General features: G+C 54.5%; 1 protein-coding gene and 1 pseudogene across 5 annotated transcripts; both read left to right on the forward strand.

Moving 5' to 3' along the window:
• The first annotated feature begins 11,435 nt into the window (after positions 1-11,435).
• Positions 11,436-11,847, forward strand: LOC119101067 (histone H3-like; annotated as a pseudogene).
• Positions 11,848-12,302: 455 nt separating this feature from the next.
• LOC119100713 (solute carrier organic anion transporter family member 3A1) lies at positions 12,303-58,511 on the forward strand. Of its 5 annotated transcripts, none has more exons than XM_037223802.1 (18): positions 12,303-12,654; positions 19,937-20,065; positions 38,079-38,220; positions 38,595-38,811; positions 41,031-41,210; positions 42,928-43,146; positions 43,456-43,569; positions 44,579-44,688; positions 45,060-45,286; positions 46,154-46,287; positions 46,635-46,769; positions 47,276-47,440; positions 47,984-48,182; positions 48,765-48,943; positions 49,216-49,393; positions 50,645-50,833; positions 51,244-51,392; positions 56,425-58,511. In XM_037223802.1, the coding sequence occupies exons 2-18, from the start codon at positions 19,971-19,973 to the stop codon at positions 56,565-56,567; spliced, it is 2,775 nt and encodes a 924-aa protein (XP_037079697.1). In that variant the 5' UTR covers positions 12,303-12,654; positions 19,937-19,970; the 3' UTR covers positions 56,568-58,511. The 5 variants fall into 5 exon arrangements, with proteins under 5 accessions (XP_037079697.1, XP_037079694.1, XP_037079695.1 ...); XM_037223799.1 differs by lacking the exon at positions 12,303-12,654 and adding an exon at positions 17,733-17,881; XM_037223800.1 differs by lacking the exon at positions 12,303-12,654 and adding an exon at positions 17,733-17,881 and having other exon boundaries at positions 41,031-41,186.
• Positions 58,512-70,642: the final 12,131 nt, after the last annotated feature.

A 70,642-nucleotide genomic window follows, 5' to 3' on the forward strand; every position in this document is an offset into this window, starting at 1 on the left:
GGAGCACTTCCACGCCTAGCAAGTGCGTTGGGCCGCCGCTTGTTCCGTCCCGAATGGGTGCCCCGCCGCCTCCTACGCCTTCCCTGCCGCCTCCGGCGACCCCGCCGTCGTCCCCGAGGCGGTTGGATCCTCCTTCCGCCCCGGGCCGCCCCGCAAAGCGCGGATTGCCCTAGGAGAGGTTCGCCGACAGACGAGGGAAGTCCGCGAGCGCGGTTGAAGTTTCAGTCAAGCTCGAATGAAGGTCGTTCGAGTTCTGCGGACGGTAGGTTGCGCCAAAGTGGAGGTGTGCACCCCCGGGTACACTTCAGGAAGTTAGGCCTTCGTCTGGTGCAACGGAACTCTTGTAGTCAGCTTAGTCATTTTTACAATCTATAATAGTTTAACGTCACCTTTTTATGCAGCCCATGTTTTTCTTAGCTTCATAGTCTTAAACTTCATTTTTAACCAGGTTTTATGCAGATTATCCTGCAATGAAACTGTAGAGGCTTACGAACCAGTGCCCAGGATTTACACGCTGTGCTAAGTCACCGTTGCCCGGTTGCTGTCTGCCTCCAGGAGACGAAGCTGTCGCCGGATTCTCACTGCACCATCAAAGGTTACTCAATATTTAGAAAAGATGTGCTACCAGACACTGTGGCGCACGGTGGTGTGCTGTTGGCAGTGCACCACAGTGTGCCTGCGCAGCAGCTGAGGCTGCAAACCTTGCTCCAAGCTGTTGCTGCGCGTGTATATTTTAATTATCGTCTTGTAACCCTGTGCTCAGTGTATTTGCCACCGGGGCTCAGTTTTCCATTGGTGCAGCTCAGACAGTTGATGGCAGAGCTCCCTCCGCCTGTGATTATCTTGGGAGACTTTAACGCACACCACACCGTTTGGGGTTGTGATTACAGCAATGCGCGGGGACGTTCCTTAGAACAATTTATTCACGAGGAGTCGCTCTGTGTTTTGAATACGGGATCCCGGACGCATTTTACGCTACCGTCAGGTCAAACGTCGGTTTTGGACCTAAGCCTGGTGAGTCCGCAGCTCGCGCAGCTTTTTACGTGGACTATAGCCGACGACCCTATGGGAAGCGACCACTTCCCAGTGTGGTTGGAGTACTGTGGTCCTCGGCCCTCGGCCACGACGATGGAATTTTAAAAAATCAGATTGGAGTGAGTTTCAGTCTCAGCTAGAGATGGACTTTGGTGCACAGGCCGTGGATGGTGCAAACTACTCGATCGAACATTTCACGTCCGCGCTTTTACGTGCAGCGAACGCAAGCATCCCGAAGACATCTGGAGCTCCTCGTCGCACCCCGGTGCCGTGGTGGACCGACGAGTGCCGAGCTGTTATCCGGGCACGTAGGCAGGCCTTTCGGGCCTTCGACCGTCACGCCACAACCGATAATTTAATCGCATTTAGGAAGGCGAGAGCTTTGGCCCGGCGCACGATCCGGGAGGCAAAGCGCGTCTCCTGGCAAGAATACGTGGGACGCCTAAATCGTTTCACTCCCATGTCGCAAGTATGGGCGCAGATTAAACGTATCTCTGGCCAGTTTTCCGTGCTTCCTCTACCGGTTCTTGAGGTTGATGGGCGGGACATTTTACACCCTGCTGACGTCGCCAACGAGATCGGTCGTGCGCTTGCCGAATGATGTGGAGACGGTAGCGTTGATCCCAGTTCCTGCGTCAAAAGGCGCATTGTAAGGCCAGTCCAGTGGACTTTTCCACCTCTGTGAACCTTGCCTACAACGAACCATTTGAAATGGTGGAACTGAGGTCTGCTGTTACCGGGCTTCGGAGCGTATCAGAAGGTCCTGACGAGATACATAACGACAGTGATTCGACATCTACCCATCTGCGTACTGAACGTTCTTTTGGCCATTTTTAATCGTCTTTGGGAACGAGGCGAAGTTCCGAACCTTTGGCGAGAAGCTGTTGTTGTATCCCTTTTAGACCCAGGTAAGAGCGGCAAAGATCCGCATCACTACAGGCCCATCTCTCTTACATCTTCGCTGTGCAAGCTGATGGAGAGACATGCCAATGGCCGTCTTTCATGGTTTTTAGACAAACATGCCATTTTTACTGATTCCCAGTGTGGTTTTAGGAAACACCGTAGCACCCTGGACAATCTTCTTACCTTGGACGCTGTTGTCCGTGCTGCTTTTAAACAGCGTCGCCATGTGGGAGCTGTCTTCTTTGACATAGAGGGCGCTTACGATACCACATGGCGACATGGTGTACTTATGAAGGCCTTTAAGCACAGTATTCGTGGTAACATGGGCTATTTTTTACGGAACTTCTTAGCGGAATGCTTTTTCCGCGTCCGTGCTGGTTATCAGTTTTCTGATCGTTTTTGACAACGGAGCGGTGTGCCCCAAGGTGGCGTTTTAAGTGTCGCGCTTTTTGCGCCCATGATCAATGACGTCGGAAATGCATTGCATCTTTCTATTGGTCGCTCGTTGTTCGTCGACGATCTTGCAATCTGGTGCAGCTCTTCCCTGACCTCAGCGATGGAACGTCAGTTGCAACTAGCTGTATCACGTCTGGAGAAGGTGAGCCACTCTGAATGGTTTTCGTTTCTCCGCGTTTAAAATGGCGGGTGTGCACTTTTTTCGCCGTCGTGGTCACTGCCAGGATGTAGCGATCCGACTGTATGACGAAGCTATCCCATTTGAGCCCGTGGTCCGTTTTCTAGGCGTGCAATTGGATCGCCGCCTTACTTACAAAGACCGTATAAAGGCGTCGCGAGCCAAGCGTTTTAAAACCATGAATGTTCTGAAGTGTATTGCTCGCATGTCATATGGTGCGGACAGGAAAACGCTCTTGCTCTTCTAACGCTCTCTTATCAGATCCAAGCTCGACTATGCTTCTTTGGTTTATGATGGCGCTTGTGAGTCAGTAAAGCGCTCATTGGACACGATACATCATACTGCCTTACGTATCGCAACAGGTGCATTCAGGACCTCTCCGACAGCGAGCCTCCTTGTTGAGGCCAACGAGCCCCCTTTGTCCACTAAGAGAAATATATTAGGCATGAGATACGCCTGTAAGTTGGCACAGTTCCCCGATCACCCAACATACAAGTGGGTCTTCTCCCACCGCACAATACGCATGTTTCTGACCGGGACAGTACATCGGATCGCACCTTTCTGTGTGAAAATGTTCATACTTTTACAAGAATGTGGCATTCGCACACGGCATGTGATCCGTTGGGAAATTCCTGAGACCACTCCCTGGAAGCTCTACCCACCAGCGGTGGATGTCTCACTTTCCCATTTCGCGAAGGGGCGGATGTCTCCGAATGAGTTTCGGCTGAGGTCTTTGGAGCTGATCGCGTCGTACTCGGATCACAAGAAGACCTACACGGACGATTCGAAAGTGGATGCCAGTGTTGGATGTGCTTTTGTATATGGTCCTGTCACACGGTCTTTTGCTTTGTCTGGTCACGCATCGGTCTTTAGATGGGAGGTAGTAGCCATTCTCAAAGCACTCCATCTCATAGAAGTTGACAGTGACGATCAACACCTAGTTTTATCGGACTCTCTTAGTAGCCTTTTGGCACTGCATGATTTGGATTCATCACATCCCATCGTTCAGAACATTTTAACTCTTCTTACTACACTGTCCCAATCCGGGAAGCAGGTGGTGTTCTGCTGGATACCGAGCCACGTTGGCATATCGGGCAATGAAGTAGCTGATGCCGCAGCAAGGCGTGCTACACATGCAACTAGCATCCCTACTGTGGCAGTCACAGTTAACGACCTATGTGCAGTAGTATCTGCATTCATGTTAAAACAGTGGCAAGGCGAACTGGGATGCGCGTGCTGCCAATAAACTAAAAGGGACCATGTTGCTTGGGCCCCGGTTGGGACCATGGACGTTCAGTTGTCGTAAGGTGAGGCGGGATGAAGTGACGTTATGCCGTCTGAGAATAGGACACACATAGCAACTCACCGATACCTGCTATGTGAGAAAGACCAACCGCGATATCCTCGCTGCGGGGATCATGATACCGTAAAACATGTCCCAACAGATTGTGCCCACCTCGCATCGGAACGCATGTGCTATTTCGAATCGGGTCCGTGTGCCAAATGCTCTACGCTATGTTGGGAAACGATTCGAGTTTAGTAAATGACGGCCACATTTTTAGTTATCTTGAAGACATAGAATTCCATTCAATATATCGGACGAAGCCTTACCTCCTCACTTTTTCACGCATCTGTAAAATAAAAAGTAGGTTATGGGCGCCATATGACCAACGCAGCCGGTGCGCCCGAAAACCCAAATCATCATCATCAGCACAGCACAGAATGTGGTAGAACCAAGCGGGTTTGGTCAAAATAAAACAACATTTAGCTGACAGATCATTTTAAAAGACATTTCCTTCACTCCTAACGCAATTATATAATTTTCTCAGTAATCCGATGTGCCTGAATGTTGAGTGTTTTAAGACCAACATGGTAAGTTATGTAAATACCAATTTGGGATCACGTTTCGATCTACAGCCTACGTTCAGGTGGTCCTCAGTACCGCTGGAGAGAGCGGAGCGAAATCTGGATTCGGGTCTATGCGATAATTATTGGACCACTGCGATGATCGGAGATACCGTCGCGTCAATGAAGGTTCTTGTGTTGATCCAGGGCCAACAGCGCTAGTCAGAAGGCCTCCCGCGTCAGTGAGAGGAACAATGTGACATGATGTATCCCTCTAAGGGTCTCCGGGTCGACTAAGGGATCCCGCCCTGTGTCGCCAGAATGGCAGCCGAAAGACTACCCCGCGGTGGGACGAAAAGACCTCTCAGCCCTTGACCGGGAATAGCAACGTGCCCCTGGTGTTCTACTCTCTCTCTCTCTCTCTCTCTCTCTCTCTCTCTCTCTCTCTCTCTCTCTCTCTCTCTCTCTCTCTCTCTCTCTCTCTCTCTCTCTCTCTCTCTCTCTCTCTCTCTCTCTCTCTCTCTCTCTCTCTCTCTCTCTCTCTCTCTCTCTCTCTCTCTCTCTCTCTCTCTCTCTCTCTCTCTCTCTCTCTCTCTCTCTCTCTCTCTCTCTCTCTCTCTCTCTCTCTCTCTCTCTCTCTCTCTCTACGACTCGTCGCCACGTTCAACAATCGGTGTGACACCGATTGTTCGTTGCGGTAGATTATAGCGTTAACGATCTGACTTACACCACTCTGGCGGTTGGCAGCTACGGTGGCTCGAACCGGGCCGCTGCTGCTATCATCAACGCCTTTCAACAAGACAGCAGAGACGGACTGGCTACTTCAAATCAAATATCGTAGATCCTAAGAAGATCTGCTGCGCAAGAGACGGAGGGAGAAGAGAGACGGCTCGTTAAAATTTTGAAGCAATCCATGCGTCAGGTTTGACCATCCTCTACTCCGGCATCCGCGAAGGCAGGAACTACATGAGCCACACGGAGCCAGACGAATGCCGGCGAAAAACACGTGGTTATCATCACTGAGCCAGGCAGCCGCCACGTGACTCATTTTACGTCCGAGTTCGGCCGCGCCCTGCACTTTTTCAGCTGCACAGCGGCAACGGCCGCTGCTTGCTGCACGGCAAAGAGCTGAACCTCTTCCATCTGCTGCTGAGCCTGGATGGCACGACCACGGGATCGAATTTTTTTCTAGACCCATCGGCAAGGCCTGTGCTGGAGAGGTCTGAGAGAGGGACGTTGTGGCATTCAAGCCTAGGTCGGGGCCCGTGCCAAACCTGCCGGTCGACCTGATTCAGCAGCTGAGCACCAACCAGCAGCTGCTATACCTTTTGGCCTCCGGCGTTCAAAACGGCTCTGTCTGAAATGTGGCGGCCCAGCGGCAAATCCGACCATCGAACCATGTCAGGTGAATATGAAAACCCATTATCCTTAAAGTTGTAGCAATCAGTGTTTAAAGTTAATCAAGTATCATTTGATATTTCGTATGCTCACTGCTGAGTATTTCGTTATTATCATACCTTGTGCCGTGTTGTCACATCAGTTGCTGGTTGTCACATTTAAGGACCCTGGAATAATTACATACACCAAAGGGGCACACTAATTTTGCATGATCTAATGCTCAGCTCGTAGCAAATTGTGCTAATAAATTCGCTTTTGTTTTCAGATGGTTGACGCTGGCCGCTCGCCTGCTCCTAGTTAACATTTCTACCGAAACCTCCAGCAGCGCTCTCAAGGACCTCGTCCAGTGCGTGGTCGGCCACTATGTGCCAGCATGGTCCGCCATCCGGCAAAACGGCGGCTGCGACTTTGGCTTACGCAGCTTGTTCCGGAACATCGCGGTGCTCCGCGACCTGCTGCGGCACACATAGTCCTCCGGCATAGCGGGTACTGGGTCCGTCCGAAACAGCTGCTGCTGGGCATGGTGTGGCATGAGAACCGCATGGTCCGCGAACAGGCGGTTCCGATCGTCGCGTCGCTCGTGAGCAAAAAACTGATGGTCTTCTTCAGCCCAGGGTCTTCTCCATCTCAGCGGTAAACCTCGAGGCCGTGAGGTACATCGAACTGATTCCCTGGCACGGACCAGTCACACAGCCTCTACTGCGAGACCTCGGCGGCTGCGAGCTGCGGGACAAGGTGCAGGCACGCTTACCATCTTGCCTATCTGGTTCACACTAGGAGTGCGACGCAGCACTGCACTGCCGAGGACGTCTGGGGCTGGAGCTGGAGCTTCGGCAATATGTGGAGCCAAGCTGCGACGGTATTTCTGCTACCGTGCGATCTCTGCCAACACGCGTTTTGGGTTTCCTGTCTGTGAGCAGTTGCTGTTTGGGCCGGTGCATCGAATACACAGACCCGCGAAAGAGCAAGATGTGCATGGGTTCACCCTACCGCCCCCCTCCCCCTCCTCTGCGTTCGTGGTAGAGTTTGCAGAACCTGCTGTTTGTGTTAAGTTGTACATCAGACAATATATTTTGAGTCATATGGTATGCATAGTTTTGTTTGCATCACGTGAGTTGTATTAGAGAAGTGAAAGTCTAAAGAAATACCAGCCAACATACTCGTACAACGAGTTCATACTCCACAGCACATAAAGTTTCCGCCAAGTGGCAATCAATCGGGCAATGCCTGATCCGCATATTGGACCTCAGATCGGGACATTCTCGTGCGACGGCTAAAGGAGCGCTCGGTAGAGTCATTTCTATACGCAAAGGTATTTTGTGTCGCTTGCCGCCCACGGCTCGGTGTTACCTGCGGCGGCGGACGCCGCCCAGCATTGGGTGACTGCAGCGCCGGGCACTGGTTTACGGCAATATTTCGATCCACCCGCGCCTCACGAATTTAAGTTTTTGGCAAAAATTTTGCTATGCCACGTATTTGTGGGCTTTTGCGCCAAAGAATTTCTTTGCCTCACTTCGTTTTGGTACTGATGACACACCCTAATGCCCACCAACAATCTCGGGAGCAAGGACAGTGATAGTCTCGGTTGCAGCTTCCATGAAACCGAAGGACGTTGGCCACTGCAATTGAAACCAGGCGGTGGGCGCCTTGTTAGAAAATAAAGATTCCACCGTTACTCTTACAGTTCCGTCACCAGGTTCCAGCACCACTTCGCGGTACTGTAAGGGCCAATCCGTTCTATCATCTATCTAAAAATCGCAAAGGTTAAATATACGCCCAAACTGCCCTATAACGATAAAATTTCATCTCCTAAACCATTTAAACGCACTTATTTTAGAAGCCTCATTATTTGCGTCCATCCGTTGGCCCCAGCTCAGTGTTAGCCGCTGAGTCAACACCAAGCGGCCAATGGAGACTGCAACGCCTGGCGTCGAGATATTTGTTGCCACGGTTTACGGACGCGCATGCTTAAAACGACTTTGCATAATTTGTATCGCTGATCGCTAAAAGTGTTCAAAAGTACTTCTTTTACAGGCGACATAATTTTGTCCACCCGTTGGCCACGACTACGTACTAGCTGCTGAGCCAACGCAAGACGACCTATGGAGACTACAACGCCTGGCGTCAAGTTTTTTGTTGCTAAGATTTACGAGCGCTTATGTTCAAAACTGCGTGACACAGCTTGTGTGACTAATTGATTCTGACTGAATGTTGAGCATTTCCAGACAAGCCTGGCTTGGGCATGTTGATACACAATGTTGACCCATTTCTATCAACATAATACATTCGCGGGGACCTTAATCTCTCTGTGGAACACAATTCTGACAAAGCTTCTGAATTGCATCGGGTTAGAAAGAGTTCACTAAGCCATCAGAAACAAAGAGCGCTGATGATGTATTCCACGCAGTCGTTCAAAGCCTGATTTCTGCGGGTTATTGGCTTTAAAATACAAAAGAATTGATCTCTCGGTAGCTTCTGTTTCCTGTTTGTGCGCAGATTGCAAGTTCAAGTAACAATAAAATGCAAAAACCGCATCCCTTGTTAACAGGAAAGCTTTATTCGGCGATTTCTTTGGGAGGAGGAGGCGCCATCGGGGGGGGGGGGGGGGCCTTTGTCAGCCCTGCACCACCTTCCTTGACAGGGCTCAGGCTACGCCCCTGGTCCCAAACAAAGACAGATCAAGTCGGCTACGTCGAATGAGGGGCAGTTAACTGTACGTTGGAACATTTCATGCGCAAGGCAAGCAGCTTCCCGAAAGTTTTTCCTTTGCGGTGGTGTGGTGTAAAAAAAGGTCCGGTAGTATGTAGTGCTAATTCATAAATATGCAACGAAACAGCCGTATGTTCAGTTTGCAGTCAGTATATATATATATATATATATATATATATATATATATATATGAATTATATGGTTGCTTTACTAGATATGCAGCTACAGTCAGTATATATATTGCAGTCAGCGGGGGATAGCCGGATCAGGGCAGTGGCCGCCGACGGCAGACGGGAGCAGGGGTCAGATAAAGAATATAGGATAGAAGGTTGATAAAATATAGAATAATATCATTCTGAGACTTCGTTTCTACAACGGAATCTACAGTTTCATGGTTTTTGCCACAGCAATTTTAGCAGCTAGTGTTTGAATCCTTCCGGATTTGTTTCTGCCTAAAACGTTGCGGGCAGATCTTATCTCCTGAAGAGCAGCCGGCGAAATCTAGGCGCATGGGAACTCTAGCGCCTACGGACCATCGATTTGCATTCGAAATTCTGACCAGCCTGTGTCCAGGTCGCATTTTAGCATCTACCCTGCGGAGGCAGATGCCCCCGTAATAACCCAATATGCCTACCTGTTCGTGAAATTTCGCCTCCGCAGGAAAACAGTTTTGAAGTGGACGAATAATCTTTGGAAGCTCGGTGGCGTTATTTACCGAAGCGCATAGATGAGTCGAATAGACAAGATTATGCACCAGTGAGAAACAGCTGTAGCTGCATATCTAGTATAGCAACCATAGAATTTCATTATTTCCGAAATATACCAGGTGAATTAAGAACGGACAAGAACCTCCATATCTGCATGCCTCCGGTCACCGGGCTTGCTTCCAGGAAAAAGTTCCTGAAGTTTATCCTGAGCCTGGCCTCACTTTTTGAAACGTTCCTACGCCTATGATGATGCATACGAGCAGGGTCAGATCCAGGATTTCGTCAAGGGGGGGGGGGCACGGGATATGGTGGGGCCCTCTGGAATTTTTGGGCCCCCTCTTAAAAAACGTCCTTGCATTTCGGTCATTAAATTTAAAGACAAATCGTACGCAATATATAGGTATATATACATATGCATATATATATATATATATATATATATATATATATATATATATATATGGACTTGGTTCCTAGCTCATGTATTTACGGCTAGCCAGCTGGACGACGTAATCAGCTGATGGCTGATGACAAATGCAGAATTTTTCCTTTGTGATAAAGGAGTACAACATATCCTAGCATTCAAAGGATGTTAAGAACGTGATGCACTAGTGTAATTGTCACACCCTCAATATCCAGTGGAAGTGACACATACGGCGCCGACGGCATGTAAAATTACGGTCGATCACTGCGCGTAAAAATCATCGGCGCATATTCTACTACTGCTCTAAGGCGAAGGCATCAAGGCCAATCAGGACGGAACCTGAGCGATCATGGGTGCCGCAGGAGACCAACAAAGTGGCTCCCGTCATCAAGTATAGGATCCTCAGAACAAGCAAAAAGAACCCAAGACCAACGTGGTGAGCCCCTAAATGATCGGTAGTGCCTCAGCAGGCTGACTTATATCGCCCCGGCCACAGCACAGGATCCTCTAAGCAGATGGTGATTATCCAAGACCATAAATTAATACCCTGTGCGAGCATGAGTGCACGGGCAGGTTAACAACACGAGCCTCGATAGGAGTGAAGAGTCCTCCGCAAATGAGACCAAAGGGAGAGAGCCCTCGATCAAAGTCAAGGGCCCCTGGGCATCGGGTGTCTCCGTGTCTTACCTTATAAGAGCGTTAGTAACGGCACAAGGCCCTCCAAGCAAGTGAAAACTGAGACTTATATGAAGGGCCCCTGAGCAACTGAGTGTGCCCTGGCATATGGGGCCCCGGAAAAAAGTGTTTAGAGCCTTTCGGACGAATGGGAAGAATCCGTAGAGGAAAACCCGATCGATCATCAGTGCTCAGGCGTAGAGGCAAATAACGTCCCAACAGCACATTGGGCCCTACGAGAAAATGCAAAGAGATTGAAGGCAACGTGAAAAGCTCCCTAGCGATCAGATTGATCCGGCCAGCTTGACATATAGGGTCAGGCAACCAACAGCGTAACGCCCTTAGACAGCACAGTTAGCGCCCAAATTTTCCCCAAGGAACACTTTCTCAATCAACGAAGAATGAGATTCTTTTACTTTTGAACTCTACTTTTGTCAGCTGGCTCTTGGCTGTCTGTATGCTCAAGGCATCCAATCTTGCACTGTTTTTGTTGCGAGAAAACTGCGTCCGTCCGGCCGGTTATGGCCCCTTCGGAACCTTTAGACCCCTCGGCGTGGTCCATGAGTCATGGCCCTGTGCCTCCTCCCCAACCTCCGCATCCGCCACCGACCCAAGCAGTTGAATAGATGGGGCTCGCTAAGAACATAGGGTCATCCATTCAAATAAGAGATACTCACAATACAAGGTGTACGGCCCCGAACGATCGAGTGTGCCCGAGCAGGTTAGGATTGAGTGTGCCCGAGCATGATGAGACCTTTAAAGGGTCGCATCGACCCCTATCAGAGTGAAGGTTAAGGCATTAAGACGAACTAACATTTGGGCGCCCCCCTGTACCACTCCACACTTTCAGAGGCATCCTCATGCCTGTGTTTACCTTACCAACATGACCCATGATTCAAGCTTAAATGTGTGTTAGACCAGATCTTAGTCACAACCTAGTCAGAATCAGGGCCAGTGGAAACCAGACCAGAAGCCCTCACCTCGGCGGACTTGAAGGGTGACGAACTAAAATTTGCTTAGCGTGCCCAGCATCGTAACAACATTTTGACTACTTCATGCAAGCATGAAAGATGACACCAAGATGAGCTCGGTTACGGTTTGAATAATGGCGCGCACCAAGCAGACGGCACGCAAGTCTACCGGCGGCAAGGCGCCGCGCGAGCAGCTGGCCACTAAGGCAGCTCGCAAGAGCGCGCCGGCCACCGGCGGCGTCAAGAAGCCTCACCGCTACCGCCCGGGCACAGTGGCCCTTCGCGAAATCCGTCGCTACCAGAAGAGCACGGAGCTGCTCATTCGCAAGCTGCCGTTCCAGCGGCTGGTGCGCGAGATTGCGCAAGACTTCAAGACGGACCTGCGCTTCCAGAGCAGCGCTGTCATGGCTGTGCAGGAGGCCAGCGAGGCGTACCTGGTCGGTCTGTTCGAGGACACGAACCTGTGCGCCATCCACGCCAAGCGGGTGACCATCACTGCCCAAGGACATCCAGCTGGCGCGTCACATTCGTGGCGAGCGTGCTTAAAAGCGCTGAGAGTGAAATCGTCAACTTGCGTATTTGCTTGTGTATTTGCTACTACCACCAAGATCTGCACCAATGGCGGCTCCAGCTAGCCTCACGGCTACGCCTTCAACGTTCACCACTGCGCCGCCCTACTCGTCGTGGCGTCAGATGCGTAAAGCATCGCATCCCGACGACGGTCGAGTATCGGTGGGACGCTTTAGCGCCATCCATTTTCGGGGCTGATTGCTACGGCAGGTGAGTTGTTACACATTCCTTAGCGGATGCCGACTTCCATGGCCACCGTCCTGATGGTCAGAAAACTTTTCTAATCTGGAAGCTTTGGAACACGTTTTCTTGGTGTGGAATTTTTATATTTTTTAAAATAAATACGCTTGCCGAACGATAAAACAGCTGATTGGAGACGGTCGCAGCACAAGTGCCATAAATCTGGTGCTGTTTTGCATGTTGCGTTCAAATTTCGTGTCTGGTTGTTTAAATTGAGCAAGTGTGATGAAAAAGCGGTTTTATAAAATTGCTTTCAAAGGATGCTGAATTTACCTTAAATCTTGCAAAACTTTCCTTGTGTTTTGGGACCTTGAGGGCTGATGGAGCGTGGCGCATGAGAGCCAGTTCCGATATTGTGTCGAGAGTGGTGGGTACGCTCCGTGGGTCCCGTGGCCATTGGGAACTGCCGGAGGAGTCACTGCAGGAGCCGTTGGTTCTTTTGGAGTTGCGTGCAAGACTAGGAAGACTCCCATTTGTTTGCGTACTGCGAGATTTGCAACTCATAATTGTGGTGGGCGGAGAAAGTTGAAACCAGCCAGGCAGGTCAGTCATGTTCTTTGTCTCGTCACCTGTGCCCAGTTATTGGGAGGAGGAGGAGGTTGAATGAATGAATGTTTATCTACCCATGGGACATTTCACTGCTTCCATTATTCCAGCACTGCCAGCTGCAATTTTAGCCATGCAAAGAGGGCTACTTGCTGCGAGTTAGCTTTCTGTCCTGCATACCCATAGACTATTTGGCACAATACAAAGTGGCCCTAGGATGCTCTTCTGAAGAAACCAATGGAACATGTCCATCTCCCCAGGGATGTCACTTCCTAAAATCGGTTGAGGCAGGGAGTCAGGCAAAAACATGACCTAAACTACAGCCAAAGCCCGAGTTTGTGATAAACCAAAGCCCCCAATTTTGTCTGCTTGAACTTACACTTTTGGTGTTGAAATTATGATTTTTTGTATGCTTAAAATGTATACCACAAAAACATGTGCTATAAATGCTTTTGTATACTCATGTTGCACATTTCAGTGGGGCTTTTGACTGGGATTATCATTTTAAATATCATTCCATGCAATGTAAGCTTTGCCTTTTTAAGACTTAAAGTGTATGTTCCACATTTGCTTGGTGTGTGAACCAAAATTGCCATTTTGAAGGTTGTATTGCAGTTAACAGCCCTCCTCTTCTTAGGACTGAGATCCTTCAAGGTTCTGAGTTATATGCCTGCTAAGATGTGTACTTTTTTAGGGAGACTATTTTAAGTTCACCCAGCCATCCATGATACCATAATGTCATTCAAATCCTGCCTTTCCATTAACCATGCAGCAATCTAGGCCAGGAGAAATATAATTGCCCATGATTGAATAATTTATATCTGGCATTCATGAGCACAATTTCCAGATAGTATCATCAATTGACTCTCAACCAATATTGTGCACAAGGTACAGTGACACAATCAAGCAGTGACATGTTGAGGAGCATATTCACCTAACAGAGAAACCGGTTTGTGTAGAGTAGTCTTTTCCACCCAAAAGTATACCAGTGGTTACAAGTGAGCTTGTTTCATCATATCTGATGCCTGCTTCAAGATGTTCAAATGTGGAGCATTCACTTTAAAACCCCCCGTGTCTGAGCTTGACGCTCGCGAATATGTGCAGACTATTTCAAGGTCACCCAGGTATGCATGGTACCATAGAAAATTCATGCGATGGTTTTCACCTCATTGGCCATGTAGAGCTCTGAGTCACAAAAAATATTGTCATCGAATTGTTCACGTGTTCATGTCTGGCATACGTGAACACAATTTCTGGCTTCAGTGGACTTCAGTTGGCCCTCAGTCAATGTGATGCGTTTTATGCATTCTTGGAACACGAATCTCGTCTTGTGCCATATAATACAGGACCTTGGTGTCCGCTGGACTGGGGTCCGGTGCCGGCCTTGTGATGTTGAGCTGATTTTGCTTTTGATCTAAGCCTCGCGTTGTAAGTACGAAAGTGCCTAGCTGAGGCTTGGTTTTTCTTTATACAAAGTTCAAACGGAGCCATTGGCTTCAGATTCGGCTTCGCAGTTCCAAGCTTTAAAATCGCCGGCTTCACATTCTACTTCGGCTTCATATCATTGTCGTGACATGACAGGATACGGTTTAGAAGCCAGAAACTTGGCTTTGTTCTCATGCCTGGTTGTTACATAGATAAGTACCTTAGCTTGCACCTCATGACCATAGACCACGGCTCGTGGGACGCATGCGTGCTCTCTATGCAACGAGTTGCGGTCGGTTACCAGTGAGAAGTTCTATTGCGCTTTCTTACATCATTAATGGAATGTGGGGGTTGAGACCTGTCGTGACGGAACCGGAACGGACGTTTGAATTTGTTCCACGTCAAACATTGATACAAAGCCGGGCAGCTAATCGTCAAGAGAAAAATGTTTGAAGCACTTCCTTAGTAAGCGGAATCATCAAGTGTACAGTGACGGTCGGAAATAGTTTCTCCGGTTGGTGCGAAGTCTTAAGTGGGCTCACTCAACGACCAGTGCCAGATCTGGCACAATTTGTTACCTGCGAAATAGACGATCTGCCTTAATGCGAAACAGCGTGAAATGTGTACCGGTGATACAAAAGTATACCAAATCTTCTATAGTAGAGATGGCGCAGGTGCACTACAAGAATACCTTGGCACTTTCATCAACGTTGAGATAAATGACTCTTCAAGTTTGATGCTTCCAAATGTAAGATCATGCACTATAGGTCTACAAACCCTAAGTTTGAATGGCACATTGAACAGGCGGACAAAAAATAAATCAATGAAGGGGGCCATCTTGGAAACATGGCTGGATATCTTGTGGGCGTGAGAACGAGTCCGGATCCCCCGGACCCCGGAAAACCTAAAATGTGTGTGTATGTGGGTGGGGGGTCCGAGGTCCAAAGTTGATAAGTCCGGCGACTCGGTTGGCCCTTCCTGGCCACCAGTGGGCATTCTGGTAATGTAAGAGCCCTACCAAGTGGACCTCGGGATGATCGAAGGACGCTTTGATCGCTCAGGGGTCGCGTTGACTGCTTGGGGCTCTGTGTATCGAGGGTATAATAAGGAGGCGCTGTTCTGGGTCTGAATAAGAACGAGCCCCCATGGGGCGTGAGGCGGGAAAGTGGTTAGCTCTGAAGCCGACAGCCTGTTCGATGGCGGGGTGAGCTGGGGATGGGCTCGTGTCGTGCCGGCCGTGCCGTGCGGCAGTTGTGGCAGAGCTGGTGCGGCCGGCCGACCCTCAGCTGGCTCAGCTCGCCACGCCAGCGTCCCGGCCCCGGCAGCCCTGCGCACCGGCAGGTGACCGGTCAGCGTCGACCGCACTCCTGGGGCGTGGGTGGTGACCGCGCCAGGCTGTGGTCATACGGGCCCGGGAGCCGCACTTTGGCTCCACCAGCCGATGGCGGCAGGCCCGTCGAAAAGAGACTAGACGGGGGATGGGGCAGACACAATTTTGCGCTACTGCTTTCCACGCAACGCCGTGGGGTCAATGTTAAGTTTTCAATGTATTTGGCGGCTGTCTTGTTTGCTTTTCTGTCCCCTACCTCCACCGTTGATGCTGCCAGGTTATCCTCGAAGCGAGGGCTGGTCACTTCCGACGGGGTGGCGTCCCCGATAAGGCCAGTGAGATCATGTTTCTTGCCACGTGTGTCGCCCGATGCACGTCTGGCGGAAGGTGGTGCTGCCCTAGTCAAAACACTAGGAGTGCGCGCAGCATTTTCTTTTCCTGGCCGACCGGTCTACGGCACAGACCAGGTGCCGGCGCATGCGCTGTCAGCGCGGGGCACGGACCGGGGCCGGACCCGGGGGCAGCACAGCCGCCGTGTCCGGCGCCGGCCGCCCGCCCGCCGTGTCCAGCGCAGGCCGCATCCCGGGCCGACAGGGACCGAAATCCGGCGCGTGATAGGGGCCTCAGTCCGGCGTGTGAGGCGCCTGTTGTATGCGGGCCCCGAGCGGCTTAGCATGACGCTAATGACAGCCCTGCACGCGCCTGCTGAGGACCGGACCGGGTTGGCTGGCGTGGAGGCTTTCTACCGTTCTGTCGCTCCGCTGGGGGCCGGTGAGACCGAGGTCGGACCGAGTCGGCTGCGTAGAGGCCCCTGCCGCCCTGATGCTCCGCTGGAGGCCGGTGAAACCGAGGTCGGACCGAGTGGGCTGCGTAGAGGCCTCTGCCGCCCTGTTGGTCCGCTGGAGGGGGGGGGGGGGGGGCGGTGGGACTGAGGACCGGACCGGGTCGACCTGCGTGGAGGCGTCGGCCGCTCCGTCGCTCCACTGGGGGCCGGTAGGACTAAGGTCACACCGGGTCGGCTGGCACGGAGGCCTCTGCCACTCTGTCACTCCTCTGGGGGCCGGTGGAGCTGAGGGCCGGACCAGGTTGGCATATGTGGAGGCCTCTGCCGCTCCGTCGCTCTACTGGGGGGCGTTGGGACCGATGTCGGACCCGCCGGGGTCCAGTCGGACCGGGCTCCGTCTCCGAGCAGGCAGAGGCAGGGCAGCGCTCGGCACGTGCCGAGAGCGGAGCGCTCTGGTGCATCGCTGTCGGCGCACTCGAAAGCGGTGCGGACACGGGACCTTGGGCACGGACAAACGGGTGCTGCTCGTCTCGATGGAGGAGACGAGTGCACTGCGCAGTGGCACTCGTGGACGCATCGATCGCTGTCCGCCTCCGGCGCCACGTGATCGAGTTCCGAACTTTTCAAACTCCATTCTGATGCAGGGCTCTTTGTTCGAGGACATCGTGCCGACCTCAAGTATGGCCTCTGACTTGGGCGCTTGAAAAATCTTGGCCTACGCCGGTAGTAAGATCAATTGAGCTTCTTCACTGTGTCTTCAGCGAAGTCTAGCTTTGCACTGCGCACTTCCTTTGTTACCATTTACGGCCACAAGACCTTGCGATGGAATGCTAATGACCAGGTCCCTGTTCGTGTATTCATGGGTTCCCTTGTTGCTGACAGGTGACAGCGCAGATGTCATGGCCTGATAAATGAACCCTCTGGTAAATGAACCGCAATTATTGCACGTAGATCGTTACCTGGTTTGTGTTAAGAACGGAAGTGTCGTGAAAGCCCTGCTGTTTTGGTTGCTCGCCGTCGTCTTCCTCGCGTGTTTTTTCTGGGGCGGTGTATTTTATGGCGTCGGTAAACATGGCGTGTTTGGGCACTATCGGGCGCCGCCGCTGCCGGCGGAACTAGCGAGCGTCTCAACGGCCAATCTGCAGGCGGACCCCGTCCTCTGGCGCGTGAAGATAGTGCGGCGCCGGCGTCGTTTGGCGCTCGCCTCTGCGTCTCCGGGGCGGCGGCTGAAGAGTGGGCAGCCTCGGGTGACACGGCCGGGCGCGCGGCCGCTCGTTACCAGAGACGCGGCGCCGGGCCCGCCGATGTCGGCTAATTGCGGGAGGCGCGCCGCGAGTGCGGACGGTACTCGCGGCGGGCATTGATCGCGCGCGCGCGCCGCCGGGCCGGCCGGCGCCGAGCTCGTCGGCGCCGCTCGGTGCGCCTGCACTGGACCACAAGGCCGGCAGCGCGCGCTCACCGGCGCGCCTGCGTGCCGGCTGGCCAGCTGACAGGCCGTCAACGGCGCGGCGTCACAAAGATCTCGGCCGCGGCCGGGGTCGATCAGGCGAGCGGCGCCGCCAAATCTTGTCGGCGGAGCGGGCTGCTGTGCGTCTGTTGGTGACGGCTGGGTGGCGCCGGCAGCTGGCGGCTGCCTCCGCACAGTGGCCACACATGGCCGCGGCGCCAACATCTCCTAGGCACGGGTGAGATCCACCTGCCGTGCGACGCGTGAAAGTGGGACAGCTGTTTGTACAAGACGTGATCTTCTGATACGTCGACGATATTTTCATCGACACATTTCACTTATGCGATAATGTTTCACTCTTGTACCAGTTGTTGATGCTGCAGTTGTGAAAGACGATTTATCAGTGCTATGGGATAAAACCGCCCAAATGTAGGTTCTCCTTTCAAGTTTCATTACGCTATTGCGACCATCTCTACCCTTTAAGAGACCTTTCTGAAGCCTGCAATACATATGCAAACCGAAATACAATGTAATGCATATAAATCAATCCGCAAATTATATTGCGTATGTGTACAAGTACATGTCATAGTCGCTTGGCAATACGTGTCCCAATGACCATGGTGTTGCCAGCCGCAAACATTGGAAAAAGGGGATAAAGTGTGTTGTCATTATTTCGGCTATGACTCGCTCAGAACAGCGTGTCCTTTTCTGCAGGTGTCGTGAATATATTGTCCCGTGAGGGGCTGCAGAAATAATTTTCTCTCTTTCAAATTGCTGAGATGATGCCGCTCAGGACTGATCAGAACGCTTCCATCACTTCGAAATCGCTCAGACATTTATGCGGCTGTCGCCAGACCACCTAGACTGACTAGAGTACTACCGTATGCGACGGTTGACGGTCTTGCTCCGAATAACTTTGTGAAGTGGCTTCACAGTATCTGCGGTGCGTAGCCTCGTCACGGAAAGACCTATGCGCGAATGCTGTGCTCAGGTATGTGTGCTGAATGTCGTGCCGCCTCTTGGCATTGTCTTGTTTGTGGATGACTGTCCATCAGCACGGACAGGCAATCTCTCGTTTGGTGAACTGTTTGCGGTCGGGCTTTGCTGCTGCACACACATTCCGAACCAGTTGTTTCACGGTTGAGTGCATCGTGGACCAAACGTGTATTATAATGGGTCTGTCCTTGTCGATACAGTTCCTGTTCCGTCCGCCGTCTTTGTTTTGCGACTTTGGGAGGTGAGGCTGCAATGACTGTCAGACCATTGCTTAAGATTCTATCGAGCCTTCGCGTCTTGAAGGGGATGTTCCACAATTTGGCCATATTGAAGCAAGCATGAGATATGATGACATACACTTACTTATAACTTTTGGTGCACTGTTAACTGGAAAGGACTGCTCTAAACAACACAAGTTAGCTGTTTAGTAAATATGCTCATCAATATGTCATTGTTTAATCACGTCATGAGACGTCTGTATGACATTGAGGTGCTGCTAAACTAGCTTTGCGAAATTGCCTCACTAACACTTGCTTGTAGCACCTCAAACTCATGGAAAAATGTCAATTTCAGTGCTGAAGGTGTTCGCTGAGCCAAATAACGTTGTGCTTGTGTTTTTTTTGCCCCTTCTCCTGGGGTTCTTGCATATGGATCCGGGCAGGCTGCTGTCCCGTCTGTGCCGTCACCTCTCAGAGGCTGTTTTGGCCGGTGGGCTGGCCGCGTCGCCGTCTCTCCTCAGAGGCTGCTCTGGCCGGTGGACTGGCCGTGTCGCCGTCTCTCAGAGACTGCTCTGGCCGGTGGGCTGGCCGTGCCGTCGCCTCTCAGAGGCTGCTCTGGCTGATAGTCAGGCCGTGCCGCCGCCTCTCAGAGGCTGCTCTGGCCGATGGACTGGCCGTGTCGCCGTCTTTCAAAAGCTGCTCTGGCCGGTGGGCTGGCTGTGCCGTCGCCTCTCAGAGGCTGCTCTGGCTGATAGTCAGGCCGTGCCGCCGCCTCTCAGAGGCTGCTCTGGCCGGTGGGCTGGCTGTGCTGTCGCCTCTCAGAGGCTGCTCTGGCCAATAGTCAGGCCGTGCCGCCGCCTCTCAGAGGCTGTTCTGGCCGGTGGACAGGCCGTGCCGTCGCCTCTCAGAGGCTGCTCTGGCCGGTGGGCTGGCCGAGCGCCCGCTGCATGGGGCCGTTTACTGTGCCGTGGTCTACTGACTCCCGGGTGTGTTTGTGAACGTTTGAGTGCGCGCATGCATGTGTGTTGCGTACCGGGGCGCGTCTGCGGACTGGCTGTGACCTTTGCTGTTACTTCCAGGCGAGCGAATAATGAGGTGACTGAAGAGGACGCCATGTATGACCAAGGCGGCCCGTCGGGACGACCGGGCGCTGCGGCCGCCTCGTTTGCCGACACGGGCGCCGATACCCCACTCCGCCAGGAGGAGAGGTACGTGGTCAGAGCACCGCCGCCTTGTGCCCAGACACCTCGAGCTGACAGGGGAGGTACGTGACAGGGTACCACTCTCCAGCCTCGCGAACCTCCGTAGCGTGCTGGCGCGTGACGCCTGGCTGTGATAGGGGAGGCACTTGCTAGGACAGGACGACGCTTGGAGGATCTTGGAATTCTGTAATCGCTGCCTGCACATGGGCATGAATATATTGGCGCCATATGACCATTGCGGTCGGCGCACCCTAAAGCCAAGCCATGATCATCAGGAGCAAAAACAACGTCATCCGGCTGGCTAGCCGGAAGAGCGTTGCAGTTAGTTCTCACATGCCAACACGGGCATAATATGAATGCCGCTCTCCACCAAGAGCGAAGGCTTTGTGGGACGTATCTGGCTCAGCGCGCTTTCAGCTGAGCTGTGGCATCGATCCTATGTCTCGCGCCCGGACGTCATCCGTCGTCAGGCACGTCCGCGGCCGTCTCCGGCCGTGCTGCCGTCCGCTGCTCGCGCGGACGTGCTGGCCGCTGCCGGCCGCCGCGGCCACAGGCTCGCCGGCGCCTCACCGGGCGCACGGCCCGTTCCCGGCGGCCGATCAAGGACGCGGCAGCGCTCTGCGTCGCCGGTCCGGGCCCGGGCGCGGCCGGAACGTGCGGGTGTGGCGGGCGTGACGCCCCGGCGCCGCGGCCGCCTGGGGGTCGCCGCCGGCGGGCCTTGGCGGCGCTGTGGCCACGCCCGGTGCCATGCAGACAGCTCAGTCGGCCGCAAACGGTCGACCGCTGACTCAGCGTCGTGTCGGCTCTGTCTGAAGGTAGACGCATCAGAAACAGACCCACGGGCCAGGGAAAAAGCGTCGATGGACCGTTCACGTTGACCCTGACTGCCATCCGTCCGGCCAGTAAAAAGCGCGGTCCGACCAGTCGGCGAAGAATGCCCCGTGCTGATCGATCCTTTTAGTGGCGTGGCAGCCAGAGGCCTGGCCCCGTGGCGACTGGCGCTCTTTTTATACATGCCGAGCACGCCCGTGATGACTGATCACTGGATGCGCAAGTAGGTTATTTAGCAGTGAGAAAATGCTATTTGTTTACCTGCAGCGAGCAGAAGGCAGATTCCGTTAAGCAGCATTTCAACCCAGCAAATAACGATTAACTGTAATGTTGTCACCTTTGCTTTGTGTCCGACCGTAACGTCGTGGACTTAAACGAAATGGCGTGTGAAAAATCACTAGGGTGGGAAAAGTATGAATGCATCTCTCACGAGAAAAAAGAGCACCACTGTTATCTCGCCAACTACAGATCGAAACTGTGGGAAATATTACAACTTTCATAACAAACTTAGTTAGCAGAAAGTTACCGAATGAACAAGGAGAGTATGCTGTAACTTTCAACTTACTCAACCTAATCAGTTTTCGGGTAGGCCCAACGTCTTAAGCCGCTTGTTCATCCGAAGAGCATCTGAGAGATGATTGCGACGGCGTTAGGCAATGTCTCAGCCTTTTAGGTTTGAGTTGCATGCATGCCAGTTGAAGTGGCCAGAAGGCACTGTATGCTGATGGACTATATTGATTTTGTCGTCGCGGAGGGAACTTCGTCTTGGCGGCTTTGTTGGCGGAGTTATTTTTATGCGAAGACGGCTGCATCGCAACGACCTGATGTGACTGTAAAAGTTTATCGCCACTTCAATGAAGTGGGTCTTTCCTGCAAGACTCGCCCAGCTCCACCTCAGCCGTACGCTGCAGGTCGTAGTCACGTGGCGTCGTGCGTTTGTGCTGCTGTGGTTCCCGGTGTCGCAGCGTTTGCAGGGGAAAGCATCCTGCTGTCCGGCGTGGCCCGGTGCGGTCAATTGTCGTCACGCAGGGCTGGCGTCTGGGCGTGCCGTTGTGATGGGTGTGCGTTGCAGCAGGGGTGGTGCCGCCTGCCGCGCTGTGGCTGATGGCCACGGTGTCTCGGTCTGCCTGGCTACCACAGTGTCTCGGTCTGCCTGGCTACCACAGTGTTTCGGTCTGCCTGGCTACCACAGTGTCCCCGTCTGCCTGGCTACCACATGGTCTCGGTCAGCCGGGCTTCCACGGTGTCTCGGGCTGCCTGGCTACCACAGTGTCTCGGTCTGCCTGGCTACCACAGTGTCTCGGTCTGCCTGGCTACCACAGTGTCCCGGTCTGCCTGGCTACCACAGTGTCTCGGTCTGCCTGGCTGCCACATGGTCTCGGTCGGCGTGGCTTCCACGGTGTCTCGGTCTGTCTGGCTACCACAGTGTCTCGGTCTGCCTGGCTACCACATGGTCTCGGTCGGCCTGGCTTCCACGGTGTCTCGGTTTGTCTGGCTACCACAGTGTCTCGGTCTGCCTGGTTGCCATCCTCCAAGCACCCAGTTCGTGTTTGGAACACGATTTCGCGCTCTGTATAGCATACTTCTACTTTTTATTGAAGTCTACCTATGCTTTCTGGAATGGAGTGTTCCTCATTTATATGGCGTTTTGAACTGAAATAGCCATCTTGAAGATTATCTGGTGTGGTCCACGACCCTTCTTTAACACGCGCCCGGGTGGCCGGCTGGATACCCTTCGCTCGGGGGGGGGGGGGGCAATTTGATCCCCTTAAGATCTCGGGAACAAAGAGAGTTAGACACACCAAATTTACCGAGTGTGTTGACCTGTATGTGAATTCACTTAGGTCAAAGTTTCAGGTTCCTAGGTCATGACCTTCTGGTCAAATGAGGTCAAACAAGGTGGTCAAATTCCAGGTTGGTCTCCAAAGTGCCCCCAGAACCTAGATAACCGCTTTTAAGCAAAAGATCACATGCTCAGCTAAAGTCATTGACCTTGTTTGACCTTTTGAAGGTCATGATGACCAAATCATACAAGCTGCTCTGAGTTTTGCATTTAAATTAGCGACAGCATTACGCTAGGCAGTATGTGCCGAAAAACGAAACGTTGACCTGGGTCATTTTAGGTCGATGACCTATTCTGACCTGTAGGAAGTCCACGGAAGAAGATGTATAATGCGGTTCCTGCTATCAGTTAATTCGAAATGAGCACCAGAAAGTACCCCATACAGCAAGCCCTAGAGTAATGAAACAGGTTGGTTTTGACCTTGGTCTGATCTTCATACCTGACCTTAAGTCAATGTAATTTGCTCATTCAACTGTTGTGTTGCCTAAGAAAGCATCTCCAAGATGTGTGGCTTCGTCTAACGCTCCGTTGTTGCATCAGAATGAACGATTCCCTAGAAATTGACTTCGCTGAAACCATGGTCTGACTTTGACCTGCCATAGGTCAGCGACCTTACAAGGTACATCTGTATTTTTGTACTAAGCGATCTGCTATTCAATTGTCTAGAGCTATGCAAAATTTGACGTGACTACGCCGCGCCCTTCGGAAACCGTTCCGGCAAGACCTTCGGGGGGTGAATTTAACTCCCCACCAAAGCGCGTGTTAGTCTGAAGCCCTTCTAGCTCCTGAGCTACACACCCTTAAACATTTGCAGGCTATTTCGGGAACTTATTTCAAGGTCACCCAGGCATCCATAGTACCATAATAACGGCGTTCAAATCCTGCCATTCCATTGGCCACGCGGTGAACAAGGTCAAGAAAATATAATTGTCGAGTCTTTCATATCTGACGTTGATGATCACGATTTCCAGACATGACGGCCGTCAATCGGCTTTCAATCAGCATTGTGCAAGATGCGGTGACGTAAGCAAACAACGGCGTTTTGAGAGCATATTCATAGCTTGTGTTTGATAGATTGTGTTGTCTAGATAATTCTTTTCAACTTAAAGGTATACTTATAGTCATAAGTGAGCTGATGTCATCACAGCTGATGCCTGCTCCAGTAGCTTCAAGTGTGGAACGTTCTTTTTAAGGCAAAACACTTAATGTTAGTTGATAGAAGGTGTGTGTCAGCACTGACACTGCAAAGCGTGGGTCCATATTACTGTGGTTATTCTTATGGTATTGCACTGTGAATACGGAGCCGTGTTGACCGCGACATGGAGAGACTGGCCCATCTGTTGGACCAGGCCGAGTTTGGCAGCGTGAGCGGTGTGGCGCTTGTGGGACGCGTGCGTTGGCTGACCGCGCCGCCCGCTCTCCGAACGTCTCACGAGTTCAGCCGGCCCGCTCTGCCCGGCCGTCCTCATTGCCTCTCCGTGCCCGATAATGGCATACTTGGGTTGCACACGGCCGTGACCCGGCCCTGCTCGGTGATGTCGGTGTCGGCGCCAGGGCCGGCTCGCCTCCTGGACTTTCCCTGTGTCGCAAGACGAGCGCGGTGCGCCGCCGCACAGCGGCCGCCCTGGCTTTCCAGTGCCTGCGTCGAGCCAGAGTCAGAGCCCGCCTGCCGTGGCTCTGGTCTGGCTCTGCTCTCGGCCGTCTCCGTCGGACAGTGTTGCCAGCCGACGACCGACCGTCAGCGTGGACAGAGATTCATCAGCTCAGTGGCTTGCTATCCCCAGAAATGAGATGTTTTTTACCCCGCTCGAACGAAAGTTGGGTCGTCTGTGTTTTTTTGTGATCGGTTAAAAGCCTTGACGTATTGCTGTTCGCGGTTCGTTATAGGCGTCGGACGGTGGCCAATTATAAATAAGTGGTACCATATAAATCGGCCGGCACTGCTAATGGTGAAGTGTTGTCGATAACCTTGGCCAAAGAAAAACAGTATTTCGTACCGCGGCGATGGGCCATTGTTCACCTTCAGTAGATGCCGAGACTAATCAAGCCCCACTTCGAAGCCAAGGCCAGCGGATACGCATTTTTAAAACGTGGAGCCGAATCCGTTGTCAGTTGCTTTGATCTGTCTACACATGAAGCAGGATCTAAAGCCAGCGGCTACCAACCTAGGAATCGCGAACCCAAAACCAACCCATCATTTTAAGAGTACGAGGCTGAAGGTGAATCGAATCTGGTGTGCATCGTTGTGTTGCGAAACCATAGCAATTTTGCGTCTGACTGCCTGAGGTTATAGAATATCTTCAGGGTTTTACAGTGATTGAGACAAGGTGCATTACGGAGGGAATTTTTACCCACGATCACCTTCGCCTGGTGTAGTGCGCATTCAAAGTGTCGGACAGTTAGTGCTGCGGCCGTCAGGTGTGCCGAGATTGATAGACTGTTTGTTGGCTTTGAGCCGTGTATGCGGCGCAGCCTCGGGAAGCTGTGTGGTATGTGGTGGTCATAGTGCGAGCAAGACTATTGTTGTGAAGCAAAGCCGCAGCGGCAGTTAAGAAAGCGCGGCTTTGGGCCATGTATGCGGCACAGCCTCGGGAAGCTGTGTGGTATGTTGGTGGTCATAGGGCGAGCAAGACTATTGTTGTGAAGCAAAGCCGCAGCGGCAGTTAAAAATATTCAAGGCCGAAACCGAAGTCAGCTGTTTAGAGGGACAGAAAGCCATAGTCAAAGCCAGCTGTTGAAAGTGGTTCAAAACTGAATCGGAACCAAAGTCGTAGGACGAAAACTGCGTCTTCGCGAAGCCAAAGACGGCGTTGACGACATTCATGGTGCTAGTGACGTGATGCTGTTGAATTTGGGTAACCGTGACAGTCTGTCTCTGGGAGAGTTGTGGGTCGCCCTCCAATGTCGTAGTCAACATGGCACGTTGCGTAACGCACGTCAACTGCCTATGCCACCATTGGATGACACTTGCAGTATACGCATTAGGTGTACTGCCTCGCTAAAAATCAGTACTCGACACCGAGTCGCCAAGTTTCACATGCACAGGTAAGCGATATGCCACACATATATGTCGTTGGCCTACGTTGAATGCATACTACCCATTGGCATGCTATCCTCAAGGTAGATACAGTCAAGCTTGATTGCAGTTGTACCAAATGCACCAGTGGACGCTGCTAGCCGTGCGGATAAACCGATGCACTGCAGGCATGTGCCTCATGGGCATCGGCGTCGGCACCGAGCCACCCGTGCGAGCTCACTGTCGGCACCAAGCCACCCGTGCGAGCTGACTCTCGGCACCAAGCCACCCGTGCGAGCTGACTGTCGGCACCAAGCCACGCGTGCGAGCTGACTCTCGGCACCAAGCCACGCGTGCGAGCTGACTCTCGGCACCAAGCCACGCGTGCGAGCTGACTCTCGGCACCAAGCCTCGCGTGCGAGCTCACTGTCGGCACCAAGCCAGCCGTGCGAGCTGACTCTCGGCACCAAGCCTCGCGTGCGAGCTCACTGTCGGCACCAAGCCATCCGTGCGAGCTGACTCTCGTCACCAAGCCACCCGTGCAGTCGTCGTTATCGCCTCTCACGAAACTTACATCTCTCACGCCCGACGTCAACAAGCTATTGTTGTTCCCAAGTGAACTACGAGCGGCCTATTGTCCGCCACGCAACTCTGAAATGCTCCGACGATGGGAACGCTCAGACTGAGGGCTCCGAATAGAGCCGTTTTCGCTGAGTCGTTGATAAGCCGAGCCGTTCTCGGGGTCGGGACATGCAGGCCTTCCGCTTGCATTGCTGTGATCTGGACCGTCGGCAGTCACCGTGGCGGGAGGTCCAGCTGTGGATGGGTCGGCGTCGCCGCCAGTCTTCCCCGTCACGACACTGGGTCACGGCAGTCAGTCGGGCCGGCGAGCGGCGGCGCCAGGTCACGCGTCGTACCGCTGAATCTGCTGGAGTGGGTGTGACTTACTCTCACTCCGCCCAGCTGGGCGGCACTGGATCACGCTGGGTGCCCGCTCGGCTGGGCAGGGCTGGGCCACGCTGCGTGCCCGCCCAGCTGGACAGTACTGGATCACGCTGGGTGCCCGCCCAGCTGGGCACTGCCGGGCCACACTGGGTGCCCGCCCAGCTGGGCAGTGCTGGGCCACGCTGGGTGCCCGCCCAGCTGGGCTGTGCTTGGTGACGCGGAATGCCCGCTCAGCTGTGGCTGCTGGTGCCCGGTCGCACTCGGCGTAGGTTTGCGGGCGCGGTCGAGCTGATGATATCGGTGGCGCGGCGTCATTAAACCTTGAGCGGCGGGCGGGACTGGGCGCCGAGCCGGCGCCGCCCCGTCCTCTCGCCGCGCCTGGCACCGTTACTCGGTGACTCACACGACCGACTCCACGCTCGAGTGAGTCGGCTCGTGCCGGTGCGCCTGTCGCCGCGTCTCCCCCGGCAGCGCCACCGCCGCCCAGTACCGGCCGGCGCCGGCCCGTCCTCGGCATCTTCTGGACTCGACCGTCTCGGCGCCCTCCCTCTCTCCCTGCGGGCTCTCCTTGTGAACCGGTCGCCGCCCACGGCGGCCCTGACGGCGGCCGCCCGCGCGACTGACGTAGCGGCGCTGGTCACGGTGTTGAATCAGGCCGCTGCTGCATCCGAACTTGCACGGCTCCGACCGCTACAGAAACACGCGCTGTTTGCGCTGGCTGTCGCCGTCTTCAGAGTGTTGACTGAGGCTGGAGGACGTCCGAGCGTGGGACACACGCTGCGCAGTCACACTGTCTGCTTCTCTCGGATGGGGGAAGTTTGACTGAAGTGCACGGGAGCGTGTGCCCGGGACCGAGTTGAATTGCGCTCCGTCTTTTGTGTCACGACCAAGCGTTGTGCAACGCGAGCCTTGCGGCGGCGATTTGATCGACGTGTGTACTGCCCGTTAGCCTTACCCGCTGCACCTCTCTTTGTCCCCGACCAGGGCTCAGAGGTGCCGCACGGTGTCGCATTGACACCATAGTAACCGGGTTCACATCCAACTAACTGGTGTCGGTGATGAGGTCTGCTGCTTAGAGCCTGGACGGCCATGAACTTCGCAAGAGCTGAGTTTGGAATGGAAATGGGTCGTGACTTTGAAGAATGTTGCACAGGCTTTCATTCTCAGTGTTAAGCTTCCCAAAGCCAATTTAAAGCATGAAGCGTTGATAAAATTGCATAAATGAGCATGTATCGTGGTCTATATTCACACACGGTGTCGGACGAACGATTGCTGTGACGGGCATGGTCTATATCCATTGACACTTGTCCTACTAAAGACCCGGTCCTACATGACCCGACCAGGGGTTTGTTCGCAGCGACCCCGATGACAAAAAATGTGTGTCGTCATCGCCATTCATACCGTCTTACCCCATGTATCCAATTTGCCTCCTTTTGGTGTTGGCAGTGACCCGAGCGACAGTGCTGTCGCGTGGTACATGAATCTCTGTTGGACGCGCATAATTTTTGTCGTGACTTGGTCGAAGGAAGACGAAAATATCGCGACGTATTTATTTATGAGCAAGTCAGTTTGCGCGCCCACGACCGACGGCGGGCGAAGGAAAGGTATGTCAGGTTACAGGCAACACAATTTGCATTGATGTTCACGGACGTTTTTGAACGTGAGGACGAAAATGCTACGAAAAGTACGACAATGCGTACAGAAAGCGTGTCGCTCTGCGCACAAGTCTAGCAAACGTTTTATGTGAAGTGACGTGGAATAAAATATCTTCGATGCGCTGCAGATTCACCCGGGACTATCGGCAGGTTTTCGTGCGCCTTTGCTACGAGACACGGAATGGCGGGGTCCCACAGAGACGTAACGAGCATGACAGTTGCGGAACACACAAGCTTCTCACCAAACCTTATCGAGTACACTGCATTGTTTTGGTGAAATGTCGCGCTGCCAGCCATTGTCCATTTGTCCAGCCACAGATGTTTTCGAAGCGAAATCCTCTGTGTTATTAGCAAAGTAATGCCGCAGAGCCGCACATTTCATCATGTTGAGCAGCCGGCCCTAAGCTCTATGCGGGACCTGAGCCTCTGCGCTGCGGAGGGGACTGGTGTATACGGGACGGCGTAGCCGCCGCGCTGGGGGACGGCTCCAGCCGGGTTGGTGGCCCTCCCGCCGGGCTTCGGCGCCTCGCGTGCTCGTGCGGCTCCGTGCTTGCTGGGACGGCACCCCACGTGCAAAGTCAACATCCGCCGGCGCCACCTGCAGTGACTGGGCCCGCCGACGGCGTCAGCACGCGACCGGTCGACCGCTGACCGCCGCCGTCGGCTCCCGCGCCGGGCTGATCTGGCGCTCCGGCCGGCCACCGGCCGTACGCGGCGGGCGACAAACGCCGACGACGGCCGAGCGTTGCGCCGTGTCACGGCCCGAGACGAGAGGACCGCGCCATCCCGCCGCCGACAGCGGCCCGCTCACGTCCCGGCAGCGGGAGCTGAGGACCAGGCCGAGCGCCGCGGGCGGCCGCGCGCGCCGCGTCGCGGGGGCGGCTCGGCGGTCGGGCCGCGCCGTGGGCTCGCCGCGGGAGATCGGCCGTGCATTGATCGTCGGCGGCCCGCCGGCGCCTCTGCACGGCCACCCGAAATAGACGGCTGATATTGGCGCTCAGCTGTCACGGTCAGCGTGACCGTTGACACGGCCCGATTGGAGCACCACCTCTGGAGTGGCTTGTGCCCGGGTGTTGGTATGACCGCTGACAGACCCGGGGTGGCTTGTGCCCGGGTGTTGGTATGACCGCTGACAGACCCGGAGTGGCCTGTGTCCCGTGTTTGGTGTGGACTTGCCTGACCTGGTCAGGGGACTTGTGGCCTGTTTTTCATGTGTTGGTATGACCGGCTGGCGGATCCGTATGGGCCGTGGCCGGGTTTGGTGTGACTGTGACCTGGTCAGACTGGCCCCGTTTTTCATGTGTTTGGTATGACCGCTGACAGATCCGGAGTGGCCTGTGTCCGGGTTGGTGTGACGGCTTTGACCCTGGTCAAGTTGCCTGTATTCATGTGTTGGTATGACCCGCTGGCGGATCCCGGAGTGGCTTGTCCGGGTTTGGTGTGACGGCTGACATGGTCAGACTGGCCTGGTTCATGTGTTGTGTATGACCGCTGAACAGATCCGGATGGCCTGTGTCCGGGTTGGTGTGACTGCTGACCTGGTCAGACTGGCCTGTTTTCATGTGTTGGTATGACCGCTGGCGGATCCGGAGTGGGCTGTGTCCGGGTTTGGTGTGACTGCTGACCTGGTCAGACTGGCCTGTTTTCATGTGTTGGTATGACCGCTGACGGATCCGGAGTGGCCTGTGTCCGAGTTTGGTGTGACTGCTGACGGGGTCAGAGTGGCCTGTATTCATGTGTTGGTATGACCGCTGGCGGATCCGGAGTGGGCTGTGTCCGGGTTTGGTGTGACTGCTGACCTGGTCAGACTGGCCTGTTTTCATGTGTTGGTATGACCGCTGACGGATCCGGAGTGGGCTGTGTCCGGGTTTGGTGTGACTGCTGACTGGTCAGAGTGGCCTGTATTCATGTGTTGGTATGACCGCTGACGGATCCGGAGTGGCCTGTGTCCGGGTTTGGTGTGACTGCTGACGGAGCCGGGGTGGCCTGTGTCCCGGCGTGTCTGTGTACACTGGTAGGCCTGGAGTTGTTTCGGTGTTGGCGTGCCTACTGGCGGGCCCGGAGTGGGCCAGTCCTGCGGCCTGGCGTCGCCCCATCCAGCCGGCCTGTCTCTGCCTCGGCGGGGGCGGTGGTGATGGCGCCCACTCGACGCCACGGTTCCGGCTGTGCCGCTGGTTCCGTTTGCTCAGTGGCGGACGCCAAGGACGATGTTGGCTGCCAGCCAACGGCTTGTTTCGGTAATGGTTGCATGGTAGCCACTTAATGACGGGATGTCGACTACTGCTGTCTGGCGCCGTCTTTGTGGGCTCAATATACTGACCGCCCCCCTCACTGCTGGCTGGGGAACATAACGCGAAAGAACACCGTACTTTCAGAAGTCGGTTCTAATGCCTTGTTGCATGGACTCGAGGCCGAGGGTTTGGCACTGTACCGTCGAACGTGCTGACATTTGCACAGCGGTGTGCCAAAGATATATCGGTGTTATGTCGTTGCGTAGCGATGTCGATTTCTATATTTTCTTGTAGCCCCCCCCCCCCCTCCAATGTTGGTTTGGGTGTTCCTATTGATGGTCTGAGTCTCCCGATATATGTTTTACTATGTTACTTAAGCCACCTTCCTTTGACCGTCATGCGGGACAGATGTGTAGATAGGTGAATGTCTCGGGGAGATCAGTTTATCGAGCCCCCTGCTCAGCCCCGTCCGCAATCACTCCGCACATGTGGACACCGCTGTCCTTGTGTGCTCTGTTTAGGGTGTATGCCTGGAATGACTCTGATTTACATCACGCGCCTGTCGGCGTTCCGTCGCCTCATGGACGGACGTGCTGCTGGGCCCAGTAAACGCCAGCTCGGTGCTATCTGGGCGCGGTCGTCAGCGATATTCGGGGCTGGTCAGCTGATACAGCGTCAGCCGAGGGCCACATCTGGCCAGCCACGGCCTTTGACCTCGGGACCGAGCCGACTCGGTTCCACGAGGCGGCCTGCACCGTGGGTGGCGGCGACACAGGCACCCGACTCGGCCGACCGACGGCTCACTCGTGTACGCCTACGTTTTAATCCAGCAGACTTGCGCTTCCTTTCCCTGCAACGGAATCGATCCTGATTCCTGTCCACAACACTTGCTGTTGATTCTCACTCGGATTCCGAAGAAGGCAGCGCAATTTGAACCCGATGCAGACTCAAGAAGATACGCATCGATTTGCAGTCAATTCCGTTGACGGCAGATAGGGAAGGAAGCTGTTTTTTATGGCTAAAGAGCAGCATCGATAGGACGTGGAATTTGATAATGCAGCAATATTATTGTGCTTCATTGCTCGCACAAGTAGATGTAAGAGCGAGCGAATGCTGACATTTGGCGTTATGTCTCCACTTCCGTCGGCTGTTCGACTGTTTTGCCAATGCGGCTGACGAACCTCTGATTAACCCCGATTAAAAAAGAGTGCCATCTGCTTTGATCCAACTAAAATGTGGTAACTCCGGAGTCAGTTTTGCTTTCACCCGGAGACAAGTAGTGAGTTTCAAGGCTCACTGTTCGGCACGTTGTATGGTGGTCGTCTTGTGAGCGGTTGCACACACGTCACGTGGGAATGTCGTGCTGTGCGGCAATGCAGGCGGCCTCACAGTTTGTACCGTGGTCGTGTGAGGGGGACATACGTCAAGCGTGAAGCACGCCCTGCCGCTCCCTGGGGAGGGGCTGGGGGACACGCCGCTCGCTGGACCTGGACAATGACCGACGGTGGATTATACCGCATAATGTCGCATATCGTCGCATACCGTCGCATATCACGCGTACAGTATCGCAGGATTGGTGTGCATGTGCCTGATAGGAAGCTTTTGGTCTCGTCACCAATGTGGAACGGGCGCAGGGTGCGATTTGTCCACCCCGGTGGGGGAGAGGGCCAAGGTCCCGAGTCACCCGGGACCTTTATGTGATCTCTTACCAGTAGCTTCAGTCCCATCGCTTCAACGGTTTGACCCCAAATCATGGTGCGCTCACCTTGCCTTGGGACCAGTGTGGACGGGCCAGACCATGGGTACGCCCGCCTCGCACTTAGGACCAGTCTGGACGGGCCAGACCATGGGTGCGCCCACCTCGCCCTTAGGACCAGTCTGGACAGGCCAGACCATGGGTGCGCCCGCTTGCCCTTAGGACCAGTCTGGACGGACCAGACCATGGGTGCGCCCGCCTCGCCCTTAGGACCAGTCTGGACGGGCCAGACCATGGGTGCGCCCACCTCGCCCTTAGGACCAGTCTGGACGGGCCAGACCATGGGTGCGCCCGCCTCGCCCTTAGGACCAGTCTGGACGGCCCAGACCATGGGTGCGCCCGCCTCGCCCTTAGGACCAGTCTGGACGGGCCAGACCATGGGTGCGCCCGCCTCGCCCTTAGGACCAGTCTGGACGGGCCAGACCATGGGTGTGCCCGCCTCGCCCTTGGGACCAGTCTGGACGAGCCAGACCATCGGCTGGCCTCAGATGCCAGGTGTGGGCGGCGGTCTGGCGAATGGACATAATTGCGCCGACTTGCCTTCAATGTGCAACAGTGCAGCGTGCTGATGCTGTCTCTGTCCGCCGTGTGGTGACAGGTCCTGGTTTGCGGGTACACCAGACGTGTCGTCGCTCCACTGACTGAATTACGGGGCCGTTTGGTTTGTTGACCGAAGTCTTCCTGACACTGGCGTGACCGCAGCGGCGGACGTGGTGACGTCATCTACATCAAGCTCAATGTCCGAGACGAAGATAGAAAATGCCGAGAGGTAGCGCTTGCGTTAAGCTTCTGGGGCAAGCAGATTCCGATTGGCGGGATATTCGCCAATGTTAAGTGCATTTGCGATCAGCATTATGCACATGAATAAAAGCAGTACTAAAAGCCTTATGCGTGGTACAATAGCCGCGAGGATGGAAAAGTAGATGATTGAATTTTCGGCTGACTGCATTTATCGAAGCGGATATGGACGGTTAGCCATGGGCACAATATTCCCTCACCAGCTGCCGTGTCCTAAACTCCAAAGAGCAACAATTAACAACGTTAATTCGCATTTCCATGAAAGTAGGCATGACTGCTGCCACGCCTGTCACAGGGACGTTGCCTACTTCTGATCAGTAGGGCTGTGTGTAGGTGCTACAATTTCGCCCTGTTTGCACACTCCAGTAGACCATGGCATGTGTGAGGCGTTCCAGTCATACACAGCTTGCGCCGCCAGGGGTCTGGTATGCCATTTATTTACTGCGTTTACCACATTGGGGTATAGATCTTTTGTATGTCGATGTCCGTTTCGCCGCTCCACATTATAATCCAGTTGTCATGTGAGTGCTTCAATTGCCATCGGCATAGATTTAGAGCAGCGCCATCACAAAATGCCACAAAAATGCGCCACAGGAAACCAAATGAACTCAAACAATGAGTTAGAGAGATCCTCTTCAAACACACGTATAAACAAAATGAAGCACACTGGTTTGCATCGGAAACATATTCAAAGCTGTCGTTTATTTTAATATCTGTTTGTTAATGGAGGTACTCCGTGACTGGCTTATATATATATATATATATATATATATATATATGTAATAAACTGACTCCAAAATCGGGCTGATATCCCGTGATGCTGCGTTGCTGACGGTGCTATCAGCTCAGTTGGGATTACAGAATAAACTTGCTTAATAAATTTGGTGTCATGGCATAGAAAGTGCCATAGGCTTTGTGCCATAGAAAGCATGCCAAGATGCTAGCAAATATGGGACGTGCAAAGGACGTAATATTCATCGTAAAGGGTAACATATGCCACAAACCAAACAGATGTATTTCGTGACCCTCACACCAGCAATGTGTGTATTTTAAACCTTTATCGGTTTGACAGCTGACCAATGTTAGTATTATTGTGCTGTGTCGTGATGCTTGCATATGTTAGTCTTCGTAGCAGGTGTTGCCGCGACTTTTATGATGGTTTTTCCAGCAGTTGAATATGTCAGCGTTGGTTATTATTTGGGATTGGGCCAGCCCAGGAAGGTGTCTGCCTGCAGTTTTCGTAGGACAAGCTAATCCCAACTGCAGTTTTTCAACTCAACTCCAGTGAATCCCGAATACCTGAAGTTTGCGATTTGCGTGACTTGTTTTTTACTGTAACGGTATGGACGGAAATGCCATAGCAGTGCAAGTGCGCCCATGTGGCTGGCCTACTGCCGTGGCCGTGTTGAGGGCAAAGCACGGCCGAAAATGAGTATGCGCAGAAAACCCCTGACAGGGAAAATCACATGAGATGCAGCAGGGGAGTAGGCCGCGACTTTCCACATAATTAGCCAAGACGTTATGCTTAGATTTGGTTCAATCGCTGCAACTTATGGCTGTCTGCGTTTGGATGCATGGGGTCGGATGGATTGGAGGGATCGGATGGATGGGTGACGGCGAGTGCCCCACTCGCGGTTACCTGCTAATGGATGACGGACTACCCGGGTCGGATGGATTGGATGGATCGGATGGATGGGTGACGGCGAGTGCCCCACTCGCGGTTACCTGCTAATGGATGACGGACTACCCGGGTCGGATGGATTGGATGGATCGGATGGATGGGTGACGGCGAGTGCCCCACTCGCGGTTACCTGCTAATGGATGACGGACCATTCGGGTCGTTGGGGTGTGCAAGGACAATCATCAACAAACTGGAGTATTTCATGTCACACTTTTGTAAAGTGTTCTATATACGTGATGGCTTTCATCGTTTTCTAGAAAGTGTATTGCTTTGTTGGCAGCTGTTTTGCAGGTGGCTGTTATGCGGCGTCGTGTGCCAGACTATAGTGTTGATTACTGCTGGCCCTCCTGAATTACCGGACTTCAGGCTCATCATTAGTCGGTCCACACCACAGTGGGCGATGTGACACTCAGATCAATAGCTAAATGGCCACTGTTTCTTTATTCATCGTTAATAGATCAGGACAATTTCGATTCCTGCCTGCCTGTGGCATGAATCTTTAAGATTGCAAATGTTGCCGTCTATATGGCTGAAGTGGGGCATGTACTGTGTGGTCTCAGCTCCGTTCTAGATATAGCTGGAAATGAATAAAGCACATGCGGTGCCCGTTGGACTTTTAATGATACAGCGATTTTCAGAGAGCTTGTTCACTTTCAGCCTTTTTGTCGCGTTGACTTTGGAACGTTTTGTGTAGGTGACATGACAATGCTAATTTCTACTGAATTAGTGTGAACCTTCGACTTGATTTGGTGCAGGATCGATGCGACCCCTTCCCCTAATAATTTTTTAGGATACCTCTCCGACATGTGTAATTGCGCTCAAATGATCAATATCTTATATGTCATCCATTGCGCGTGTTCTAACCCCAAAAACGTATCCCGAGCATTTGTGGTTCCGGAACAGCGGCGTTTTTTTTTTGACGAACACTGCGCGGCTATCTACGGTCGGCGCGCGGGGGGGAGGCGATGGCCACCAACGATGCCGCAGAACGCGCGCGGTGGGCCGACATTTATACGTTAACGTAGCCATACATCATAAATGTATCATCAGAATACATAAATATATGCATAATTGTATTCAGAAATGAACAGGGAACGCGCTTGTTTAGGTTTTGTGTTGATACGAGGCATGGTCTGGTATGTATGAGGTTGTCAAACTGAAAAGTGCGAGTTTTTCGGAAAGCCGACCTTTGACATGGCATAATGGGGCAATTCTTGGCCTAGTAATATTATAATTATTGCCAATCACAATATCTCGTTGAGACATCACAGTTGGATTCAGTTCTTCTTCAGGGCGGAGTGAACTTACTCCCGAAAATGCTCTTTTGGCTAGGGAAACAGATAGAAATCACTGGGAGCCATATCGGCACTATATGGCATATAATCGACCACCCGAGCATTCAGCTGCCACACTGTTTCCGTCGTTAGTGGGCTTGTGTGGGGCTGCACGCTATGCTGCCGGGTAATTGATGCCCGAACAGGTCTAACTGTTTCCTCAGCCCCGTTAGGGTCTCAGAAAACCAAGCAAAGATTACTGTAACACCTTTGGGCGTGTTCTCGTAGCGAACGACCTCTGGCGTCCTAAAAAGCAGTGACCATGTTTGCCGGCTGACCGTTGATTTTCAACTTGCGGTCCTGGATGTCGGTATTTCATGGACTGTTTCTAAGATTTGGGCTCGTGTTGGATAACCCGTGACGTCCTCGGTGAGAAGACCGTGTAAAAAACGGGTTTTTACCGGCCTATGTCGCAGAAACGTCTTGAAACTTGCTGCCGGTGTGCCCTTATATCGTCGGTCAGATGTTTTGTACGTGCGTCCAATGCGCGGCAGAATGCGCAGACGTATTGTACCTACAGACGCACGTACCCGCTGGGTATATGAGGCCACTACACCGCGCAACCACCTTGATGCGCTGTCTTAACAACATGGCGCGGGTCGGGGGTACCGAGACTCGGCCTTTGGGCCACAGACCAGCGGCTGGGCCAGGACCGTAGACTCGGCCTTCTGGCCGCAGAGCCGCTGCGCTATCAGCGGGGCGCTGGCGGTGACACCTGGCGCCCTCCACTCCCCCCCCCCCCCCTCCCTGGACATGCCCCACCGCCACCACGGAGCGGCCCGGGTCGGAGCTGTAACCGACGCCGTCCTTACGCCTAGCGGCGGCTACATCGCCGTCCACGCCTGGCTGGCTTGGCCGTTCCTGCTGTCCGTGGCATATCTTGCCACGCGGCGGCTCGTTTTCGACGGAATCCCCGGCTTTCACTCCGATACTACTTTCATGGCGCTGGCGGCGTGTCCCGGCTGTTCCGTTCCGTTTGGTCCGTGCCGCAGGCGGCATGCACCAGTCCCCGTCTGCGTTGCGCGTGTGGCCCTGTGAGCGGTGGCGTGCCGGCTGCTGTTCCGAGCGGTGCCAGTGAACGGGCCCCTCTGCGCCGGACCGTGCCAGTGACCGGGCCCCTCTGCGCCGCGCGGTGCCGGTGACTAAGCCCCTCTGCGCCGGGCGGTGCTAGTGACCGGGCCCCTCTGCGCCGGGCGGTGCCAGTGACCGGGCCCCTCTGCACCGGGCGGTGCCAGTGACCGGGCCCCTCTGCGCCGGCCCCTCTGCGCCGGGCGGCGCTAGTGACCGGGCCCCTCTGCGCCGGGCGGTGCCAGTGACCGGGCCCCTCTGCGCCGGGCGGTGCCAGTGACCGGGCCCCTCTGCGCCGGGCGGCGCTAGTGACCGGGCCCCTCTGCACCGGGCGGTGCCGCTGACCGGGCCCCTCTGCACCGGGCGGTGCCAGTGACCGGGCCCCTCTGCGCGGGCGGTGCTAGTGACCGGGCCCCTCTGCGCCGGGCGGTGCCAGTGACCGGGCCCCTCTGCGCCGGGCGGTGCCAGTGACCGGGCCCCTCTGCGCCGGGCGGTGCCAGTGACCGGGCCCCTCTGCGCCGGGCGGCGCTAGTGACCGGGCCCCTCTGCGCCGGGCGGCGCCGCTGACCGGGCCCCTCTGCACCGGGCGGTGCCGCTGACCGGGCCCCTCTGCGCCGGGCGGTGCCGCTGACCGGGCCCCTCTGCGCCGGGCGGTGCCGCTGACCGGGCCCCTCTGCACCGGGCGGCGGTGCCCGCTGACCCGGGCACCTCTGCACCGGGCGGTGCCAGTGAAACGGGGGCCCCTCTTGCGGCCCGGACCGTGCCCCAGTGACCGGGCCCCTCTGCGCCGCGCGGTGCCGGTGACTAAGCCCCTCTGCACCGGGCGGCGCTAGTGACCGGGCCCCTCTGCGCCGTCGACAGTCGGAGGATGGAGCTGGGCTCGCGCCGCTCGACGCTGACCCGGCCGCGCTTTCGGCCGCCGCTCGAGGACGGCTACAGCGCTGGGGAGTGTGGTCTGCTCGGCTGCCGGCCGCGCGGCCTCCAGCGGCTGGCCAGCATCAAGGTAAGTGCCTGAGCCGTCCGGACGGTCAGACGGCCGTTTTCTTGCTGTACTAAACGGTGTCCGTGACGCTGTTCGTTTCGTGTGCATTAAATGCATTCTGCTGTTGAACCAGTTGTTTGTTCTGAAACCTGCCCTACCGCTATCCGAGTCGTGTGAACTAAATCTGTTCTGTACCAGGTGTTGGTGCTGACCTTGCCATCCTGTCAGACCAGATGTGTACCTACGCCCTCCCTGTTCTGGTGTTTGTCTGGGTTTCCGTACCGACCTTGCCCAGCTGTGCCCTGCGCTGCCGTCGCATCATGCGCTTGTACTGACCCGATCCCGGTATTTAGCTAGGTGTGGTGTATACTGACAGTGTCCTGCTGCCCGGCCAGGTGTTTGTGCTGCTGCTGTCGCTGCTGGTGACGCTGCAGCAGGCACTTAGCTCGGGCTACCTGAACTCGGTTATCACAACCATCGAGAAGCGGTACGAGATCCCGTCCTCACTGACGGGCGTCATCGCCTCCTTCTACGAGATCGGCAACATGCTCACGGTTATCTTCGTCAGCTACCTGGGCTCGCGCCGACACGTGCCTGTGTGGATTGGCAGAGGTCAGTGTCTCCCACGTTTCGCCCCGCCTGTATGTTCACAGAGCGATGAGCGGATGCTTGTCCCCGGCATGAGATACTTCTGGCCGTCACCACCACAAACACATCCCCGCTGCCCAATAGCTGCCGGAGATGTCTGTGGTGCTTCCCCCGGCCAGCTGAATGCGGCTAATTTGGCTCCAGCTGTGTATGAGCACGGCGACGACTGCAGGCCGCGCGGCATGGACCCCTGTGCCGCTGAATGGATTGGTCTGTATGGAGGCGAGCGATTCAGTGCCGGTCCCACGGCTGCTCCGGGCGCATTCGGTCACGACTCATTTGAGCCCCCTTCAGCTCCGGGCCATGTTGTTTCCGTGTCGGAGGCTGCCATCGGTCTCGACCGTTATTCTGGGAGCGAGCGCGGATGGCTGCCAAGTCCGACGGTGCGCGGCGCCGGCGAAATATCCCGCTCGCCGCCCAGTGTTCGCGCCCAGCCACGGCAGATGCAGCGAACGGGCCGCGGCCGTTCGCCGCACGCCGTGCCTCGTATATGATTCATAGCGGGCCTGGCGTTGTTGACGTACCAGGGCTGGCTGTGTTTGGGACTCGGAGGTCGACGCCGGGTGTTTGGGGGTCAGCTGCCGCGGTTTCCGTGGCGAGCTGAGCGGTGCGCCGGTCCCCTAGCCCCCGTGCTCAGCCGGTGGTGCGCTGTGTCAGCAGTCACCGGCGACGGTCCGCGGGGTCTAGCCCCAGCACATCGCCGCACCGGCCGCGCTCCCACTGCATCGCTCGCCGCGCCCCGGACGGCACCGGCGGATGGCACGCGCCTCCAGCCGACCGGTATGCGCGGTATTCCAATACAGCGCCGTGACGGCTGGGTCGCGATTGAGCTGATGCCGAGTCGCCCCCTAGCTGGGAATAAGCGGGGAGGGAGGAGCACAGGCCGAGGCAGGGCGGTGGGCGGAAGCTGGGGCACGGCTGGAAATGAGCCACAGCTGAGGACTGAACCCGGGCCGGGCCGGGCCTGTTGGTGTATGCCTCGGAGACCATATGGCAGCCGGGCCGTGACCGGTGGTGTATGCCTCGGAGACCATACGGCAGCCGGGCCGTGACCGGCGGTGTATAAGGGGATCAGCGGCTAGGAGTTGGAGCCGGCCGGCAGGACCGGCGGCCACCTAGCTCGGCAGGAGCTGGGATGTGGGGAGGGGAGGGCCGTCACCCAAACACCGACCACTCAGCCCCCTGGGGAAGGCCGTGCCAGCGCTGGACGCCGGCGGCGCCCGCGGTGGCGCCACTCGAAACTCGGCGATGTCTGCTCGATGAGCGAGACGACCTGACGGCGCGTCGGTCTAAAGGCGTTTGGGCGTATATTTTGCAGTACCTGACATGCATCTTGAATGATTACCGGACTGATATAATTGTAGGACATCAGTGCGCGTCTGACGTAGGCTTCACGCTTCATTACGGTATTGTCCGTGGGTATTCAATTTTATTATCGTTAAGGAATCACTTCCAAATGAGCGATGTGAGCTGAGATGTGTCAGTTGAAACGGTGAGATCTGTTGACTATGATCGGACATATCCGTTTAGTTGCAAGCTAATAAACGTGCTTGATAGCTATGTTGACAAGGCAGTCCAAATTAGTCACACGCAACGGACAGCTTGTTATCGGTTGCAGCCTGTTGTGCACTCTCTCTCTCTCTCTCTCTCTCTCTCTCTCTCTCTCTCTCTCTCTCTCCTCTCTCTCTCTCTCTCTCTCTCTCTCTCTCTCTCTCTCTCTCTCTCTCTCTCTCTCTCCTCTCTCTCTCTCTCTCGCTCTCTCTCTCTCTCTCTCTCTCTCTCTCTCTCTCTCTCTCTCTCTCTCTCTCTCTCTCTCTCTCTCTCTCTCTCTCTCTCTCTCTCTCTCTCTCGTCTCTCTCTCTCTCTCTTCTCTCTCTCTCTCTCTTCTCTCTCTCTCTCTCTCTCTCTCCTCTCTCTCTCTCTCTCTCTCCTCTCTCTCTCTCTCTCTCTCTCTCTCTCTCTCTCTCTCTCTCTCTCTCTCTCTCTCTCTCTCTCTCTCTCTCTCTCTCTCTCTCTCTCTCTCTCTCTCTCTCTCTCTCTCTCTCTCTCTCTCTCTCTCTCTCTCTCTCTCTCTCTCTCTGTTTCTTTGTTTCTTTCTCTTTTTCTCTCTCTCCCTGTGGGTTAGCTGTGGTCTGGTGTGTGTCCCGGGTCCAGCCGGGCCTGACCGGCTGTCCGACACGCAGGCATCATGGTGATGGGCCTTGGCAGCCTGCTCTTCTCCGTGCCGCACTTCCTGACGAACAGCTACAGCCTCAGCGTGGAGGCGAACGCGAGCAGCGCGCCGGAGAACGTGTGTCGCGACTCGAACAACTACCGTCAGCTGCAGGAGCTCGGCCTCGGTAAACTGGCGGAGGGGCTGGACGGTAGGTGACGCGACGCGTGCTCGCATGCAGACCTCCGGGCGGGCCCGGACGCCGCCGCTGGGGCGCTGCACTGACGGCTGCATCCGCGGCCGGGCGCCGTCCGTCTGTCGAGAGTGTTCGCACGCTCACGCCGACCGAATGCTCGCACGTGACTGCGCCCCTAGTGTCTCGGTGGCGGGCTGCGTAACTCGAGCGGTCGACGCGGAGTGCATGCAATCTTCGCTCCTGGGTGCCTGTAAATAGCGCCGCTTGTAGCCCTCCGCACATGGTAATGGGGTCTACCTGACTGGGACGTGCTCGATAATTGATTCGCGTGATGCGGCTGACGCGTGCCGAGTTCCGGTCTAGCGGCGGCGGCGACGGCGGCGGCGGGGACCGCTGGTCCGCCGCCCCCAGCGGTTGCTGTGGACCGCTGGGCCGTGTCCGGCCGGCCGGGGCGTCCCCAGGGCCCGCCCGGCCGCCATCACCGGCGGGTGGTGTGGACCGCTGGGTCGAGCGGTCCAGTCACGCGAGCGAGCCGGCGCCGCCGCCACCGCCGCCGCCGCCGCTGTCGTGCTGCCCGGGCCGTCCGCAGACCGCTCGATCGTCCGAATGCGGAGGTTCGGGGGCGGCCGGAGCGAGCCAGCTGGGGCCTGGCGACCGATGGCCACTGCATGCGGCTCGGCCGTGACAGGGTGCCCCATCCTGCTGCAGCTCGCAGTCGGGCCCGGTCCGGTTTTACTTACTCTGCGCCCGTAGCTGGCTTTTTGTACAATGCAGTATTCACGCCGTTGATATGTAGATGTTTGGGTAAAAACCGGTCATGGCATGGCACGTCACTAACATTAGTTCCGGAGCAATGATGCATGCGCACATCTTGTATTTTTTGGATGTCATGCTTTCAGCATGAGAAATGCTGTTCGTGGCCTGGGAAACACTAGCGAGCAGATTTCGGTGGTTGGCTGGAATTTAGAGTACTTAGAATGTCACCGTGTGGCACTTTGCAGCTGCCATTGTCGGACGTCTCTTCACTCAGGCGAAAGTGACTGCCAGTCGTTTTGACCCTTGCTCTGCGGCTGATGGTGTGGCTTGCAGTCTGGTCACAAGGAGCGGGCGCCTGCGGATCACGCGGGTTCCGGGTGCAGTCTGGTGCAGTACGCGGGTGCAGTCGGGGCGGTTGCCACGGTGATGCAGTGTACAGGAACTAGATGCGACGCTCTGCGATGCCGTCACTCGGAATCGTGTCTCTCGCTGCTGCGATCAGTTCGCTGTTCGTATCTGACCGTACGGAAATACACGGGATCAGCGTGCCCCCTCAGACCTTCGTATATGCCGCCTCCCCGTCCCCTCTCCGCTCTTCCGGTCCTGATGTGCCGGTCTGTGCAGCCGTATATTGGAGGTTATATAACATATGCCAGCCGATATATATATATATATATATATATATATATATATATATATATATATATATAATGTTTGTCATGCGCACTTGTATTTCCTTCCTACCCCGATGATCCCCTTTACTGAGCGGGACAGACCTGCTGTTGGCTGTGTCCCGGCTCCTGAGACTGTCTCGGCTCCTGGCTCTGGCCTGGCCCAGGCCCCTGCGGACCTGTCCCGAACCCTGTCATTGACCGCGCCCGGCGGCACTGTCCTGCTCGTGCTCCTGCTCTTGACTGCGTCCCGGCTCCTGTTGTTGGCCGTATGTCGGCTCCTGACGCTCGCCATGTCCCGGCAGACCTGTCCCGGGACCTAGCGTCGCCGCCGCTCTCTCCGCACAATAACCTGCACGGCCGCCGTGACAACTGCATCGAGGGCACGGTCAGCAACCTGCTGCCGGTGTTGATCTTCATGCTGGCGCAGCTGCTGCTGGGCTCGGGCGGCTCGCCCCTCTTCACGCTCGGCACCACGTACATCGACGACCACGTGCCGCGCGAGAGCTCCTCCTTCTACATCGGTGAGCTGGAGAGGGTTCCAGCGGCGGCACGTGTTCACTGGCTCGGGAGGGGCCGCTCGGCTGGGTGTAAGGGTCAATGACAACGTGCTCTGATATGTCCCCGAGCTGGGATCGTTGTTGATGTCGTTACTGTCGGCATCGAATGCCGCGGCTGTGACCTAAACACACTGCCCCCAGTCCCAGCTACAGCGTGCCGGCGTGGCGGGCCGGCCGCGCACGTGTGTGTGCGGCCGGCTGTTGCTGTTGCCCGGAGCGTGTGGCCGTGCTCTGCCGCCGCCCCACTGACGGCCCGTCTGCCGCCACCCGCAGGCTGTATGTACAGCATGGTGGCGTTCGGGCCCGTGCTCGGCTTCCTGCTGGGCGCCTACATGCTGTCACACCACGTCGACTCGTTCTCGGGCCTGCCGCTGCCGCACGGCGCCGGTGAGTGCTGGCTGGGCCGGAGCGAGCCGCGCCGGCAGGGAGCTCCGAGTGATGCGCCGTTTTTGTCGGCCCATGTTGTCAGAGGCTCGCAGGTCTTGGGCCCGGCCTTGTTGCATTGTGCGCCGGCCGGCGAACGGACGCGAGCTGTGTTTGTCGCAGAAAACGATGATGGATGTACTTGTTTTGAGATTTCTTGGTCGGCTGTGGCCATCAAGTAGCCATTAGTCACCCCCTTTCATTGATCTGTTTATGCTGCAATATTCTTAAAAGCATTATCGAGTTCTCCGATGTTGAGCTGGCTTTGTTGTCGGGTTCTAACATTGCGAGCGTGCATTAATGGTCACCATTTAATGAACGAGTTTGGCAGGATGGCACGACATTGCTCACACGTTGTGGTCATAGCATCCTTTTATTGATTCACAGGCACTTTGTATCTATGCTTGCGCTGATGTGGTTGATATTGGCGATTACGTATTCTCACAGCTACCTCACCCAAAGCGCAGTCTGCTGGCTGGTTTCCGCCCTCTGAGCTATGATTCCGGTCGGCTAGCTGGCCTCGTAGTGTTCGGAGGTGTGACGTTGATGCCTGTGTGGATGATCTGAATTGCGTGCCGTCTTCACGTGATGCACGCTCCTGTTGTGCATTGTTGTCCGCCGGTGGCGGGCTGCCGCGGCCGTCTGTGGTCGGGCCGGACCTGCAGACACCCGTCTGCCCCGTCCTGCCATTGTTGTCCGCCGGTGGCGCGCTGCCTCGGCCGCCTGTGGTCGGGCCGGACCTGCTGACACCCGTCTGCCCGTCCTGCGGTCCGGTCTGCCGTCAGCGCGGCTCTGCCGGCCGTGCTGCCTGCGCGGCCGGACTGCCGGTCGTGCCAGCTGACCGTGCTGCCGGCTTTCGGGCCGCCTGCGGCCGCCCCGCTGTATACGCTGCTGACCGTCTGTCTGCCGACCATACGGCCGTGCGTCGCATCTGTCACGTCACCATGTGTGACGAGTCCGTCATCCTCATCAGACACGTCCGATCCTCGCTGGGTCGGCATGTGGTGGGGCGGCTTCCTCATCTGCGGCATCGGCATGTTCATCCTCGGAGCGCTCTTCTTCCTCTTCCCCAAGAGTCTGGAGGTGAGCTGCCGGTCCTGAACGAGCCGCTGAGTGAGGCAGTGTATTAGGTCAGGTGTTGGAATCCGCAGGAGTGGTCGGCATTCTGCATAGGCAAAGCTAGCATAAATGGGTCGCGATCGTATCCCTGTGGGAATGGATTAGTGTCGTACGCAGGACCTCCGTTTGGTATTCATTGATAAGCTACATTGTCGATATTCTGCTTCGTCACTTGAAAGTAACCAAAAATGCGTGCTTGTGTGCGTGTGCACGTGCGTACGCGCGTAAGCGCGTGTGTGCGTGCTTGCGTGTTGGGCGTCGCTGCGTCTCTCGGCGCCGACGCGACAGCAAGAGCTCTCCTGACAGCCGGCCCGCCCCGTCCCGTCCCACACCAGGCCGAGAAGCAGCGCGTGCGCGAGGAGGAGAAGGCCAAGGAGGCGAAGCGGCAGCAGCGGGCCGGCTCGCGCGTCTCCGAGGAGCACTGCCATCACGTGCGACCGCGACACTTCTCCGACCACGAGCCGCACGTGCACCACGCGCCGCGCGGCCACCGGCGCACCGCCAGCAGTAACGTCGTGATCGAGCACGCCAGCAAGCCGGGCCACTTCAAGCCCGGACACCGGTGAGAGCGGATCGGGAGGGGGGGTCACGCGGGGTCCCAGTGCTGCCGGCGCGCTGACGGCAGGCGGTCGCCGTCGTTCCACGGCCCGTCGACACCGACGTCCGGTCCAAATGTTAGTGCTAGCACTGTCAGATGTTAGTGTTGGCCAGCCCGGCTGGGCGCGGAAGTTAAACACTGACAGCGGACGCTGTGAACAGCGGCGTTGGTGTGCGCGGCGGCCTGTGGCTTATTGTTTGGGTATGTAGCGGCTCGTTGTCTGCGACGTCCAAACAAGTGATTTGGTCGTTTGGTTCGCTACATGCTCTCATGGCTGAAGCGGCGGTCTATGCGCGCGTCACGCGACGCCAGAGAGAAGCTGATTGTGGATCATCGGATGAGCGTGGAGCGCCTGCACCCAGTTACGCTCGGTGTGGCGGGTCCGGCGGCTCTGAAGACACACTGTGCCCGCCGTTTGAGTGCGCAGAGTGCGAGCAGGCTGTTGTCACGCAGCCACTGCCCTGTGCGGGACCGTGCCTGCGGTGGCCTCCGTACGCGGAGCTCTGGATGTGCGGGTTCGAATGGCTGCCTCTTCAGACGCGGCCGCGGTCGATCCTGCAGAAGTCTGACCAGCGTGCAGTCAATTGATGCCGTGCTTTTGTGCTGTTTTCCTGATGGATAATGTTATGAATGTTGATGCAGTGCCGGAGAGGTGTGCTTTTGCTGGAGGTGAGCCGCAGTTGGAGATAACGGGCGACGTATGACCAACTCCGTGACGCGCCCCAAACCTAAATCCTCATCACCGCAGTCGCAGACAAGCTTGTGCGACATTGACCCTGTGTGCGCTTCCCAGTTTCAGCCCCTTTCACTGACAGTCCGGGTGTGTTACAGACGCACACTCTCCAACCCCACTGAGCAGGAACAGCGGAACCGACTGCGTCACCTGGAGCTGGCGGCGCCGGCCCGCCCGCCGCCGGGCCCCTCCCGCACCGTGTACACAGTGTCGCAGACGGCACTCAGCAAAGGTAGGCCAGGCCCGCACGCTGTCCCCGGCCCCAATACACCGCACAGGCACGGTGTTACGGGTGTGGCCGGCTTGTGCCGTTCATGGCCTGGCTATGCCATTTACAATCTATAAAGAGGCACTTGCTGTTGGCGCGCAGTATCTGGAGGCATTCGGCCGGCAAGATGACTGTATGTGATTGGTGTGCGCCGGGCACCGTTGCGTGACCGGTGCTGTGAGGTATCGTGCTCCCGGTGACGTGGCGACAGCGCACTCGGCGGGCCGCCCGCCTCACACGCCGCCGTCCGGCCTGTCGGCGGCGACGGTGGCGGCGGCTGGCTCTGACCTCGCCGTCGGACGCGCCGCCAGGTCCGCAGGGCGCCCCGGCCCAGGGCAGCTTCCACCGCGGCCACCGGCGCACCAAGTCGAATGTGTCGCAGGTCAGCCGCGCCAGCCGAGCCAGCGCGCGCTCCAGCCGCTCCAACTACGGACGCGATGTGAAAGGTGAGTCGGCGGCGCCGACCGCGGCGGCGCGGCACAGCCGGGGGTGCGGGCGTGCTCGAGGGGCGAGGCGGCGTGGACGGTAGGTGACCGAGGCGGGGCAGCACGCGGGCGGGGCGGAAGACAGCGATGAGAACCAGGCCTGAGAGGGACAGACGATGGGGGAGGGAGTGCTGTGGACCATGTGGACGGAGACGGTGTGGACGAATTAGATGGACGGGAGCGTGGTGGACCGGGTAGATGGTGGACGGCGTAGACAACCGACGGGGTCAGGTCCGTGGGCAGGTGGACGGACCGGGTAGATGGTGGACGGCATAGACTCCTACGGGGCCAGGTCCGTGGGCGGGTGGACAGACCCGGCTTAAATGCTCGGTTAGCGCTTGTGAAATACAAGCGCGGGGTCGTGTTGTTACAAAGCTGGCTGGGTCGACGCCGGGTGACCGCGTTCCCGTCGCGCTGGGGACTGGGATGTCTCAGCGCCGACGGCTGACGTCGCTGGTATTCCTCAGACCTGCCCAAGTCCATGTGGAAGCTGGTGTGTAACCCGATCTACGTGGTGACTTGCCTGGGCGCCTGCATGGAGCTGATGATTGTGTCCGGCTTCATCGTCTTCCTGCCCAAGTACCTGGAGACCCAGTTCAGCCTCAGCAAGAGCCAGGCCTCCGTGTTCGCCGGTCAGTGCAGTCGGCGTGCGCGAGAACGCCTGCCAGACTTCGGGCCGTTCGCTCCGCGACGTTCGTTAATCATCTAAGTTGATAAATTATCTACTTGACTCCGGACATTTATATCGCATATTAAGGTATCGACCCGATCCGTGGGCGTGACGGGAGCCATGCATCTCGGAATGGTTTTACCCGTGTTCCCCGTGGTCCTGTGACAGTTATGGAAGACCGTGTTTCTAGTGGCAGCCGCGTTTCCCCGGTCGGGTGCTATTTTGCGTTGCCGCCTGCCATTACGCCATGTTTCGTCTCCCATGTCTACGGTGTAGTCCCGGTGTAGTTCCATGTCCAAAAGGCGTCAGCAAGGCTGCTGGCGGGACACGAGGCTGCAAGGCTGGATACTGGCGGGCTGGCATACTAGGCTGCAAGGCTGCATCGCAATGCTGGCGGGACACTATTGCCGTACTCGTGTCCCCTAACCTCTGTCTATTCTACCCCCTTCCCCTCGCCTTCTCCGGTGACGCGCGTCTTAGTTGCCTCCTCTCTCCACACCGCCAGGTGGAATCGCCATCCCGGGCGCCTGCATGGGCGTCTTCATGGGCGGCTACATTCTGAAGCGACTACAGCTGCGGCCCAAGGGCGCCGTCCAGCTCATCCTCATCTTCCAGATGATCTCGCTGGCCATGTACAGCGTGCTGTTCGTGGTCGGCTGTGACAACGTCAAGATGGCTGGCGCCACGGCGCCGTACTACCTCAGGTGACCGGCCGGGCGGCGCGGCCCCACCCTCCGCCGCCAGCGCCGGCCTGTGTGCGGGCTCCGCGTTGCCGGAACAGGCGGGAGGTGTCCGGCCGGGTGCGCGCGATGGAACATGCATTGGAAGTGTCACGTCGACCAGCGCTCGATTGTCGCACTCCGAATGACGGCATTTAGACCTGAGCGAGGGAGAGAGAGGCGTTTGATCGTAGACAACTGATGCGTTTGAGCGGCAGGCCAGTGTCGGCGCGCGGCGCGGTCGTCTTATAGCCCGGTGTGTGTGTCCGTCCACCGTCAGCGGCCGCCAGTCTAACGGCCTGGTGTGTGTGTCAACGGCCACCACTCTAACGGGCCGGTGTGTGTGTCCGTGCGCCGTCAGCGGCCGCCAGTCTAACGGCCTGGTGTGTGTGTCCGTCTTCCGTCAGTGGCCGCCAGTCTAACGGCCTGGTGTATGTGTCAACGGCCACCGCTCTAACGGGCCGGTGTGTGTGTCCGTCCGCCGTCAGTGGCCGCCAGTCTAACGGCTGGGTGTATGTGTCAACGGCCACCACTCTAACGGCCCGATGTGTGTCCGTCCACCGTCAGCGGCCGCCAGTCGCCTGAGATGTTCAGTGTCAACCTGACGGCCAGCTGCAACTTCGGCTGCGACTGCGACCGCAACGAGGTCGAGCCCGTCTGCGGCACCAACGGGCTCACCTACTTCTCGCCCTGCCACGCTGGCTGCACCACGTACAGCTCCAAGAGCAACTACACCAACTGTGCATGTGAGCAGCGCCGCCCCGCGGCCGTCACAGCTACCTACTGCCACCGCAAAAGTTACGACGCCAGGCGCTGTGACTACATTTGCTGCTTTCTTTGATTACTTGGGCGCGGGCACGTGGAAGCCATGCGTTTTTCGCGTTGTAGCAGCCGCTTTTTTCCTTCACACCGCACATACGCACCGCACTCAGCCATATAAAACATGCAGTATAGTCGGTGGCATGTCTGTGTTTCGTGCGAGCGGCGTTCTTTGATGCCTCTGTGCCCGTCCCGGCAGGCATCGACGTGGGGGGCAACTCGAGCCAGAGCTACGCCGAGATCACCATGGTGCCGGTGGCCACGCCCGGCTCGTGCTCGCGCTCCTGCTCTAACGCGCTGCCCTTCATGGTGCTGCTGTTCTTCATGACGTTCGTGGTGGCCATCACCCAGATGCCGCTACTGATGATCGTGCTGAGGTGGGCTGTCAGACTGGCTTTGTGTCGGCGCCGGGAGGTCGGCCGGCTTCCGCTGAGGCGGCGGCTGGCAAAGAGACGGAGCGCTGCCTCGCTTGCAAAGAGCAATGCTGTCATTGGCGGGGAACCATTCGTATTATCACTTATTTTTAGTCTTCTAGTATGAAATTTCCAGACTCCTTTATTGCCACATGGTTAAGGCAGACACGTCTATGGTGGGAACTAGCGCTTTGTATGACTGATGGCTGTGCATGTTATCACCGCTCGTATGGACCTGTGATATTTTGGCATCCTCCCGCCCCTTGTCCTGCCTCAGCATTAGTGGTGTTGCGGGACCCCATGCTCCGCTTGTGGTATATCTGCACTTGTCAACACTACCCTCATTCTGGGTGCGGCACTGTGAGGCTTCTGAAGCCCGTCCCCGAAAGCATCGATGTCCGCTGGCCCTGAATTGTCCACTGTTGCTGTCCTTCAGCATGACCCAAGCGAATTTCTTGGCGCCGACACTAGCCGTGGTGCTATTCTCTGCGTCGTCGTCACTGGGGCCTTACGATACACTCAGCTCCTAAGCCTGTATGGCGTCGCCTGGCCGGGATCTGGGCTGTTTTATATTGCAGACTGGACCGCTGGTGGTGGCGGCTCCGCTGATTGTACACTGGGCCGCTGGTGGTAGTGGGTCCGCTGTTTGTAGACTGGGCCGCTGATGGTAGTGGGTCCGCTGATTGTACACTGGGCCGCTGGTGGTGGCGGCTCCGCTGATTGTACACTGGGCCGTTGGTGGTAGTGGGTCCGCTGTTTGTAGACTGGGCCGCTGATGGTAGTGGGTCCGCTGATTGTACACTGGGCCGCTGGTGGTAGTGGGTCCGCTGATTGTAGACTGGGCCGCTGGTGGTAGTGGGACCGCTGATTGTAGACTGGGCCGCTGATGGTAGTGGGACCGCTGATTGTAGACCGGGCCGCTGGTGGTAGTGGGACCGCTGATTGTAGACTGAACCGCTGGTGGCAGTGGGTTCGCTGATCGTAGACTGGGCCGCCGGTGGTAGTAGGTCCGCCGATTGTAAATGGGCCGCTGGTGGTAGTGGGTCCGCTGGCTGGGCCACTGGTGGTGGTGGCTCCGCTGATTGTAGACTGGGTCGCTGGTGGTGGCGGGTCCGCTGATTGTAGACAGCCGCTGGTGGTGGTGGGTCCGCTGATTGTAAACTGAGCCGCTGGTGGTGGTGGGTCCGCTGACGTTGACGCTGCCCTTGGCCACAGGTCGGTGGACGAAGAGGAGCGAGCATTCGCGCTCGGTATGCAGTTCGTCATCTTCCGGCTGTTTGCCTATATTCCGTCTCCGATTCTATTCGGCAACGTAATTGATTCGACCTGCGTCCTGTGGAAGTCGCAGTGCGGCGAACGCGGTGGCCGGTGCCTCGTCTACGACATCGAGGTCTTCAGGTTCAAGTGAGCTTCCATTCGCCTCTCACCGTGAAATGCGCGTGTTTCCGCCATATTAAATTGAAACAAGCTATTCGATCGGAAGCGAGCCTAGGCCAACGTCCGTTGGCTTCTCCCGTCACGGCTGTCCCGGCGTGCCTGTCCCGGTTGTGCCCGGCTGTGGGTGGGCTCCCCGCCGCCGCGTGGATCCCGGGTCCGCTGCCTGGCTGCTGAGCTGTCCGCTGCGAGGACGTCTGGCGCCCTGGTGTCACCAGGCCGAGCGGCCGCCCGGCCCACCCGCTGCCGGCGACGCTGGGCCGGCCGCTGTGAGGCCTCGCGCCTGACTGGGCTGCTGACTGTGCGGGGGCGGGGGCCGGGGACGGACCGTGCCGTGCCGTGCCGTGCTGTGCTGACGCTGACCGTGCCGCCGGCCTCAGGTACGTGGGAATATGTGCTGGACTGAAAGTGTTCTCGGCCATCATCTTCCTGCTGGACTGGTTCATGATACGCTGGAAGTACAAACTGGACATGGATCATACGATGACGGTTGGGGACATCGTCAACTCCATCATCAGCGTTGACAGAGGTGGGTCCGCGCTCCCGACACTTGACTACCACCCGTCATTCGTTGGTTTCGGATGTACGTTGGGACGTTATCGCGACTTCTTCGCTTGCTTGTTAATTCGTTTTTGCGAAATATTGCTAGTTGCTGGTTGTATTCCTGAGCATTGCGTGGCTCGCAGATCATTGTCTCGATAACCTGTGTGCTACTAGGTTACAAAAAGGCTCGCAAACTTGTGAAATGCAGAAATGCGATAATCGTACATTGGGTTCGTCCAACGCTTAGGGTGTTGCAATCGCGTTGTATTCCCCACCATGTCCTAGATCCTAGGTGTGCGGCCCTTGACTTGGTGTCCTTGCCTGCCACTCTGTACCGTGCCATATCAACCGTTTCGCCGTCTCGGTGGCGGCCGTATCAGCGCCGTTCTGCAGCCTGGCCCTGGACCCCGGGGCGGCACGCCTGCCAACCCACCACGCCAGCCGGCTGCTGACACTCTGACCTGGCCCGCTGACCCTGCGCGAGGTCAGTGTGGCGCGCCGCACCGGGACACAGCCGGCCGCCGCGCCCGGCTCATTCGGAGCTGACCTGGCCACAGGGTCCAGCCTCTCAGCCTCACAAGGTCGTCGCGCTCCAGCGCTCGTCAGCTAACCTGCGTGAGATGACTGCTGCATGGCCAGCGATACACTAGCCAGTGATAACAAAGAGAAGCGCACCGTTTTAACGCACATTGCCGTACGACTTTGTTCACGGCTGAAGTCAGCTGCCCAGACACGGTTCAGCCAGAGCTGGGCACACATAACGACTGGAGACGTGCGTACGTGCCACCGGGCTGGTCCAGTCCGGTTCATTCTGCCTCCAGTTCGGTCCATTTCGGTCCAGTTTGTCCGCCTCATCACGGAAAAGGGCCAAACACGAGCACATACGGATATTTGGCTCAGCTAACACCAAGCCCGTGCCGCCATCTCTCGGTGAGTTTGGAGTACTACAAGAGAGTGCTAGGGCAGCAGCGTACATTGAAACATTGGTTGGGTGAAGGGAGTGTTCCACATTTGTATGGGGCGTTAAAATGAAATAGCCACATTAATTATCATTCGGTACAGTTTACAGCCCTGCCCTTATTAAGACCTAAACCCGTCTAGTTTTTAAGTTAAACGCGTGCGAAGATGTGCAGACTATTTCGGGGTGACTATTTCAAGGTCACCCAGGCATCCATGACGCCATGATGACGTCATTCAAATCCTGCCATTCCATTGGCTACGTGGCGATAAAGGCCAATCAAGATGTAAATGTGAGTCGTTCACATCTGGCATTCGTGAGCGCAATTTCCAGTTATAGCGACTGTCAATTGGTTCTCAACAAATGGTGTGCAAAGTGCGATGACGTAATCGAACAGTGCCGTATTGAGGGGCATTTTTACTCAACGGAGAAATTGTGTTGTTCAAAGCAGCTGGCTCTACATAAAGGCGTGGCAATAGTTCAAAGTGAGCTAATTTCGTGCACTTCCTGTAAAGGAATGGTCCACATTTGAGATATTGAGGCAAACATCAGATATGATGAAATCAGCTCACTTAAACTGTAGCTGCCCCTTTGAGTGAAACATGTCCGTGAAGTTACGATTTATTCAGCAATTTATTCAGCGACGAGTACGGATTTCTCCAAAAGATGGTCTCAAGGTCGATTGTAGCATGAACACACCAGAAATGACACCTATTTTACGCTATCGTGTGATCTCCAACGTCAAAAGCTAGGTCAAAGGACGGGGAACGCGATATCACCCAAAAATTACCGGCCGGTTTTCAACTTGCAGATGTCAGAGTATTTAGGACAAAAAGAACTAGCGTCCGTCAGAAAGTCCTGGCCTCTCAAGGTCACCCTTCAAGGTCAAACACTCAAAGGACGGATAACTCGATATCACCCAAAAATTTCCGGTCGATTTGAAAACTATCAGCATCAAAATATTGACGAGCGCAAAAGCTAGCGTCCGTCAAAAAGTCCTGACATCTCAAGTTCACCCTTCAAGGTCATACGCGGGCTCAAAAGACGGGAAACTCGCTATCACCCAAAAATTTCCGGCCGATTTTCAACTTACAAACATCAGAATATTCACCACAGAAAAACTGGCGTCCGTCAAAAAGCCCTCACCTCTCAAGGCCATCCTTCAAGGTCAAACGCAGAGTCAAAGGACGGGGAACTCGATATCATCCAAAAAATACCGGCCGATTTTCAACTTGTAAACATCAACTTATAAACACCAACTTATAAACATGCTTAAAGTTTTCAAATAGGCCGGTAATTTTTGGATGATATCAAGTTCCCCTTCCTTTAGTCCACGTTTGACCTTGAAGGATGACCGTGACAGGTCAGGACTTTTTGACGGACGCTAATTTTTTTTCTGTGGTGAATATTCTGATGTTTGTAAGTTGAAAATCGCCCGGTAATTTGTGGGTGGAATCGAGTTCCTCGTCCTTTTAGCCCATGTTTGACCTTGATTGGTGGCATTGAGATGTCAGGACTTTTTGACGGACGCTGGCTCAAACGTTTGTGAATATTTTGATGTTATAGTTTTCAAATCTGCCGGTAATTTTTGGGTGATATCGAGTTCCCCGTCCTTTGAGTTCGCGTTTGGCCTTGAAGGATGACATTGAGATGTCAGTTATTTTTCATGGACGTTAGAGCATGCGTCGCTAGCTCTTGCGCTTGTGTATTTTTTATGTCTAGTTTTCATATCGGCCGGCAATTTTTTGCTGATATCGAGTTCCCCGTCCTTTGAGCCCGCGTTTCACCTTGAAAGGTCACCTTGAGAGGTCAGGACTTTGTGACGGACGCTAGTTCTTTCTGTGGTGAATATTCTGACATTTGCAAGTTGAAAATCGGCCGGTAATTTTTGGGTGATATCGATTTCCGCGTGCTTTGACCCAGCTTTTGGTCTTGAAGGTTACATGATATCGCAAAATAAGGGTCATTTGCCGTGTTCTCATGCCACAATTAACCCAAAGTTTTTTCAGAAAATCGGAACTGTCGCTGAATAAATCGCCGAATAAATCGCTAAGTTCACGAACATGGGTGAAACAGACTGCTCTTGACAGCACGACTTCTCTGTCAAGCAAATATACTCCCGAAGACGTCATTGTTTCATTATATCATCCTACCTTGTGCGGTGTTGATTGGGGGCCAATTGACGGCTGTTATATCTCCAAATTGCGCGCACGAGCGCCAGACATGAACGACTCAACAGTTTTGTTTTCTTGACCCGCATCGCCGCATTGCCAACGGAATGGCAAGATTTGAATGACGTTGTTATGACGCCATGAGTGCCGGAGTGACCTTAGAATAGTCTCCTTGAAATAGTGTGCACATCCTCACGAGCACGTAACTCAGAAACGAGGGGGTTTAGGTCTTAAGAAGGACAGAGCTGTGAACTGCACCGAATGATCTTCCAGGCGGCTATTTCAGTTCAAAACCCCACACAAATGTGAAAGACAAGTGGAAATTCAAGCACGGCCGCCTGAAAGTAGACTACGGACGTGGTGCAAACAATCTTAACCTACCGCGTGCCACGCTACGGGGGAATTACGGACTAGGCGCAGGCACGAAGTCACCATCAGGTCCGTTGGGTCAAATACATCCGTAAAATCATGACGGCTCTCAAACGGGCAGTACTTTTAGATTGTTTGTTCTCCGTCCGTGATTTGTTTGCAGGTGGACTTACGTAACTACACCAGTGTTATATGCGCAGGGTGGCAATTTCGCACGTTTAGTTTGACGGCACTTCAACGTCATACAAACGTGCTATGACAGTGAAACAATGACTATTGAGGAACGCTTACTTCACAGAAAAATTTGCATTGTATAGAACATTTTTTCCACTGAAAAGTATGCCAATAGCTATGTGGGCTTATTTCACCATATCTGGTGCTTGTTTCAACATCTTCAAATATGAAACATGATCACACAGCCATGCTGCGATTACTATACGTCAGAGCGCAATAACGCTACACAGTTGCGCACAGTACCACGATGCAGCGGAATGCGGCTGTACGGTTTGGCGCAATAAAACCATACGGAGAGACCCAATAATGCAGCCTAAGTGTCGATGTGTGGGAGAGGGATATAATGTGTACAGCGTGGCGGAATACTACGCAGTGGAGCACAGAAATGCTAGGCAGTGGGGCGCAACGTGACTAGTATGGCAGTCGGGCCCAATACCATATTGAGGGGCACAGCAAACAGTGCAGCGAAGCGCAGTATGCTCGGCAGCCTACGCACCAACGGTATTTCCATAAGATTGGTTGATCATTTATTCGCTGCCAACATTGCTCAGATACGAAATTAAGCCGTTGCATCCCGTTTTTTATTACACACATTCCCTTGTAATTGATTGAAATATCTGCCATGATGATGCATGCGTCAGGATGATTATAGGTGGGATGCCATTTTTTGCATAACTGAAATGACATGAAGTTTAATATTTGTTTAGTCTTGGCTCGTCTTTTGGAAAAGGGCAAGACATACTTTTTGGCCTTCTTGTTATGAGAACAGGCTGTTTTTTTCTACACTACATTAATGAATAATCGTTAAACGTATTAGGAATGTTGTGAACGCATTGCTCTTCAAAATCACTCCCGGTGGTGTTATTCAGCGAGCCAAAGCGCTGGGATGTGTAATTTTTACTTCGAGGGTCCAACGTTTCGAAGAAATTCTACAGGTGAAGCTATGTCGGTCCCGCGACAGGTAACAGCTTCGGGGTTTATCCATACCCAGCCGCGAGTCCTCAGAATCTCCCCACCCGCCCCACGCCATCCCCACCCTACGAATGTGTGGCGTGACATGACGTGACCAATGACACACACGCGCACACACACACACATATGACAGGATGCATTCGCATGATGTTGTATCAGAGCATCGTCACTCGGTGCTTTTTTGCCTGGTGAATTAATTGCCTGGTTTTGTTTGCCTGAATGCTTGGCTTCACTGGCGCACCTGCCGCCGCCAGCCGGTAGCCAGTAGCCGTCCATAAGCTGACGCGTGACGAGTTTGCCGCGCCGGCCGCCAGGGTACCACGAGGTCGAGCTGGATGAGGACGTGATCGAGGAGGAGTGGCACGCGGCCTGTGACTCAGCCTCGGCGCGCGGCTCGCTCGACTCGGCCGACTCGACGCTGCTTCCAACCGACGGAGCGGCGCTGGAGAGGCTCTGAGAGTTGGGCGGCCCCTCCCCTTCCCTTCCCAACACACTGTGATTGGACCAGCGGCGTCGCTGGTAGCTGGAGCGCATGCAGATGACGGTATTTTTGTTACGGCGCCCGGCCGCGTACGGTTGTGGGTGGCGGGGGGGGGGGGGCGTGTACGAGCGGGTGTTCGTGGGGAAGGGTGAGGGTCACGGTTGGCAACCACTCCGTCAGTATTGCGTCCTCACGTACAGTATTCTGACGGCAGGGAGCACACCTGGCCAATGGCAACAGGGAGCACACCTGGCTAATGGCAACAGGGAGCACACCTGGCCAATGGCAACAGGGAGCACACCTGGCCAATGGCAACAGGGAGTACACCTGGCCAATGGCAACAGGGAGCACACCTGGCCAATGGCAACAGGGAGCATACCTGGCCATTGGCAACAGGGAGCACACCTGGCCAATGGCGAGTCGACGTGGCACGCTGCTCGCGCGGAAGTTGCCTTACAAATAGTGATGACTAATTTTTATAGGTGGCAGTGAGCCTAAATTGTGTCAGTTACCTGAGCGCACATGAGGCAACGTTACGTTGTGCGGCCAAATGATCGCGCTCCTTGGAAGGACGTTGCGCTGATCGGACTCATCAGACGTTTGTCGCCTTTTGTCGTGTGATGTACATGACGTGCTGGAGGCCGGCAGGCACGGTTGTGTCGTGGCGTCCGTTTATTCTGCGACGGAATCATTCGCAATGGTGGCGCTCGTCTAGTGTTCACTGGCCGGATGTTGTGGTGTGCGTCTTCTCGAACAGTTCCTCACCGCCGCAGTCTGGACCGTGCCGTCGACCTGCCCGTGGCGACAATACCGCTGGGCCATTGGGCACTGCGTCCACCGTCAGCGTTTGCCACGCACCTGCGTGCAGCTGTTTTGGCTCGTGCTCGTGCGACGGGTACCGGCCTCTGGCCCTGGTGCGCATCAGCTGCTGCCATTTGCGGCCGTTGGTCGTCAGCCGCCGCAGCGTGCACTGGCTATGTGGCTCGCGTGGCGGCTGCTGTAGCCTGCAAACCGCATGGTGGCTGCCGCAGTGTGCAAACCATACGTAGCTGTTGTGGCGGCTGCCGCCGCTTGCAAGCCGTGTGTGTGTCTGATGTTGCGGCTGCCGCCACTTGCAAGCCGTGTGTGTCTGATGTGGCGACTGCCGCTGCTTGCAAGGCGTGTGTGTTTGTTGTGGCGGCTCCAGTCGCCGGCAGACCATACGTGGCCGGCGTGGCGGCTGAGGCGGTGCGCGGCGGGCGGCCGTCTGTGTCCGTCCCCCGGCCGGGGCCGTGGCCGCGCGCCGGCCGGCCGCACGATGTCCACGCCTCAGCCCCGAGCGAGGCGCGCCCGGCTGGCGAAGCGGCTCCGCTGGTCTGGCCGTGTCTCTGTTGACCGTCCAGGAGCGAGCCGGCGGCGGTGACAGTGCCATGCCGTGCCGTGCCGTGCCGTGCCGTGCCGTGCCGTGCCGTCCGCAGATCGGTCGGAGCGAGCGCCGACGCCGGGCGTGCCCAGTGCGCCTGGCAATCTGATCGGACTGCGCTGCGGCCGCGCGGGGGCGGGAGGCGCAGTGAGCTGCCACGCGGCGGAGTAGCGGCCCACTGCAGGCGCAGTCAGGCTAGATCAGGCCATCGGGCCGCAATTGCACGACGCTTTATTGATGATACTTATTTAAATAGACTTGTAATTTATTTGTCAGACGGATAGCATGTTAAGGACAGTATTATGCCGGTTAGTTGTGTATAGTGCCGCCTCGGGTATCTTCGTTCATGTCGTGAAATTAGTGGCAGATCTATCAGGAGCTATTTCTCATGTCTTCAAATCAGAGACCAATAGCTGATCATGTTATTATTTATTGTTGTACTTAATGTCATGACACCTCAGTTGTCCGTTAGTCTCCAGCTATGCGTTATTGTGTTCAAATATATAGTGTGTTACGTGTGCACCGTGTTCGGTCGGTCGGCTGCGCCCGGTGATGGTGCAGAGCCGACTGGCGCGGGTCGGCTCGGCCTGTTGGATCGTCACCTTACAGCCGTCCCGGCGGGAGCCCCGTGGCTGAGGGCCGAGCGCGTCTTGAAGTCTGACAGCGCCGGCTGTGCTGCCGCTCGGGTCGCCGAGGTACGCCACGGAGTGGAACACGCTGCGGCGGCCGGGGAGTGGGCCGCGCGGCGCGCTCTGCCGGCGTCGAGCGCACAGCGGCCGCGGTCGGAGCGTGCGCCCCCTTCGTCGCAGTCAAATCAATCCGCTATGCGGCTCATCACCCGGTCTGGGAGGGTCGCAGGACCGCTGACAGTCGTCAGTAAAGAGCGGGCTGGATAGGGTGAACATCGTGCTCGTGGTCAGGCTTCGGGTCATTCAACAGGGACGAAAACATTCCCACGTCCAGCAGGCGGCGAGATCAGCTGCGATGATTGCACCTCAGCGCGCAAGCTTATAAGCGTGTCGCGGTGTGTGAGCCTAGTTGGCACCCGCCGATTCGCTCGACGATTGGAGCCTTGTGGTCCCTGGATTGCTTTCGCTTAAGCGTTCATGTTACGGAGTGCGCGGTGGGAGCGGCGCAGGCGTTCGTACTCTTTCACCCGGGACTGATCGCCATCCACAAGATGGCCACACGTGGTTGGCTCGTCGGCTATCCTTGGCCCGCTTCAGTCTGAGGTAGTCTGTTTATCGTTAGTTCTGGTAGCCTTCCCAAAGCCCTGGGTCTTATAACTGATTCGCGTTAATATTACCCGATCAGCATGCAGGAACATCCGGACAATCCATGGAAGCCTTGTCCGTCCTAACGTTTTGACAACGGAACTCAGTAACACAACGAGCGTTGGAACTTGGAAGAGTGCGTGTGGCATCCCCGGAGCGGTATTGCCATGCGCGTGTCCCAGCCAATTGCGTCCGTTGCCAAGAGCATGCGCACGAGACTTGACGAACCTGTTGTTCATAGTGCTACCGGTTACACTTGCGCTGTTCCAATCACCTGCTTTCCATGTTGGAAACACCACCGGGAGATTCTTGGCATCACTGGCTCGTGGATCGTATGTCGTTTGTTTGAGACACTGCTGTCGTAACGCGAAACAGAATGGGATAAAAATGACACTTATGTCTCCATTATAAATTCACGTCCTGTTGTAACTCGTGAGAAACAAGATGGGCGAGACCGGTGAAGGATGCATCTGTTAGCCGTCTTTTTGGAAGCTGCTAACCCGTTTACAAGTCATACAGAGGACAGGCGGAACAGAGAATTTGCACTACAGACAGGTAGGTGGAGGACAAGCCAGGAGTGCGCATGACAGGTAGGTGGATGGAGGGCGACGAGGACGAGCCAAGAGTATTTAGGGAGGGTACATGGGGGGCGACGAGGACGAGCCAAGAGTGTTTAGGGCGGGTAGATGGAAGATGACGAGGGTGAGCCAAGAGTGTTCATGATTTGGTTTCGTTGCCAGTGAGCGCGGGACACGTGAGAAAGGGAAAATGTGGTCGCTAAAACATCACGCTTGTGGAGGCACCACGTTATGCAGCTCTCCAGCTACTTGAAACCACAGTTAACAAGCGTCCAATTTACATATTACGTATACCGGTTGGGAATCACACGGAAAAATATTGTGAGCAAGCCGTTGCCTGGCAAGGACGGTGTCAAAACCTGTCAGGCGTGCCAATGATGGCGCTATTTTGAGACTCGCTCAGGGAGCAAGTCGTCGCGGCTCAGGCGGTGATCATTACTCTCAACATTACATGACTATATGTTTCAAGGTCAACCAGCTTGAGCACCTCGTTGTTCGTTTCGGGCAAAGTACCGTCCAGAGCCGTGATATGCGTCCCAATGGTTGCATAGTTCAGTTATTAGCTTTGTTAGCAAACTTACCGGAAGTTCGCGCGGTACGTGCCACTGCAGGATTTGCAAAGCTCTACGCAGCTATTAAGGTTCCCCTTACAGCGGAAAGTAATATATGTGCTACGCTCATGTCAAAATGGTATTGGACCCACCGAGCAGCCTTGTCCATCCCTTCGGCAGGAGATTCGAGCGTGAACAGTCCGATAAAGGCAGGTGAGTCACTCCTGACGCTAGTAAGACATTTGATGGTGAGTCACTCCTGACGCTAGTAAGGCATTTGATGGTGAGTCACTCCTGACGATAGTAAGGCATTTGATGGCGAGTCACTCCTAACGCTAGTGAGACATTTGATGGTGAGTCACTCCTGACGCTAGTAAGGCATTTGATGGTGAGTCACTCCTGACGCTAGTAAGGCATTTGATGGTGAGTCACTCCTAACGCTAGTGAGACATTTGATGGTGAGTCACCCCTGACGCTAGTAAGACATTTGATGGTGAGTCACTCCTGACGCTAGTAAGGCATTTGATGGTGAGTCACTCCTAACGCTAGTGAGACATTTGATGGTGAGTCACTCCCGACGCTAGTAAGACATTTGATGGTGAGTCACACCTAACGCTAGTGAGACATTTGATGGTGAGTCACTCCTGACGCTAGTAAGACATTTGATGGTGAGTCACTCCTGACGCTAGTAAGACATTTGATGGCGAGTCATTCCTGACGCTAGTAAGACATTTGGTGATGAGTCACTCCTGACGCTAGTAAGACATTTGATGGTGAGTCACTCCTGACGCTAGTAAGACATTTGATGGTGAGTCACTCGTAACGCTATTAAGACATTTGGTGATGAGTCACTCGTAACGCTGTTAAGACATTTGGTGGTGAGTCACTCCTGACGCTAGTAAGACATTTGATGGGGAGTCACTCCTAACGCTATTACGACATTTGGTGGTGAGTCACTCCTGACGCTAGTAAGACATTTGATGGAATGCACTCGATGACGTGCTGATAAATACCTAAAATCCTGCCAAGGTAAGGGCTCATTTTGTTGTCTGTTTGTCCGGACTCTCGCTCATTCTTGGTCCTTACCGTCGCTACACCGGCGACAACCTGCACGCAATGTGATTGTGCTGCCGGTGGGCCATCAACACCCAGCGCTTATTCCGTGTCATACTTGCGCTGGCGGGGCTGGGCACCGCCACTTGCAGACATCACAACCATCGGCGGGGCCGATGGCTGCCCGTGTTCCGTGACCGCCCGCAGTGTCGGAAAACAAAGTGTCATTATCTCTCGGTAACCGTCCAGAGTCACGAAAACGCGACAGCGCGAAAACGCGCTGGCAGGCACCAACCAGAGGCGCAGGCGTTTGGGAGAGACACGTGTCCCAGCGCTGACGGCAGTCCGTACGGGCTGGAGATGGTGCTGTCTGTATCGCTCTTGTGTGGAAGGTCTGTGTGATGGTGCAAAATTTGGCATGTCTAAATTGCTTTGGCGTCACGATCCGTCTCGCAGCTATACAGCTTATCTGACAAGGTATGCGCCATCTCTGTCGCAACCGCACCACCATCGAAACGTCTGGACCGGAAGTGGTTGCACGTCCCCATCAGAGCCTGCGCGGCGATTCCGGCTATTTTGTCCGGCTGTCTGATCCCGGGTTCCGGCTGTCTGGCCTGCCGTGTCGCCATCGGAGCTCCCACAGCGGATCCCGGCTGTCTGGTCTGCCGTGTCACCATTGGAGCTCCCACAGCGGGTCCCGGCTGTCTGGTCTGCCGTGTCACCATTGGAGCTCCTGTGAGGCGGAGCTCATGTCTTGACTAATTCCGCATATGTGTATATTATTTCTTTAATCTCGCTTGCACTGCTGTTCCCCGTATTACAATTTCTACCACCAGCGAGGGGTCAGGACACCGGGCAAGGCGTCGGCGCTCACAGGCATTGCCAGAAGAGCAGCTCAGGACCCTTCGAGAACACAATCGTTAGGGAGCAAGACGTCTGGGTGGAAGTGCAGCTTTGATGGCCCGGCGAGACTGCATCTGGCGTCGCAGTGTCAAAAGCATGTTCAGAACAATATCGCTGGTAACGAGAATCCCTGGGAAAGCCTGGGAGCGGGTCACAAAGCGGAGCGGCGTTCCACACCGCTTACGTGCCACCCCGCGCGGGAAAAGGATCCCTGGAGGACTGCCAAGAAGGGCCCATGCTGACCACAGGAGCAGACCAGGGCGAAGCCCAACACAAAACAACCACCAGCCCCGTGGGCAGATTCAGAGTGCAGGCCGGAGCCCATCAGCGCGAAACGAACCACCATGAGAGGAAGAAATCCAGGCAAGGCATCATCCCCGGGCATGCCAAACGCTCGCAATCCGAGGCCCTGAGCCAATTCCGGACTAAAAAAGTGGCGCACGCAAGACGGAACTACAAGTGAGCATGTATGAGAAGGAACGAAGCCTATGACCGGAACCCGCGAAACGGGTGGGGGCTTGTGACAAAACCTACGGGAGCGTCACATTTGAGAGGGGAAGCAACTCTCACTCCGAGGTAACGGTACTCTGATTCTAACTCTCCCGAGGGAAGGGGGAAAAGCGGCAAACCCACTCGGGCGTTCTCGGTGGACCTAAGCTGCGTTCGACAACTGAAACCACCAACATGTGATTGAGAGAGAAACAATTAAAGCAATAAACAATTGAAAACCTTCACTCTGCTCTCCGTTTTCATCGCTTATGGCCATTTCTTCTCGCCCTGTTCCTCTTCCTGCTAATTAGTCAGGTGTGAGCTATGTGCGAAAACGCTGCCGTGTAATGGCCGGTTTAAAGGGGATTAACCAGATGGAATGGGCTTGCCACGGGTCGAGTGGGGATAACCACGGGCGCCAGGGTCACGGGTGGAGTTCACGCGCCTGGCACGTCACAATTACAAGGAAGGGAAGGTAGTAAGAAAGAGAACTGAGGGCGGGGGGAGTCGTCTTGCGTGGACGCAAATTAGCACCGTGTGCTTAGATGTGTGAGTGTGGATTTGATTTTAACACGCGCTCGGGCGGGGGTCAAATTAATCTCCCAGAAGGTTTTCCGAAATGTTTTTCGAACGACGCGGCTGACCGCGTCAAATTTTGCACAGCTGTAGACAACTGAATGGCAAATCATCTGACACAAAAAATTAGATCTACCTTGTAAAGTCGCTGAGCTATGGCAGGTCAAAGTTAGGTGATGGTTTCAACGAAGGCAATTTCTAGTGAGTCGTTCAATCTTATCTAACAGCGGAGTGATGGACGAAGCCATACATCTCTTAGATGCTTTCTTAGGCAACACAACAATTGAATGAGCAAAAGACATTGACCTAGGGTGAGGTATATAGCCATAGCAAGGTCAAAACCAACCTGTTTTATTACCCAATGGCTTGCTGTATGGGGTAGTTTTCAGCACCCATTTCGAATTTATTGATAGCACGAACTGCATCATACACATTCCACAGACTTCTTAAACGACACAATAAGTCATTAACCTAAAATGACCCAAGTCAACATTTGTTTTTAGGAACACGCTGCCTAGCATAATCTTAGTCGCTTATTCAACTGTAAAACGCAATGCAGTATTGTATGATTTTAGTCACCATGACCTTCAAAGGGTCAAGCGAGGTCACTGACTTAAACTGAACATGTGACCTTTCGTTTAGAACATGTATCTAGGTTCTAGGGGCCCTTTGGAAACCGTCCTGGAATTTGACCTTGTTTGACCTTATTTGATCAGAAGGCCATGACCTAGAAACCAAAAACTTTGACCTAAAGGATTTCACGCACAGGTCAACACACTCTGTGAATTTGGTGTCTCTAGCTTTCTAGTTCCTGATATATCAGAGGGTCAAAATGACCCCCCACACCCGTGCGAAGGGTATCCGACTGGCCGCCCGGGCGCGTGTTAATGCATTAGGTGTCTGAACAAGTCGTGCTTGTAAAGAAGGACGCGCGGAATGAGCGTAGTGCAACGTGCCGTAATTAAGTCATATATTCAAGCTCTGATGACAGTTAACAATCGATTTCGTAGCCTGCACAAGTCCTCACGTAAACTGTGGGTCGAAAAGGCGGACCTTGTGAGCTGGAAACTTGACAGGTTTATTTACGACAGGCTCAGCTCTTGATAATACATTTTGATTCATAAACTATTGGGTGACTCGCACAAGTTTTTGCAGAAAATTAGGACCAGAAATGACGGACATTTTGATTTGACACGTAGCTGTTTACTTGCGATGCGCACAGTTCTTGATGTAAGCTGCTTGGCAAATTAACGCACATCGCATCTTAGTTTTATATCACTCGTCAGTCAATTTCAAAGCTGGCACGACCCTTTGCGAAAAATTGAAGCCGAAATGATGCGCTTTGTGATTCGACACGGAGCTGTTCGTTTATGACGAGCATAGTTGTTAATGCAATATTAGGGCAAATAACGGACATTGCAATTCATTCTACACTATCAATTTAACATAATGTACTGAATTGAGGCAACAGAAATATGTGCAAAATCTCAGTGAGTCACGTGAGCGGGAGAGTAAAACCGTCCAGCTTGCTTGCTTTCAAAGTCGGCATTAATGGATTCCATGCGTATTTCAGGCGTATTAAATTAATCACTCCAAGACGGCTGATGATAAATCTGTACGTAGTCATTGCGGACAGACGTCACACGCAGTCAGCTTAAAATTTTACCAGTTTGGGTAACCCATTCGCGCATTGTAACTTTTCGTCCAACCAGGCCGTCCTCACAACAAGAATCAAATGTTGATGATCTCGTTCATATAGATCGGTCCTTACCCTTATTGATTCAGTACGCATTTCAAAGCGTGCATGTTTCAATACTTCGGACCGCGCTTCACATAGTAAGAGTTGATTGCCCTGTCGACGCTGCAAGAGAATTCATTATTCGTGTGAATCTAGGTTTCATGATTTTTGCTATGTAACTAACGAAATCATGAAAAAGGTCAAACACTGAGTGAAGGCGACATACTTTTGAACGGATTCTTCTCCGCGAGACTACGGCAGTATGGGCTCCCGAGCCAACACAGCAGTGTTGCTTAACTCTCGGGGATGTTTTCAAAGGGCCAGTTAGTTGGAGCCAAGAAACAGCTCTCGGAAACTCTGAGTCGTGAATTCCGCGGTCGTCTGAGTGCTCTTTTATTTATATATCTGAGTGTTAGTCACTTACGACAAGACGACCTGAACCAGAGGTTATATTAAGAGATGCTTGCCGCAGGCAACGAATGTCAATTAAAATGATCTGTGATATTCAGCGACCGTTTGAGATTCAGTGCCCAGGACCGCCCGTGCGACGTAATGTAATTGGAAAATATCGGTCAAATTTTCATTTGAAATGGGATTTATGAGCGCCAGTAGCGGACGAGCAAAATGAGTAGCGTTGTTATGAACGTTTCACAGCTGAGAGTACGGTGGCAGACCAAGCTGTCATCTCTTCTCATTTTGTTAATCGCATGCACAAAAAGCGCTTGCTTCATGCACGATATTTCAACGGTGGAGCACCTGGTGTCAAACAGCGATAACAGGAGCTACGGAAGGTGGTGCCAATGTTCGAAAAGCAAGTACTTTCTCCGTTCTAAACCAATGAATGCCGGCCCGTTGTTAATATTTGTAAAAAGGCAACTCGAGCAGAGCTATCTGTCGGGATTCAAATATCATGTGAACAACAGAACTCAATACGTTTACTCGGGTACCTTTTCATTGACTTATTCCGTGTTAAATCTATTCGGACTTATCGAAGCGCCAAGTGCATTATCCCGGAGAAACTATGACGAGGCTGCTGGCTATTGATTAGGCGCGCGCCTCATGTTGTACGAAAGCCTGAGCTCCGCTTGTTCACAAATATGTCGTCAGTGCGCGCCATACACGCTAGGCTGAGTCCAGGATAAGGGGGATGGTCCAGCCACATATGGCCTGGTCACTGTCACCAGTGGTGTCGGCGTCCAAGAGAGGTGAGAGAGTGGTTGGCTAAGCATCACTAAATGCAAGGTGTATCTCCATGTAAACCAGAATGATAAGGAAGGATAGCTGATTCTTGCGTCAAGTCAGGGAGCTGAACTTTATTTCTTAAAGGTAATAGTTTTATCTAATCAGGCATCACATGCTTGCTTGCTGATGCTCACCGAATCAGCACACTAAAATCACATCAGGAGGACGTAAACCAAGCGCAAAATAGCTGCCAGAAGTTTGCTCAATGTCGCATAGCACCAGCCCAATTATCCCTCACCCCGAATGCTACCGGACGCGCCGCGCTGAACTGCCCGACCTGTCGAGATAAGGAGGAAGTCACAGTGCAAACGTGGGGTCTAGATTCCTAAACTACCCCAATTTGGCAGTTTCTTAGGCAACAGTTCTTCATTTTGACCCTGTGTGTCACTGGAGGGGACTAGATGGGAACAATTGAGAGTTTGGAATTGATTAGAGATTAGATGAATGACTGCGGCGTACGGTGGTAGAGGTATGAATGCGTGAAATAAAATTAAAGTCCTGGAATTACAATGACCAGTGGGAGCAACGGCAGCTCAGCATAGGGAAGGGATAGGCGAAACATAATTAAAGCTAAAATAAACTGATGTTTGAAGCTGAACACATACTGGGAGGTAGTGGGTGAAAACCTCTGCAGGGCGAATCAAAACTCAACTCGTAGCAGGCGGTTGTAGCAGGGGGAGAACCACTCCACGGACTCCTCCCAATGATGGGTGTAGGAAGAGGGGGGGGGGGGGGGGTTGACTGGGGAACCATGGGCCCCATCTTTTCAAGGTGGGATGGCAGCGATATCAAATGCCTCCCCCTCCACGTTTTCAGATTCAAGTTACGTGTGGCTTACCTTTCTACTACATGCAACACGCAGGCTATCGCTTAGTGTCACAGACGCGAGACCGACACTGCGCGGCCTATACAGACTGCAAGCCTGGGCGTTGAAGCTGTTGTTGCCAAGATTTGCGAGCGCGCATATTCAAAACCGTGTTATCTGATTTTCTTCAGTTATCAATTCTTACTAATGGTTAAAACCGAACATGGGTTGGCCGTCTCAATACAGCCTTGCGAGCCCATTCCGATGTATAATCTGTGCTCAGGCGTCTTCAATATCTCCCGAGAACACATAACAAAGTCTGGAACTGGTGTCTTTGTGATAGTTATTGGACCACCTGCGGCGATAAGGGATGTTGTTGCGTCAGTGGGGGTTCCCATGTTGATCCGGGGCCAGCTGCGCGGGTCAGAAGGCCTTCCGCGTCAGGGAGGAACAATGTGATGTGATGTATCCTCCTAAGGGCCTCCGTCCCGACCTGGGAATCCTGCCCCAGTCGCCAGAATGACAGCCGAAAGACACCACGCGATGGGACGAAATGACCCTTCAGCCCTAGACCGAGAACAGCAACGTGTTCCTATTGTTCTGCTCAAGGGGCCCCCTGTCCGAATGGAAACGAGGAGTCTCATAATTGTTGAATAGAGTGGGTCGAAATGAGTTCAAGGACGAACAAAGCCATGCCATATTTGCCTGATAACGTGTGTGTGACACTAGTGAAACAAATTTCATCAAACTGTTGGGACACACGCGCCCGCAATCTCGAGAGCAAGGACAACGATGGTCTGGGTAGCAGCTTCCGTAAAACCGAACGGCGTTGGCCACTGCAAGTGACACTAGGCGGCGGACGCCCTATTAAGCTGTCCTCTGGACAGATAAACAGAGACAGCAGCTCGAAAAACAGAGGTTCCACATTTACTCTTCCAGTTCCACCACCAGATTCCAGCACTACTTCGGGATGCTGTAAGGGCCAATCCGTTTCTAGCATCTATCTAAAATCGCACAAGTGAAGTATACTCCCCGACGCGTTCTAAATTTAAGATTTGATGTTCTAAAACGTTTAAAGATGCTTTTTTCGAGAGCGTCATTATTTTCGTCCACCCCTTGGTCACGGCTCAGTGTTAGCCACTGGTCTGATGCTGTGCGGGCTATGGAGACTGCAATGTCTGGCATTGAGGCTTTGTTGCTAAGATTTGCGAGCGCGCATGTGCAAAACTACCTCATATAATTTCCATCACTAATCAACTCCAACCGAACGTTGAACATTTGTGGACAAACATGGCTTGGCTATGCTATCACACATTGTTGACCTATTTCGATTTATAATCTACCTTCGCGAGGTCATTAATGTGTCGGTAAAACCCAGATAACGAGTTCTGATAAAGCTTCTGAATTTTATCGGTGTAGAAAGCGTCCACCGAACAATCGTAATTAATGCGCGCTCGAGTAGGGGTCAAATTGACCCCCCAATGGTTTTTCCAGAATGGTTTCCGAACGGCGCGGCGCAGCCGCGCCAAATTTTGTAGAGCTGTAGATAATTGAGTGGCAGATCGGCTGGTGAAAATTTGTCAGACGTACCTTGTAAGGTCGCGGACCAATGGTAGGTCAAAGTCAGGCCATGGTTTCAGCGAAGCCAATTTCTAGGGAATCGTTGAATCTGATGCAACAAAGGAGTGTTAGACAACGCCATAAATCTCTGAAATGCTTCCTTAGACAATAAAACAACTGCATGAGCAAATTGCATTGATGTAAGGCCAGGTATGAAGGTCGGACCAAGGTCAAAACCAACCTGTTTTATTGCTCTAGGGCTTGCTGTATGGGCTAGTTTCTGGTGCTCATTGCGAATTTATTGATGGCAGGAACCGCATTCTACATCTTCCATGTACTTCTTAGAGGTCAGAATAAGTCATTGACCTAAAATGACCGAGGTCAACATTTGGTTGTTAGGAGCACACTGCCTAGCGTAATCTTTATCGCTTATTCAAATACAAAACTCAGAGCAGTATTGTATGATTTTGGCCACAATGACCTTCAAAAGGTCAAACAAGGTCACTTATCTTACATGAGCACGCGATCTTTTGCTTAGATACAGTTATCTATGTTTTGGGGCACTTTGGAGACCAACCAGGAATTTGACTTGTTTGACCTTATTTGACCGGAAGGCCATGACCTAGTAACTTGAAACTTTGACCTAAGTGAGTTTACGTACAGGTAAACATATCCTATGAATTTGGTGTCTCTAGCTCTCATAGTTCTTGAGATCTTGCGGGGTCAAATTGACCCTCCTCCGCCCGGGGCGAAGGGTATCCAACCGGCCACCCGGGCGCGTGTTAAGAACGCCAGCAATTTTTTCCATGCAGTCGTTCAACGGTTGATTTCTGCAGTTCATCGGCTTTAAAATACAAACAAACTTGCATTCGCGGTAGCTCTTGGTTTCTGTTTCCGTTCTGGTTACAAGGTGAAAATAGCAATTAAACGAAGAAAGCCGCGTTCCTTGTTAACAAGTAAGCCATATCCCCCGACTTTTTAGGCCACCATCAGGAGGGGGGGGGGGGGGGGGCTCTTATAAACCCTGTGTCTAGCGCTTGGAAAGGCTCTGGCAACACCCCTGCCTATGCACAAAAGCTGATCAAGTCGGCTACGTTGAACGAGGGACGATTAAATGTTCGTTGAACCGATTCATGTCTAAGGCAGGCAGCCTCCCCAAAAGCTTTTACTGCGGTGGTGTGGTGTAAGGGAAGATATGTCAGAAAAAGACGCTGCTGCAGGTGTCCAATATATATCTTTAACACCAACAAGTAGTAATGCTGATCTATATATATATATATATATATATATATATATATATATATATATATATATATATATATATATATATGTGTGTGTGTGTGTGTGTGTGTGTGTGTGCGTGTGTGTGTGTGTGTGTGTGTGTGTGTGTGTGTGTGTGTGTGTGTGTGTGTGTGTGTGTGTGTGTGTGTGTGTGTGTGTGTGTGTATACATATGTAGCAAAGTAGCCGTGCTATCAGTTCGCAGCCAGTCATGCGAGGGACAGTCGGGCTGGCGCAGTGGCCGCCGGCGGCGGACGGGGGCAGGGCTCAGATAAGGAAAATATGACAGAAGCATCACGTTGTTTTAGAAAGGTCACAGTTGGAGATTCCTAATTTGTTTCCACCTACAATGCGACAAGTATGATTTCTTGAAAAGCAGCCGGCGAAATCTAGGCGCATGAAAACTGGCGCAGTATGGGCCAGCGATTCGCATGCAAAATTTTGACCAGTCTACATTCCTAGTCGTAATTTGGCATTTACCCTGTGAAGGCAGGTGTCCTCTCAATGACACAAAATGCCTGCCCGCTAGTGGAATTTCGCCTTCCCAGGAAAAGCAATCTTGAAATGGACGAACAATCTTGGGAAGCTGGATAGCCTTAT

This window comes from Pollicipes pollicipes, unplaced genomic scaffold (assembly GCF_011947565.3).
Source record: "Pollicipes pollicipes isolate AB1234 unplaced genomic scaffold, Ppol_2.1 Scaffold_4881;HRSCAF=5763_pilon_pilon_pilon, whole genome shotgun sequence".
Lineage (NCBI taxonomy): Eukaryota > Metazoa > Arthropoda > Thecostraca > Pollicipedomorpha > Pollicipedidae > Pollicipes > Pollicipes pollicipes.

What these genes read in the sequence shown, in the direction of transcription:
- LOC119100713 (XM_037223799.1), top strand. Translation starts at nt 17,850, where the DNA reads ATGGCCGCGGCGCCAACATCTCCTAGGCACGG. An exon ending in TCTTCCCCAAGAGTCTGGAG is followed by an intron (nt 44,689 to 45,059) that starts GTGAGCTGCCGG and finishes GTCCCACACCAG; the next exon opens with GCCGAGAAGCAGCGCGTGCG. An exon ending in CACTTCAAGCCCGGACACCG is followed by an intron (nt 45,287 to 46,153) that starts GTGAGAGCGGAT and finishes GGTGTGTTACAG; the next exon opens with ACGCACACTCTCCAACCCCA.